At 45.1% G+C, this 65,118-nt stretch overlaps 1 protein-coding gene across 1 annotated transcript; it reads right to left on the reverse strand.

Annotated features, from left to right (window-relative positions):
• Positions 1-12,791: 12,791 nt before the first annotated feature.
• LOC124484146 (zinc finger protein 638-like) lies at positions 12,792-27,018 on the reverse strand. Its single transcript, XM_047044902.1, has 20 exons — positions 26,911-27,018; positions 23,568-25,269; positions 21,989-22,050; positions 21,769-21,798; positions 21,404-21,660; positions 20,994-21,247; positions 20,685-20,885; positions 20,185-20,283; positions 19,907-19,947; positions 19,720-19,790; positions 19,563-19,594; positions 19,349-19,468; positions 19,073-19,204; positions 18,892-18,933; positions 18,577-18,711; positions 17,142-18,143; positions 15,649-17,011; positions 14,663-14,791; positions 14,329-14,450; positions 12,792-14,090 (listed from the first exon to the last, which is right to left on the reverse strand). The coding sequence occupies exons 2-20, from the start codon at positions 24,930-24,932 to the stop codon at positions 14,040-14,042; spliced, it is 5,508 nt and encodes a 1,835-aa protein (XP_046900858.1). The 5' UTR covers positions 24,933-25,269; positions 26,911-27,018; the 3' UTR covers positions 12,792-14,039.
• Between the last annotated feature and the right edge of the window lie 38,100 nt (positions 27,019-65,118).

A 65,118-nucleotide genomic window follows, 5' to 3' on the forward strand; every position in this document is an offset into this window, starting at 1 on the left:
TCGCAAAATTCATTTTAAAAGTTGGAAACTTTCCATGGGAATTAACGGGAACATGGGAATGAATGGCAATTAATGGCCATTAACTTTTGCTAAATTACAGGTTTGCCTATACAACGGAATTTAGAGGTAGTTGAAAAAAAACTGTCTGACAGCATAATCTTGGTTAAAACAACCAGATTTAATGGAAGTTCTTTAGAATTTCTACCCTTCTACTTAATCACATGTCTACATCATTTCAGCAGCAGGACTACTGAAGCTATACTACTGCATTTGAGCCGACTACTACTACTACTACTACTACTACTACTACTACTACTACTACTACTACTACTACTACTACTACTACTACTACTACTACTTCTACTACTACTACTACTACTACTACTACTACTACTACTACTACTACTACTACTACTACTACTACTACTACTACTACTACTTCCAGTCCAAAACAGTTTTTAATTTAAATTATAATTTAATTTATATTTTATTAAATTTTATAACTTTATTAATTTACATGCACGTCTTCTTATGACCAACACAATTATATATTTATGTTTGTTTATGATACAGTTTCTACAAATTACACCAAAATTGGATTCCCAGAAATTCCTGTTATTTATCCAACTTGTGTATTTAGCAAATAATAAGAAAAAAATCTTTCATCTTTCATCAATAAATTACATAAGAGCTGTCAAGACTAGTATTGAGAGTAAGGTCACATCCCACAATCTAAGTACAAAGGGTTTTGAGACAGGTCGTTATCCTAAATCTAGTCACCACCAGAGAGGCAACGTGTATCATAACGTGAGGCTATAAATGCATGTTTATAGTGGCTGATGATGTGTGTCATCAGAGTCCTGTGAGGCAGGGCAGTCTCCCAGCCCTGTGGAGGTAGAGGAAGGGCTGCACTAACCCCCCTACTACCATGAAGATCATACCTATAGGTTCAAAGAGAGGCAAGGTGATCATCATGTTAAAGAAAAACAAAAATAAAACTGGGATGTAGTTAAACATCAATGCTGCCATGATGATGAGGATGATCTTGAAAGCTCTCATCTTCACTTCCCTGCTCCCTCCCCTTTCACTCTTCATCTCCCTGTTCCTCTCTCCCTCCCCCGGCCCGGGACGTTTCAAAGCCCTGAGAACTGAGAGGCAGCAGAACAGCATCACAGACATCACCACTGCGTACAGAGTTATGTAATAATTGTGATTTTTGGATAAATCAGTGAAGACAATGGTAAAACATAACCCTAGCACCAACAGCCAGACAACACCACAGCATGCCAGCCTGTACCTCAGGGGTTTGTACCTGAGGAAAACTACAGGGTGGACCACCGCCAGGTAGCGCTCTAGGCATGTGCAGCACTGGAACAAGGGACGAGAAGCATTCATGAGGCCTGAGCCAAATATCAGTAAAGACTTGAATATGGCTAATGGGTTTAGCAGGTTGATGTAGAAGAGCATGCAGAACAGGCAGTAAAGGATCTCCGACACGGCCAGGTTGAGAGTGAAGAACTCCAAGGCCATGGTCCCGCCCGCTCCGCTCACGATCAACCACAGGACGTAGCCATTGCTGGGGAGACTCAATAAACAGTTGATAGCAATGTTAACGCCGTAGAAAATCTTTTTTGAAGACGCGTGTCCCAGGAAATCCTCAATATAGGAGGAGTTGGTGTAGACGTGCCCTATTGTGTCATCAACGGTAACAGAGATGTTTGAGGTGTTCATCTTCACGTCTCAGAGATGAGTGGTCTCCAGACGAATGTGAGGGATTGGGATTAAAACCCTAGATCTTCACACAGAATACAGATTATAAGGATGGCATTTCTCATTTTTTTACAGTTGAAGCGTTTGGTCCCATGAGAATGTAAAATAAGATGTTTTGTTTAAGAACGATCCATGCTTGATTCAAATATCACATTGATCTGGCTTTTATTTACTCAGACAAATAAAGAACCAGACTTCAGCGGTCACAAGATAAACAGGTAAAAACAAGATAAACTGGTAAATGGATCTATAATATGTTTTCAAGGAGAGGTGAGGACTTACCTGAGGATGTAAAACTCTTCTTGTGTGGGATGAGATGTGAACTGAGGTAAATCATGAAGCTAATACTGGACAAACACAAATTGGTTCTCTCAAAATGGATGCTATAACCACAGAGAAGAAACACACACAAGAAACACATACACACCTGGGGATCAGATCATTGCACCTGTAGCATCAAGATATGCTTACTATGCAAATGTCCAGAATCAGGTTTTCAAATACCAGATGCTTTGAATGCTTTTACTGAATTAAAATCTATTCCTGGTTAACGATCTCTGTGAATGGTGCCAGACATTTGCTACCTTGGTCATTTAGAATATAAATATATGGTCACCAACTATGAAATGCACATTTATATCATTTTAATATCTGAAACACACACACGTCATTTTTTGTATCTTTCCTTTAAGTATTTATTAGAATAAAAAAACAGGTGACTAAGAATGAATGTATATTGAGTTATCACATTGATCTATTAACATCAACCATCAACATAACAGAAAACAAATCTCCATCTTCTATACAAGTCAGTTTTTAACATACAGCATACCATACAGTATTTTATATATCCTAGTCAGACTTTAACAGCTATTTTAAGGTTGATGGATGCTCATGTGGTATAGACTACCTAATGTCCACCCCCTCCACACCTCCATCCCCCCTCTAACCCCAACCCCTCGATGCTTCCTCCCTCTCCACTCCCCCCCTCAGGCCCTCCATCTGCAGGGCAGTCTCCCAGCCCTGTGGAGGTAGTAGAGGGGCTGGAGCACTCCGCTCAACACAGAGATACCTTCCAGGACGGGCACCAGGAACTCTTGCAGTTTAGGATCCAGCGTGTACATGAACAAGGACACGATCATTGGGATGTAAACCATCCCTGCAGACATCGTGGTGAACCTAATGATATTGAAAGCCCTCTTCTTCATGTTACTGCTTCCCTCCCTCCCTCTCTCTCCCTCCCCTGGCCCGGGACGTTTCAGAGCCCTGAGGACTGAGAGACAGCAGAACAGCATCACAGAGAACAAGATCAGATACAGGCCCATGTACACACAATTTAGTATTAGAGCACAGTTCATTCTCATTACAAGCACTGAAAACAAACATGAACCAATAATTATCATCCAGACCGGGGCACTGCAGGCCAGCCTGTACCTCAGGGGTTTGTACCCGAGGAAGACCACAGGGTGGACCACTGCCAGGTAGCGCTCCAGGCAGATGCAGGTCTGGAACAGGGGCTGACCAGCACAATGGAGTCCAAACAAAAGATTCTGTAGCCTCCTTATGCAACCTGACTCGAGGTGACGGAGTACAAACACAGGAATGGCTGAGAAACAAAAGATGATCTCAATCACCGTCAGGTTGAGGATGAAGAACTCAGAGGCCAGTGTCCCGTGTACTCCGTTCACTATCAGCCACAGGACGTAGCCATTGGTTGGGAGAGCCAGAAAGAGGTTGATGGCGTGGGCTGAGACTTCAACTTCCATGAGATCAAAGGGATCTAGAGATGGCGAGATGTTAGTTTCGTTGTTCATTTCCTCTCTAATATGGTCTGGAATTCCTGAAAAAAGAGAGCAAGAAAATTAGATTAAATGTTACTTCAGTGTAGTCCACATATATAATCTCAACTGTACTTGTGTTATTCAAAATTATACTTATTCAATAGGACTATGAATGATCTATTTGATCAGTTTTACCAAATCTAGAGACTAGCTTAGATCCTGATGTCCTTGACAACAGAAATATGAACACACCTGAGTGAGCGAGATGGAGTCAGGCTGGTGTTTGGTTATCAAGGTATGGCCAGCTCACACACTCACAGTGAAGTGATGCATGCAGGTAATCTGACATGCAAATTCAGATGTGTTGAGAACAAACATGCAGTGATGGATAATTATGAGGATGGTTAGGATGAGAATGGTGATAATAAAGGTAAAATATTAGAAAAAAAATGTTTAAATAACCAGGCAATTCCTTTCATTTAGATCTATATTTATTGACAGAAAGTAAAATACAACATGAGAGCATTTGAATCAGCGTACAGAAGTGTTACCATTCTAATTTCTTCCTTTTATAATGTGTTCTTAAAGTTCTCTAAGTATGTGTTCTAAAAGCAAATCTTTACAGATTAGATAAAATATTCTTTTGACTTTGACATTGACTTTCAGGACTAACTTAATTGTATTGATTTAAACAAACGTATTTGTAGATCAAGTGGCAGTCTGGTGTTGTCACTTGTGGTGACATCTTCAAAACTCACAAAGATTCCACACAATGACCACATGATAATAACCAACAATAAAACCACAAACACCTGTATGAACACTACTGAATCACATACTACTTTACCAGCTTACTACTTACCATTACTGGCTGAACAATGCTTTATTTTCATTTTATACATTTCTCCAAACTCAGGTAACTGCTCTCAAAACAGTTAACACAGTGATATGAACACTTTGTAACTGTCCCAAACAGATTTTAAATGTTCCTTTATTTCGTACAAATTGCGAATCACATGCAGCATTTGATCAAAGCCCCAAATTCCCAAGTTTTCACAATAGTTCAACCAACTAAACAAAACTTTTGTATATCAGGAAAGAACAATTGCAGCTCTTTTACAGTAAAGGCAGGGTAGGTAATGTTGTTGAGATGCAACTTTTGTCATATGAAGTGTCTATGGAAAACCAATATTATACAAATATTTTCTAAATACCAAAGCAATTACAAAGACAGATTTACAGAGTGATCTTTTGATAACAGCATGGGAACATAGTCATTATCAGTTAATTGTCAAAAAAGCATTTCCTTCTGGACTAACAGATCAACAAACTGTGATCATAATCAATAATCTAAAACCTTCAATCTTGAATTGACATATACAAATTGCCAGGACTCATATTGAGAGTATAAATGGATGTTTATAGTGGCTGGTGATGTGTGTCAACAGAGTCCTGTGATGCAGGGCAGTCTCCCAGCCCTATGGAGGTAGAGGAAGGGCTGCACTAACCCCCCTACTACCATGAAGATCATACCTATAGGTCCAAAGAGAGGCAAGGGGATCATCATGTTAAAGAAAAAAAATGAAAAAAAAAAAATGAAATACATATAAAACTGGGATGTAGGTCATCATCAATGCTGCCATGATGATGAGGATGAAGAAAACGGGAGAACAGAACCCTAGCGCCAACAGCCAGACGACACAACAGCAGGCCATCGAGTACCTCAGGGCAGGGCCGGCTCAAGGTATAAGCGAACTAATCAACTGCTTGGGGCCCCCGTGGCCACCACAGGGCCCCCAAGAGCACATGAAATTACAGTTTTATGTTTTTTTAAATATACATATATTAACAATGCCAAGGGGCCCCCAAATCAGTATTGCTTAAGGCCCCGTAAAGGCTCGGGCCGGCCCTGCCTCAGGGGTTTGTACCTGAGGAAGAGCACAGGGTGGACCACCGCCAGGTTGCGCTCCAGGCATGTGCCTGAGGAAGAGCACAGGGTGGACCACCGCCAGGTAGCGCTCCAGGCATGTGCAACACTGGAACAGGAGACGAGAAGCGTTCATGACACCTGATAATAGTAAAGACATGAAAATGACCCAGCCAGATGAGCCGAGTGTAGCGCCCCCTAGAGGGCTCCACGAGGAAGCAGAAAGAGACCAAGCCACCGGGCGGTGAGGTGGAAGGTTGCGCACAGTGCTAGCATGGACAAACTAAGCATGGAGAGAATCGTATTTAAAGGCACGGCAGCAGTATGATAGACTAGCGGAGGAGGCATGTCACGGTGCTGATTGGATAGAAGTGAGCGGCCAATCGGACACTGGACATGAGAGCAGTTGCTGTACTCATTTCAATAGAGACTTTATTCCACTCAACATAGTCCTTTACAGAAGGCCTTGAAGACAGGGTAGTTTCCCAGCCCTGTGGAGGTGGAGGAGGGGCTGAACAACACCAGTCACCACCAAGAAAGCATAATTGATCACAAGAGCAGATAGAAAATCTGCAATTACCATGGATCTGTTCGCAAATCTTACAACCATAACAGGCAGTTGAGGGACCACAGTACACAATAGGATGATCAGGATGATCTTAAAGGCCTTTTCCTTCATGTCACTGCTTCCTCCCTCCCTCTCTCTCCCTCCCCTGGCCCGGGACGTTTCAGAGCCACGAGGACTGAGAGACAGCAGTACAGCATCACCCCCACAGCCAACATGATCATGGCAGCAAAAAGGAAGACAACTTTTACTGACTTTTGCAGAACCATGGAGGTGGTACACACACCTAAAGTTAACATCCAGACCAGGCCACTGCAGGCCAGCCTGTACCTCAGGGGTCTGTACCTGAGGAAGACCACAGGGTGGACCACCGCCAGGTAGCGCTCTAGGCAGATGCAGGCCTGGAACAGGAGGCGACCAGAGATAAAGAAACCAAAGGAGAAGAAAAACACAAATTCAAGAGACTCAAGAGGTAGGTACAGATTGATGAAGGAGATAAAGCTTAACAGACAGAACAAGATCTTGTTCACGGCCAGGTTGAAAGCAAAGAACTCTGTCGCCATGGTCCCGCCCGCTCCAGTTATAATCAGCCACAGGACGTAGACATTGGTCGGAATACTCAGGATGATGTTGATGATGTTAGAAGAGACAAAAAGGTGGATGAAATATTTGAATTGAGCCGGGACCAGCTGAGTGATAGAGTTAGGGGCCGGAAGCAGAGTGTCGTTCCCTCTGGATGCGTTCATGCTTCCTATTCAACTGGTGCTGTCTGGTAGACGAGGTCTGGTAAGAGAGTGGGAGAGGGACACAAAAGCTAGAATAGGGTCGGTTGAGATACATTTGGAAAATGAAAAAATTGTAAGACAATATGTTACATTGTTAATTAATACAACATGTAATGCTGAATTAGCACTCAATCACATTTTGAAGATACAATTCAAAGTCATTGATTGTACACGTCTGTAGGGTAAATAAATAAAACTGTTTTTTAACTAAAGCTATCTGGAATGCCACCAACCTGGAGTGTCAGAGTGTAGCCTTCTCTTCGAGGTGAGTGCTGACTGTCCTCTGATGGGACTCCAAATACAGACCTTGATATACTTTACATAGCCAAATCACCATCCCATCTCTCATCTGTTTGTGTGTGTGTGTGTGCTTTTGTGCAAATACAGCATAGACAAACAAGACAAGGAAATCAAATCAACATTTATTGACAATAAGTAAAAGACAACATGTGAGCACTTGATTCAGAAACCAAAAATATCATAATCATTCAAAATAGCAGTTGGGAGTTCTTAGGGTGTCCCTTAATCCTGCTATAGATCCCATTAGTCCCATTTTCTAACAGAGCAAGAGCCATCATCATTTTGAAATGAAGCACGCATGGGCTGAGATGGTCCGGTGTCAAAGTACAAGAAAAGTTTTACAGAAGGAAAGGAAAAAGAAAAACTCTGAACTTCAATCATTGACATTCAAAATTATTTGTCTAGTTGAGGCCTTTGATGCAGGGGAGCATCCCGTTCCTGTGAAGGTATATGAGAGGCTGGAGGAAACCTGTGATCACGGTTATAGAGAAACAAACCGACAGACACAAGCCAAACACCTTGCTTGAGAGGACACCTCGCAGGGCTATGGTCAGTACTGAGGGGAGATAGCAACACACCACAGAGAGCGTGATGATGAGGATGATCTTAAAAGCCTTCTTCTTCATGTTACTGCTCCCCTCCTTCTGCCCCTCCCCCGGCCCAGGACCCTTCAGAGCACTGAGGACTGCAACGCAGCAGAACAGCATCACAGCAAAAATGAAGATGCAAAAGATCAAGAGAAATGAGAACCAGATTGACTGTGGAACCATTGAAATTACAACACAGAACCCCAGAACCAGCATCCAGAGCAGCCATGCACAGCCCAGCCTGTACCTCAGGGGTTTGTACCTGGGGAGGGAGGGACAGACAGCATCAGCATGGAACATTGAAGCACCTTGGATCAACACCATTTTGAACATCTCCCTCATATATGGCCATGGGTGATAAGGATGTCTCTATTCTCAGTCATGTTGACATGTCAACTCCCTCTGTGTCATTCATAACATACTTTTTAACATTTTATTATTCTGCCTTTACAAACTTTTTTCCACACACACACAGTCAAGGATATGAAAGAGGAGGAAAGGGGAGAGGAGAACAGAGAAACCTAAAACAGAGTCCTCATCAAGTCTTGCTCCATGGTAGCTTTGTAGACTAGTCAACATTTATTGCGCGTAATAGCCAGGAAATGAAAAAAGGCGCGCAATGACAATAAATAGTCGTTCTGGATAAGAGCGTCTGCTAAATGACTAAATGACTAAATGTAAATAATATTGATTATACCACCAAATACAGATTAAAACTAAAGGAACAAGCCTGGCTTGAACATTTAAGAAGTAGAAAGTAAAGATATTTTTTAAATTGCTACACCCCATCAGACTCTGTACCTGAGGAAGACCACAGGGTGGACCACTGCCAGGTAGCACTCCAGGCAGATGCAAGTCTGGAACAGGGGCCGGCCGGCCCCTAGAAACACAGAGAAAACTTTCATGGCACCCCCCAGAGCCAGGTGTGGGAAGGAGGAGTTCAACAGGCTTAGAACATTGAAGAGACAGACAAGGATGTCCGACACAACCAGATTGAGGGCAAAAAACTCAGAGGAGATGGATGACCCTGATTTGCTGGCTATCAACCACAGGACATAACCATTGGTTGGAAGGCTGACAATTAGGTTGAATGCGTTGGTGACCGTGTAGAGGAGATTGGTGGTCGCAGTCATGTGATTCGAAGAGTTTAACCAGGGAGAGAAAGTAAAGGAGTTCATCTTTCAGGAGGATCTTAGCTTGGAACAGGATGTGTTCTAGGTGTAGTTCACCAGGGGTTGCCCACAGAGCTGAGAGTAGAAACTGATATACTGATAATAGGGTTGTGAGGACTACTAGAGAGAGAGAAGGGAAGGGAGGGAGAGAGATTGGGGAGTAGAAAGCAAGGGAGAGGGATGTACAGGTGAAACAGGTTGAGAAAGAATGAAAGGAGCAGTAACTTTAACAATGAAAATACATTGATTATCAAAAACATCTATTGTAGAGAGCTGTTTGCTAAAACATAAGTTGTCATTGAAACATACACGGATGTCCTGTACAGTACATAGAAGATGATAGTTAGTTTGACAGAATAAGGTTTAGTCTACCTTAAATGTTATCCCCTCCTCTTGATAGCGCAGTGACCCAGTCTATCCAGACTTCTACCTTTGTACATCTACCCAGCTTGCTGTCTCCCCTTCACCGGCCATAAGGAAATGTAGATATATCACTCCTAGAATGGACACTCTATCAGAAGGCCGAGTTCGGAAAGGAATGAGTGCATGTGTGTTCTAGAAACCCTACTTCTAGGTACTCCCACCTCAGAACAGGGCGAATGGATGACATGCAAATCCCTGCAGGCCTGGCTGCACCCTACTCTTCTGCACCTGGATACCATGAGGTCAATAGTTTCCAGTGAACCCAGGAGTCTCTTGGTTTAGTTTATGTTGTGCACTTGGGGAATCACAGATCATGCAAATGCTTTATATTACAGGCACTCATCAGTAACTTGCAAAGACTACTTTGGAGATAGTTTGGATATAGATTCATAGCCTATGCAACCCAGGAACCTTGTGTAGTCTACGCTCAACCTAGCTCCTCATCTGTCCTGTCTGACTGGTTGTGGATTCAATAAAACACACAATACATCAAATTGTAGATTTAACTTTTATTAATCTCAGTTCACCTAAGATCAACTTCATCAATGAACACAATGACAATATATATTTTTAACTCCTAGAGCTGAGCAAGGGTCTTCTGATAAAGGGGAATCTTTGACACCTGTAGCTGTAACCTACACCACAATGCACATCACAACCTGTACCCCATTAACACACAACTAAGCTTGTCTAAATTCAACCTCAGTGGCTAATTCACAATGATTATAAAAAGGTTGGGTAACATAGCTAGGATGTTCCTCAGAAACTTTTGATGCAGGGCAGTCTTCCAGTCCTGTGGAGGTAGAGGAGGGGCTGAACGAAGCCTGTCACCACGGTGATGCTAAAACACACAATTCCAATGTCCGCCAGTACAATGTCCTTGCTTAGTTCAGAAGCTATGATCAGCACTATCCAGGGGAGGTAATATATCATCATAGACACCAGGATAAATAGGATTATCTTAAAGGCCTTCATCTTAATGTCACTGCCCCTATGCCTCTCTTGCTCAACCCCCCCCTCACCTGGCTTAGGCCGTTTCAGAGCTCTGAGAACTGAGAGGCCGAAAAACAAGTTAATGGACAAAAAGAACAGATCTTCAGTCACATACATCCAAAATAGCAAACGTGTATTCTTCCCACAAAGCATTGAGATGCAACAGAATGTGATTATGACTGCCCAGAGCACCACACAGCAGCCCAGCTTGTACCTCAGGGGTTTGTACCTGAGAAACACCACAGGATGGACCACTGCCAGGTAGCGCTCCAGGCAGATGAAGGTCTGAAACAGTGAACGACCCAAGGTTAAAAGACCTGAGGAAAAAGCTACGAAAGAATATAAGCCCAAAGAAGGAACGTAAATATTAACCAAATGTAACACATTGGAGGAGCAGAAGAGGATCTCTGACACGGCCAGGTTGAGAGCGAAGAACTCCAAGGCCATGGTCCCGCCCGCTCCACTCACGATCAGCCACAGGACATAGCCATTGCTGGGGAGACCCACGACGAGATTGATGGAGATAGATATGCCCATAATGTTTTTTGCATAGTCTTCGAGTGAAGAGGGATTTGAGGAATTCATTCCAAAAACTGTTTAAAGAAAGGGATAATAGTGTGTACTGAAACATGAAAACACATGAAACACACACATTATACAGTACATTTGCAAAGTTAGACTCCGTAAGTCACCTTTCTTTACCTATCCGTACTTTACACACCTCACAAAACACCCGAAGGCAAAAGCCCTTCTGTAAGTCGCTTTTGTAAAAAATTAAAATACAAGCATGCAAGAAAAGAATGCCTGTACAGTCTTTATTTCTTCTTCACAACATCTTTAAAATACACACATAACATAACTCCGTACACCATTAAAATCCATTGAAAAACATTTAAATTAATTTAACAGACTTAGACATGTACACACCTTAGCAGTCCGTCTGCATATCCTGACAGAAAGTTCTAGCTTGTCACCTGCACCTGTCAGCCTTAATGTCATTCCACACCTTTTAATTCCACACCTTTTTACCCAATCGTTCCTCTGTAGCTCCCCCCTCCCTTTTCACCAATGCCGCCCTCTCCTTCCTCCCTTTCACTTCTCAAGCTTCACACGACATGCAAATACCCACACATAACACGAAAGGTAAGAAAACAAATTCTGATCAAACTCCTATCAATTCTCTATCCTACCCTTTGATTTATTGCTGTGCACACAGTGTCATGTTTAGAGCTTTGAGCTTTCCAACCCTATGGAGGTAGAGCAGTGGCTGGACAAACCCACAAACTGTGGTGACAGACAACGAGATGTTGACGGCAAGGTAGAACTTTTCTATTCTCAAACTAAACATAAGGGACCAACTCGCAATACAAGGAAGGTAGGATACCAGCATAGTTAAAAGAATGAGTATGATGATCTTAAAGGCCCTCCTCTTAATATCACTGCCCCCCTCCCTCTCTCCTTCCCCCGGGCCAGGATGTTTCAGAGCCCTGAGAACTGAGACACAGCAAAACAGATGCATGGACATCAGAATTGGGTACAGGACTAAGGTAAAAACCCAAAAATATGTTCCTTTGTTGTCAAATGAACAATAAAGACATGCCAGAAAAACTACCATCCAGACCAAGACACAGCAGGCCAGCCTGTACCTCAGGGGTTTGTACCTGAGGAAGACCACAGGGTGGACCACCGCCAAGTAGCGCTCCAGGCAGATGCAGGCCTGGAACAGAGGGCGGCCCGAGTATAAAAAGCCAACGAAAATCCAAAATATTTCAGAAGACTGTATCATTTTAAGGTATAACTGAAGTATTAGGATTAAGCTAAACAGACAAGACAAGATATCAGACACAACCAGGTTGAGAGTAAAGAACTCTGAGGCCATGGTCCCGCCAACTCCACTTGCGATCAACCACAGAACACAGCCATTGGTGGGGAGACCCAGGATTAGGTTGACTATATTTGCAGCTGTGAAAACTGATGTAGCATGAGAAAAATCTGTAAAGGGACCCAGGATGGAGTTTGTGGAGACGTGTTCTGCTGTGGTATTCATCTGGTCTCTAGAAGAGTAAAATGCAAGAGATTTCTATGCTGAATCTTCAGCATAAAAAAGATACATCAAATGCAGTCACATTTTCAGTGTATATGGGCATCTTTCTCTCCCCAAAGACTACAATATCCTACAGCAAATTAAAGATAATTTCATGTCAATTGATATATTAATCTTACCCTAACAGGTTGCCTCAACCTTGTCTCTCAGGAATGTCTGGTAAAATCGTTTTCCTCTCATGTATTCTCCTCTTGTCTCTAAAGAACTTTGGTTGCCTCTCTTACTCCCCTACCCTCCTCCTCTGCATGTACCCTCCCCTGCACACCTTTAATGCAAAAGATTCAGTGACATCTAGACTGATGTCTGACTCCAACCCACAGGACAATATTTCATTCTATTCCCGCATTCCTGTTTGTAAGAATTGACAGCAAGGAGAGAATGTTCTCACATGTTTAATAGACGTGGGATCAGACCTGTACATAGTTAAGATATAAACCTAACTTACATAATACAGTACTTACACAACTATTAATAAAACATTTAAACAATGTCAGAAGTTGGGTTGAGATACAAACTGTTAGGTACTGTAAGCATGAAGTCAGACAGACCATCATGAAGAAAGAACAGGCTGTCAGAGGACCTGGCCCTGAACCAGGTCAGTGTTGTAACACCCAGTTTGTACATCAGAGTTTTGTTTCGGTAGGGCCCAGGTGCAGAGTTCAGGAGCAGGTTAGAGAGTACATAACCTTTCACAGGACTGAACAGTCAAACTAACACTAAACCAAACAAAATGTCCAACCCCCCCCCTCCAAAAGTTGTTCCTGAGGAAGACCACAGGGCGGACCACCGCCAGGTAGCGCTCCAGACAGATGCAGGTGTGGAACAGTAGCCTGCTGGCAAGAACCAGTGACACAAGTAGGATGATGATGATGTGTTTGAATTAAGTTTGAGTCAACTGGTAGACCACACCCAGTCAGCCAGGGTTTCTGCTCCAGCTGAGGGGACAAATGTATTGCGACACGTGACTACCACACCTACAGGAGTTTCTGGTACTTCTCATTCCAAAGCTACAGCCCCCAGTCACCATGGTGACCTGATTATGCCTCGTTTGCAGCCAGCAATGTAGTTGAACGTAGGCAATGGGCCATGTATGAGCTGCACATGGAAATCACATTATTTCCATGTCCACACCTGGCTGACTTCCCTCAGTATCTACCTCCCTCTCTAATACCAAGCATTTACCTAATCACACCATCCTCCCTTCCCCAGCCACTGTATTTACCTATCCACACATCCCTCCCTCCTCCCACCCCTCCTTTCTCTCCTCTCCCACTCTCTATCAATCCCTCAACCACAAACCAGAGCCAAACAGATGAACGTAAGGCAATGCAAAGACACACGTACATATGGCAAGAAAATCTGCATGACTACCAACAGAGAATCTGACCAAGAAAACAGACTCTTCCAAATAAACTTTTATTCCATCAGTCATTCAGGACCTCCAAATCATCCGTACACAACTGTCATCTTCTCTCATTATATTTCAGAAAAAATTAACATAACAATTATTATTTACATCATCTAGTGACAGTATGGACCAATGGAATTTACAAATAAATCAAGGCAAACAAAGGATGGAGAAAGGAAAGCAAAGGAGAGGAATGTATGAGTGTGTTCCTCCCTGTAGTTCCTTCAGGAGGGCCCCGACCTGTTCTCCTTACACCGCCACTGCTGCAGGGATTTCTACAGGCGAGAATCAAATCATTTGATTTGTGAAGCCCTTAATGTGTTAACATAACATACCAATAAGACCACTAAATGTATAAATACATTTCAAAACTCAAGACAAGACGCTAAAATGAAATGTCGTTAACAAACAATTCTCATGTTCTACATAAATGCATCCATATTTTCACCCTGAATGTTGAGGTGATGATTCTATCAGGGGTTTTGAATATTCTCTAGTTATTTGGATACACACCTGGAGGTTTTGGTAGTGTTTAATGCTCCGACAGTGGGTTTTTTCAGCCTCCTGTGTGCCGGTGTAAAACCGGCTACACACCTTGCAGAAGAACCCAATCTTCGGTTCAAGGAACTCCAGGCCTGCCAAACCAGAGCACAGTCAGGTTAGTCCACTGGGCTAGGGACTAAACCCAGCCTGATTTTGATGATGTCAGCACAAGTCATGTACAGAGATTCAGAGAAGATAAATGAAGGAGGAAGACAGGAAGGTGGAGAGAAAGGAGAAGGTAGAGAAGGAGAAGGTAGAGAGGGAGACGAAGGAAAGAGACATGTAAGATGGAGGAAGGACTTACCAACGGGGAAGCTGGGGTTGAAAGGAGGGAGGGTGTAGTCTTTAGGAAAGAGGGGTTTGGTCTTCAGCTTCTGCTCCGTGCCGTCCTGCTCTTCCTCTCTCTCCTCTTGTGATTTCCCGCTCTCGCAATCTAATGGGCATGGACACTTTAGTCAACACGAGCTGCACCCGTATGTTGTACCTGGGCAACTAAATCCTGGGGAGTCAGATGGCTGAGCGGTTAGTGAGTCGGGCTAGTAATCAGAAGGTTGCTGGTTCGATTCCTGGTCGAGCCAAATGACGTTGTGTTCCCGGTAAGTACAGGAACAATGTCCCTGTACTTACTTTAAGTCGCTCTGGATAAGAGCGTCTGCTAAATGACAACATTTAAATGTCATGTCATGTAAATCCAACACATTATGTGAGCAAAGCAGGACACTCCTGACCTAATCCTCTACCACATGTCATGTCGCGGGCTTGCCACCTGGGCCACCAGATTATAAACCACAAGCCACACGTTTATAACCAGGCCTGGCTGTTCCACCAAACTCATCTCCATAAAAACAACTATCTACAGCCTCTCTCACCACATTTAAACAAAGGCCTGCCCAGTTTGGACAACTGGTGATGCAAAACAGCGGTGGACCCCATTGTGGGTGAATCCCAACCACTTCAAACAACCTAAAGCAAATAACCATCTCTCCATCACATCCAACCAGAGTGGCCAACCAGGACCTCAGAGGCCAGGCTGAGAGACACATGAGTCACTTAGGCCAGTCTGACACACAGTGGATGACACAGCTATAACTACTTGTTCTAGCTAGCTCTCTTCTACTCTATCCCAGGGGGAAAAAGGGCCTAAAGAGTGGCACCAAGTTATTCTGCTGTACTTTCTAAATGCATTATTTGTATTTCACTTTGGATAAAAAAATCTGCTGAATGAATAAAATTACAATGTTGGTTTATGTGTTGGACTGCATATGTATGTCCATGGCTCCTAATTCTCACCTCTCCCTGCAGACATTTTGTCCTGCTCCTCATCCTTCTCTTCTTGCTCTTTCTTTGGGGTTTCCTCCGGTTCCCCCGCTGATCGCTGCTCCTCCTCTACTGTCGGCCGGTGGTCAGAGAGGGGTAACTTCTGCTTTGCCATTAAGACAGGTGTGGATAGGGTCTTGGGCATGGACCTGGCTCGGCACTCCTCTAGTAATGCCTTCAGGATCTCTGGAGTTACATTGGGCAGTTCCGGGGTCACTTTCGATTGTTCGGAGGTCAACTTGGCATTGTGGAGGGCCACCTGGCTGGCAGGCTGATCTTTTTGACCTGGATCGACAGTAGCTGCAGGCTGGTTCACTCGTGGTGTGTGCTCTGCTTTTACAGTTTCCATAGCAGTAGAGGGCTCATTAGATCCAGGTTTAGATGCAGGATCAAGGTCAGATATGACCTCATCAATCTTCTCAGCCTTCTCGATCACCTCACACCCAGGTAGGTTTCTCTGTGTTTCAGGAGATTCATCATTTACTTCAGCAGGCTTGGACACAGCCTTACCCTCCCTCTCCTCCTTCCCTAAATGGATGGACATGGGCTCCAGGACAGGTGTGGGCGTGGCCTTCACAACAGGCATGGGGGTGGTCTCTGGGATATTTGTGGGAGTGGTCTCAGGGACATATGTGGGCATGGGCTTCATAACAGGTGTGGGAGTGGCCTCTGGGACAGGTATGGGCGTGGCCTCCAGGTCAGGTGTGGGCATGGCCTCCACAAAAGGTGTGGCCTCCACAAAAGGTGTGGCCTCCACAACAGGTGTGGGCATGGCCTCCACGACAGGTGTGGGCGTGGCCTCCACGACAGGTGAGGGTGTGGCCTCCATGTCAGGTGTGGGCGTGGCTTCCATGACAAGTGTGGGCGTGGCCTCCACAACAGGTGTGGGCGTGGCCTCCACGACAGGTGTAGGCGTGGCCTCTGCGACAGGTGTGGGCATGGTATCCGGGCCATTTGCAGTCAGGGAAGTAGTGTCTAAAACAGGTACAGGTGGGGGTGCGGCCTCTGATGCAGACTGGGGTGTGGTCTCCAGGGCAGGTGTGGTCTCTGATGGAGTAGCTGCTGATACAGTTGTGGTCACAAGGCTGGGTGTGGCTGAGGCCTCAGGGGCAGGTGCAGACTGTGGCGGAGCTGTGGTGTTGCTGCCTGCTACAGCTGTGTCAGCAGGTGTGGTCTCTGCGCCTGGTGTGGGCATGTCAGGGACTGTGGTCTGTGTGTGGTCGGCCCCCACCTCCATCTCCTCCTCGATAGCATCACCTACCTCGTCTACCGTCACAAAGTCCTCCATATTGAAAGCCATGAACTCCTCCTCTTCATCCCTTGTTTCTTCATGCTCCTGGGCAAAAGAGAAAAGCAAGAGGTAGGTGCATGAGAAGAGATAAAACTATACTACTATTTTTTTGAATCTACAAGAGTTCCTTAAACAGTTTTAACAATGAATAACTAGATGATAAAAACCTTCTCACCTTTTGGTCCCTGTGAGCCACTGTGGTCAACGTGTCTCTCTTGGTGGAGGATTTGGTGCTCCTCCTACTGACCTCTGACCTCCCAGATGACCTTGACCCCGAGGACCCATCTCTGTGGGACCGCCTCCTTTCCTCCTCTCTCCTTCTCCTCTCCTCCCGTTCTCTCTTCTCCTCCAGCCTCTTAGTCTTCTCTTCCTCCTCCTCCTGCTTTCTCTTCTCCAGCTGCCTCCTCTCTCTCTCCTTCTTAAGTCCCTCTTCATGGGCCTCCGTCTTCTCCGGCCCCTCCTGCTTATCCTTCCCATCTCCGGTTTCCTCCGGGATGTTGTTCCCCTCCTGGCTCAAGGGAGGCGCTGGTGGTCTGATGGCTCTACTGGAGGACCTGGCTCGGCACTCCTCTAGTAATGCCTTCAGGATCTCTGGGGTTACTTTGGGCAGTTCCGGGGTCACTTTCGATTGTTTGGAGGTCAACTTGGGATTGTGGAGGGGCACCTGTCTGGCAGGCTGATCGTTTTGACCTGGATCGGCAGTAGCTGCAGGCTGGTTCACTAGTGGTGTGTGCTCTGCTTTAACAGTTTCCATAGCAGTAGAGGGCTCATTAGATCCAGGTTTAGATGCAGAATCAATGTCAGATATGACCTCATCAATCTTCTCAGTGTTGACCTTCTCCATCACCTCACACCCAGGTAGGTCTCTCTGTGTTTCAGGAGATTCTTCCTTCACTCCAGCAGGCTTGGACACAGCCGTACCCTCCTTCTCCTCCTTCACCACCTCCTTCCCTTCTCCGTTCAACAGTGAGACCTCCTGTCCTCCAGGGAGCGCTGCATCAGGGGCAGGGCTCTGCAGAAGGGCCGGGACCGGCACCACAGAGGAGCTGGCGTCGCTCTTCCTGGGATCAGCCCTGCGGGAGAAGGTGAGCGGGTTGTTCTGGATGATGCATGGATACTTCTGGAAACGCTTGCAGACTGCCAGGGCCACAGCTGACGTGGTCATCTCAAAGATGATCTGGAGGATTTGGGGGAGGAAAGACAGGTGTAGTCAAAATGTTTAGGGAAGACAAATACACACACTAAAACACATCCCAAAGCATTTAAACTGTACATGTATTTATTTACTTGACAATTGTATCCTAAGGGACAAAGAGTGAAATATATAATTATATATATAAAAGTTATATTAAATGCAGCAGATCATCAAGGACTAAAACGTTTCTGCTCAGTATTTCAGTGTTTAGTGCCAAGGAACGGCTTGTACTTTACAAGACAATGCAAAAGCAACAATATTCTGCTGATAGGATAGTGCAACAATAACATCCATCATCATATCTCAAGTACAACAAGGTAAACCTTTGCCGGTGCAGTTTGTTACAAGACAGTACAACTACAGGATCTGGAAAAACAACATGAAAAAAAAAAGATGAATTAAACGCTTCCCTCACCATGTTATGGTTGAGTACCAGAGCCTCCTTGAAGGCACCAAAGCGCTTCACCACCTTCTGGACGTCTGCCGGGCCAGTAGGTGTGTCCGGAACGTTTCGAACCACGAGCAGAGTGTTCCAGAGCACCGGCACCTTCTAAAACACAAGTGTCGCAAGTTAACAGAAGAAACAAAAACATTTCCTTACAATATTACTAGGCTTTTTAAAAACCCTACCAGTCAACATGAAACAAATGATGGTATTAACGAGGGATAATTATACCCAATCAAACTTTTTAAAGAAAAATACGAATCTCAAGATATATGGAAAACTTACAATGGCATCAGCTGGTCTGGTAAAGATGTTGTAGAGTGCCACCTACAGAGCCGGAGGAACAAATCAGAATACAAGTTAAAAACACACACACACACACGTGTGTGTATAAGTTCTGAGTGTAAATAATACAATTTGTAGGAGTGAGGAGGATAAGGAGTGATGAGGGGAACAGGTGACTCACCGGAGTGCTGATGTCGACAGGGCACCTCATACAGCTCATCTTCAGCTCAGCCTCATTAAACTTGACAGGGATAAAGGTGTGGACCTTCACCATCTCCTCTGCAGTTTCTTCATTAGGTAGAATGACCAAGGCCTGGGACACACACACACAATTTCAATCTATGACTTTTAAAAACAAATAAATCAAAAAAAAAAGAAAAGTTAGAAGAATTATATTGGAGTTCTCCACAGTGCGCGTGCACGCACGCACACACACAGGCAGTGTTTAACTCTTTACCTTCCCTAGCTCCGTAGCCATGACGATTTTAGAGGGTGTTCCAAAGGGCTGGGCCAGTTTGATGATGTCACTCTCAGAATAGCCGCTTTCAGGAAGTCCCAGGATATGAACCACGCCCATCTACGGGGTGGTGCAAGGAACAGAAACCATATTAGTACTTTCCCTTTGGAGCATATTTGGCAGCATGCCCTTGTGTGTGCACAGTAAAACATACCTTATCTGGAGTCTTCTGGACAGATTTTGTATCTGTGGAAGGAGAAACCAATCCATATACCCAGAGCAGAAATGTTACAATAATATATCATGTTTTGATGTATTTTTCAGTTTGGCAGAGCGTGAGTGAATTAGTGAGTGAATTAAAAAGTCCTTGCCTGGCTTTTTGGCAGAAGGGGATGTTGACTTGGCAGGAACTACCATGGTTTTGGGAAAACTCACAACTTGCCTGTGAAAACACAAATACACAACTCAACCTTGTAAATCATCAACAAGTGGACTGTTTGAGTTTCTTTCTGGACTCTGAACTGGTAAGGGCCAATCAAGGGGTCAAAGGTCACATACCCTTTAATAATGACCGGTATGGTTTGCTCCTGAACAGATTTCTGCAGGGAAATGAAAAATGGAACGTGATCACATCTTTTACACTTATGTTTTTTAAATAACATTAGATTTCTGGAAAGTCAACGTAACACTTGATAAAAACGTCTGTGAACCTATACTTGGTTGAACATTGGAATTATTGGTCAAACTTTCCAGATCTTTTCAACTTTTGTCCTAAACCTGGTCTTCCTCACACCGAACACATGATTCAGCTCTGCACTTTGGCACACACTCCTAACCTTGGAGGCGGAGGCTGAGACAGTCCGGTCTCGTAAGGAGAGGCTGACGCACTGGAGCAAGCTGCGGGCATCCTCAGCTCTGGCCATACACACCACCGCCTGCGGGGGAAGAAAGAGCAGCTGTGTCGGCAACGCTGGTTTCATGGAGATACATTTACATTTAGTCATTTAGCAGATGCTCTTATCCAGAGAGACTTACAGTAAGTACAGGGACATTCCCCCGAGGCAAGTAGGGCGAAGTGCCTTGCCCAAGGACACAACATAATTTTTTCCCGGCCGGGAATTGAACCGGCAACTTTCTGATTACTAGCCCAATTCCCTAACCGCTCAGCCACCTGACTCCCTACTAGATACCCCAAAACTGACCACCATGTCAAGGCAGTAGTTTAGACTAAGACGGGCCCTCCTAACATCCTCATTTGCATCAAAACAAATCTTTTCAGACATCTATAAAAGTTTACAATAACTTGTCACGTCGTGATATGTTTTAAAGTCGTTACCTTGGCCGAGGCTTCCTGTGCCTCCCCCTGTGCAGGGCAGAGATGGAGGATGATACTGCAGATCTTGCCGAAAGACTCCAACACCTGGCCCACTTCCTGCTTCGATGTGTCAGCAGGGAGGCCTGAGAGGTAAACCAACCGGGAAGGCGACACACCGGCTGCCTTCTTCTTCTTCTTCTTTGCTGGAGGAGGATGGATCACCTGCGGGCAGCAGAAGAAGAACCAAAGTCTCATCGTCTCCTACGGCGCCTGACTTGGACGAAAGTAGCACTGCGTGACATTGCAAATAAGGGCCTTCCCTGAACATACCCTATCTTTGGTGGATGCCAGGGCCAATCTCCATGGTTTTATTCTCTTGAAGACCGCCTTGGTACCGGGCTTGACTGGCGTCTTGCCTGATGATGGTGACTTCCCAGTAACTTTAGGCTGAGCCCCTGGACCTGCCTTTTTAGTGGAGGCAGAGGCGACAGAGGAAGGAGAGCGGCTGTTGCCAGGCGTGCGCTTAGCTGGGTTGCCGCGGGAACGCTTCAAGCGACCTTGAGACGAGCTGCCTGTAGATATTCCTGAGAGGGTATGGGAAAGATGTTGGAGATAAAGAGGACAGTGAGATATATTCAGAAGAGGTGTACCTGAGAGTAGAAGGCTCAACTGACCACATAGGTCAGAGGTCTAAACCTGTTAGATCAACTGTAAAGAGTATCTGTTGTGTCCTATCTCACCTGACGATTCGCTGGTCCTCTTCTCTGGCCGTTGGCAACTGGAGGAGGAGGAGCCTCTGCGGGCGTGATAGGAGAGGGGAGAGTACGAGCGTCTGTGGTGATGTCGCTCGGAGAGGGGAGGGGGGACCCTCCGGCCCCGCCCTGAAGGGGGGCTGGGGGAGGCAGACCAGGAGAGGGAGCGGGAGATTGAGCGGGACGGGGAGCGGCCCTTGGGATGCCATCGGTGACTGCCATCTTTGGCTGAGGAGGAATTGGTCCTAGATTGGACAAGAGTCCGGATTGGCAGAGGATGTCAGCCAATGAAACACCGAAACAGTGAATAAGAAGATATCTCAACAGTCAACACACACAGAAAAGGTACTCACCTGGGTACATCAGACCTCCACTCTGGGTACCTAGTAGAAATGACAGGCCTCAATAAAATCAATCTCTTAATTATTATCCAGCCCCTCCAACTCCATTCTTTCACAACCATCTACGCCTCAAATCCCGTTGCAGAAAATCCCACTGGAGCCATAACATGAACATGGGCATATTTCCCAGGTTTGAGGTATCTAGCTAGCTGCAATCGCTACATGAACTCACTGGTTGCGGAGGTCCCTGCAGCTGGCAGTGTGGTTGACTGTGTTTATGTGGTTGAGCCAGTCCTAAGGGAGGGAGAAAGGGAGAAAAAACAGGGAGAACGCGAGAGAGAATGAAGGGTAAAAACAGAGATGAGAAGAGGACAGGAAGAAGACATTGTTAGGGATTTTGTCTGAGACTAGTAACAGTGTTCTGAAAAATTTTGCGACCATGAATACATAGTGACCAATGTTTAGCACAATGAAAGTCCCACAGAATCTCAAACACAATCAATGTTGAAAAAATACAAAACCATATGTTATAATTTTCAAATATTTAATAAAAATCGAAGCAATATCTATGCACATCAATTCTCACAAGAATGGTGTGAAGAGTTTAGAACATTGAACACTAACAGAAGATAAATTATTCCCATCTTCTTTCTTACCAACGAGATTACACCATGTGTGGTTCGCATCAATTCCATGTTCCCAACTGCTCATATATTTGATCATTTACATCAGTGGTCTTCAACCCTGGTCCTTAGGGCCCACTGCCCTGTGCATTGTAGACATTTTCTTTCTCCGATACAATTTTATATTGTCAAGCTCTGCCAAAGCCTGATAACAACCAGTCATTTGAATCTGGAGTGCTGAAGCAGTGAAACATCTAAAGCACTCAGGACAGTGGGCCCTGAGGACCAGGGTTGAACAACACAAATTTAAATGATCATTTGATTGACGGCTTCTCAGTACTTTACATGACAATAGTTTTTCACAAACAGGTTGCAACTGGGGATCTCACTGAAACAGCACCTTTAAGAAGCCTACAGCATTGTTGTAGACAAACTACAGTTCAAAAGACCATGCATTCCAACGGCCACCAATTTTGCACAGACTTGCTTGAAACCCCAGGTAAACCGGCTAATAATTGCGTTGAAACATCTTAAGAATGATTCAAGAGGTCAAATCAGTGAAAAGTCTGTACAGAAGATGTGGTTCCAGTTGTAGTACTTCGGCATGCTCCTTTTGAAATGGAGTTGATGTCTGCATGTGAAGGTACTAGGTAGAATATTCACATGATCTACAGAAGTCCATCCCCAAGAGCTGACTGAGTAAATCATAATTTGGAGACCTTTGACAAATTCCCTGAAGTGTCATACAGAACTGTGAAACACCACTGGTAATCTAACAACAATTATTTCCATCGATATACAGCAATTAATAAATAAAGGACAAAAATGGCTGCTATTCCTTGACTTGGCTTATTATCTTCCTGGCATTGACAGACATTCATACACAACTAAAACAGTTGGAGTTAACAAAGACTCAGGGCAGTTATATGTGACAGGTGACAGCCTTTCACTCAATGATCAATATGTCAAGGTGGGGTCAATTCCATGATGTTTTTAAAACTGAACTTGTGAACTTAGTTTCAGACGTACTGTACATACTGTAATGTACTGTATAGCAAAGTACAGTTTTGTATTGCCATGTGCCATTTTAGTTAGGGTTGTACTGCACAGTCCTGCCCTGGGTCTATGCCAGAGTTCCCAGAGCTTGGTGTTTGCAGCACACTGGCAAAGCTGGGTCTGGTCACTCACCTTAGCTTGCTCACACCGCTTATGACACAGCGAGCAGGTGTGGGGGTACACCTTGGGGGGCTCCGCCCTGAAATCACTAATCATGGTTGGAGTGGGCAGCCGCGTGGGGGCACCAGATCTTCCGCCGCGCTGGCGTTTTGAGACCACCGGGGGTCTACCGGAACCTTTCGACGATGCTGCTGTCGAAGACGACTCGCTCCTGGACTCGGACAGGGGTCTCAACTTGGCACCTTCGTTGTGAGGGTGGATATGACGGTTAAAGTCTTCTGGGCGAGATTTAACTGGCGCAGATGCCGGCATTGACTGATCACGTACAGGAGTCCATTCGGGCTGGAAGCCATCGATCTTTGGCTGCCCTCGTCTCCGGTAGTCCTCGTTGCTGTACTTTTTAGCATCCGAAGAAGGGGTGGAGTCTTGAGAGTGATGTCTCCTGGAGGAGGACTCTGATTTACGTTTGGATGAAGGAGAGGGGGAGGAGCCTGAGATCTTAGGGCCAGCCAATCCTAGCACATCTTTGGAGAGGGGTTCCCGTTTGAAGCCCTCCTCCAGTGCTCGGCTGGCATGCCCATAGTCAATGACCTTCCCCGCTGTCTGGGTCACGGTAAGCATGCTGGGAAGGTCCGGTGAGCCCCCATGACTAGAGTAGCGATGGGGGGACGAACGACCACGAGAGAGGGGTGGCGGCATCTTGGAGTGGAACTGGAGGGCCTTAGACTGGGCATTCCTGCCTCCCCGACCGCTAGCTTTGTTACGCTGGATGTCACGGAGGATAAAGGGCAGGGTGTCAGGGGTTAGCTGGTCATCAGGGTAGTGACTCAGCAGCTCCAGGTCTTCATTGGACAGACCAAAACTGGCTAGGATGGTGCCTGCACTCTCAGGGGTGTGAAGGCCCTGGAAATCCCCTCCACGAAGCTGGGAAGGGGAGTCCGAGGCTGAAGAGGAGCTCCATGTCTGCACAGTGCCCCCTGGAGGATTGGAGTGGGACTGCCCCTGCTGCTGCTGCTGCTGGGGTGGACAAAATAGTTTGCTGGGTGGCTGGTACTGGGTCCAGTCCCTCCCTCGTTGGTGGCCTGGCTGGTTGTCTGAGGTTAAGGGAACGGGAGAGGAAGAAAAGTCTAGCCTCTGGCCCTTGCCGGGACCCTGGTTTTGGTTCCGCATCGGGGGGTTTAAATGGGATAGGTGTCCCAGTCGTGAGTCCTCATCCCTGGGGCCCCGGATAGCCAGGGCTGACTCCAGCTCATCTGGAAGTTGAGTCGGAGGGGGGAACTGGCCCACCTGGTATCCCATCACCTGGGAACGCCCTCCATGGCCTGTTTCAGGTCTTCCCCGGGAAAAGGGCGCCCCTGGTGGCTGTGGGCGGTACATGACAGTCTGCAAAGGATGCTGATGATGGTGATGAGGATTACGATAAGGGGTGCCAGTTGCTGCGGTAACTGTGCTTGTGGTGGCTGTCTGGTGTAGTAGATTGAGAAGGGTGAGGGGAGAAGGCGTCAGATGGGTTTGGTTATGGGCCACCGCCGTTGCCGTGGCAATGGCGTTGATCTGATGCAAGGCGAGCTGGGCCTCAATCTGGGCCAACTGGAGAGCAGCACCTGCCGGTCCCAACAGGAAAGGTGGAGGCCGGCTGCCGGAGCCAAAAGCGGTTCCGCCCCAGGGTAGCAAAGGCAGGATCTGCAATTGACTGTCTGTCAGCTGAATGGAGCTGAGAGGTGGAGAGCAAAAATAAGAATTATAGATGAAAGACTGATGATTAGAAATGACGACTCCTTTTCTCTCACAGAACTGTTTCCCCACTTTAGTATTTATTTATTTTATTTTTTTGATAGTAAGGAGGACAGATGTCATGTCTGCCTCTGTCTCCTGGAAGTGGTCTTGCATGCTTCTCTTGCAGGATGGAAAAGCAGAGCAGTGTTACGTGTCAGGTCACTGTCAGGATACAGTACAACACTCATATAGTTGAGTTGAGGAGTTAGGCCTTATCAATAATGCTTTATCTTACCCTCCAACCACTGATACAGATCAATACTGAGAACCTACAAGTAACTAATAATAATGATGTAGCCTGTTAGCTTTGTGTCATGTCCAACAACATTGGCAGTTAATTACAGAAAGAATTTCAAGGTGTTTGAAGGGTTTAAGACAAAGCATAACCGAGTAGCAGTTTCCACATATTTGAAATTGAGGTTTAGGGTGATTATTAAGTTATTTAAAGCTGTTTCAATGTATTAAAGTATTACTAATTCAGTAATATGTGATTTCCAGGGACAGTTTTTCAGAACATCCAGAGAATATGTAGCAGTTTTATTCGGCCAACATTCGGTGGAACATAAAAGATTTTCAACCAAATGTCATTAACATAAATAAACCCGAGTAATCTGAATCGTGCGAGAAAAACTGCTCACAACAACCACTGTCAAATGTGGACTGAGCCTAATAATCACTGGTGTAGGATTAGCATCTAATCATTTGTCGTCTTCAGAGACCCCGGAAGAGAATGGCCAATACATCAAGAACGAAATAACGTTAATCATCTGCTAAGACGTTAGCTATAACCGTCTATACAACCACGTTTGCCGCAAATCTCTTTCAACAACTGAAGCAGTACTACATACTAGTCTAACTTTCTTGAAGGTAAATGGGTCCCCGGTCTTGCTAGCTATAAAAACAGCTCAATACGAAGAGGTTGCTGAAACCATACACGCTTAAAATCTGACCCGTTTTCTTCCATTTTATCCCATCCGTCAGATTGTCCTAACGGGGCTTATTGTGCATGCCACCAAGGTTAAGGTTAGCCCTATAGTTGTGTGCTACAACGGTAGGAAAATCTGACACTACTGTAGGATAAATCGTCAGAAAACGGCCCGGCCCCATATCTGAAGCACGTCACCAGCTCAGCTGATTTGGCTACCATGGTATGTTAGGACCATACCTACCTAGCTTAGAGTAGTACAGTAGCAATCATGTCTTTTGATATGACGCGATAGATTGTACCTAAAATACTACTTCGTTTTATGTTAAGATAATAATTACGTTTATCTTCATGAAAGAATTAACAAGCAATAACTATGTCATCTCCCAATGGGGGCTAGCTAGGTTTAGCCAGCCAACTTTTCATTTTTAGCAAGTCAGACAGACTAGCTAGCCACCTACCTAGCTAGTAACCATCAATGCTTTATGGTCATAACAACAAGGTACTGTCTGTAGCTAGGCTAGCACGTACTGTATTTAGTAGCAAACAACCAAGCTTGCCATTTCATTATTCATCAATATCAGATCATTGCTTTCGATATTTCCTATCGATATCTTTACTGTATCTACCGTGTGTACTACCTTTATACACTACCTTGCATAAAACAGGCTGTTCCAATTGTTTTCACCCTCCTAGAAATCTTCTCTTTCGCTTTGCTATATGAGGTGGGTCACCAAGTACAGCGCAAGCTACCCAGAAAGACCGAGTAATCTTCTTCTTGTTGTTTTACGGTGGTTGAATTCGATCTTATTGGTACATTACCGCCACCGTTGGCTCCGGAGTGTGGGTCACATAATAAGCGTTTTACTCTATATGTAGGCGGCTGCATATATTAAAAAACAAAAACACCTAACCCACATACAAAATTAAAAAAAGGTTTCTCAGCTGTCGTTTTTGTAGTATTAAGTGTCCTTAAAAACATGCTAAAAGTTTACCAAAGTTTGACCACTAGAAAGGTGTAATTTTCAAGATGGCGTCCAAGATGGATAGGATAGGAAGCCCTTAAAATATCCCAGCTCCTTCATTATTTGACCTAGCCAAGTTATCATGGTGTTTAACCCCATGTTTTCTGGGTATATGAATCCGTTGGACTTTTTAAAATTGGCCGATCTCTGACCCATCTCTGAGAAACATTGTAATTGGTGTTGTTGCCAAAGAAAAGATGAATGTGCATGAGTTTGAGACTGTTGGCAATGGGATTATTGAAAATCCTCCCTCCGTTTTTTGAATATCCTTCAAACGGAAGGTATCAGATATTCGCCCCTGTCCCAAACCACATAATCTCACTGAACTTTTGGAAGCCCTGCAACTACCTGCATATCAACCATACAAAATTGTATTAGTATTCATACACAGCCATCAGACTTCAGATAAAACCAAACGAGACAGTCAAATCCATTGATATTTTTCTACAAAATGCCTAAAATCTGACTTCACCTCTGCCTATATTGCCAAGGGCCACATAGCTACTGTTCACTAAGGCATGTGTGTGTGTGTGTGTGTGTGTGTGTGGTGGTGCCATGCAAAACACATATTATTTACATGTTGTTTTGAGATCCTATCGCAGCAGGTTATCAGATTAGATTTGGATTTTTGATATTGGTCCGCGCTGACCTAATTGGTTTAGTCCTGACATTTAATCCCACACTGGCAGTAGGCTACAGTGCACCTGCTGCCAGTCTGACCTTCCTAACTGGATGTAGATGCATGAGGAGAATCTGCACCCATAAACACGAGTTTGTGATGATGACCGACATGCAGGAGCGTGATAATGATGATCTGCACACATACTCTGACCTTCGACTTCAACTTAGTCATGAGCTCTGTCATGATGCGGAATGCACCTTCATACCTCTGCCCACCCACCCTTTTCTATCCCTCCCTCCCTCCCACTCTGTCCCCCTTTTCTCCTATCAATCATACCATCTTGTCTCTCCCCATCTGTGTGCCTCTCCCTCTGTCTCACCCCGCCTGCCTCTTACCCCCTACACGCTGGCTTCTCCCCTATCTCTCCCTTATCTCCCCCTTCTACCTCATGACCTCCTTCCCCTCCTTTGGTAATGCTCACCCATAACTCTGTATCAGTTTCACCACATGTCCAACAGGTCTTCTTTCACCCAACTCACCACCCCCTGTCTCGCAGGACAGCTCCCTCTCCCCTCACCTCACACCTGTTCCTTCGTTCCCTGGCATTGCTCGCACTTAGAGGCGTGATCGACGAGGTGAAAGATGTCGGTCATAAATTGAACCCCTTCAGCCACCTCCTCTCCCCACCCCACTCTTCATCTCCTCCTCACCTGCCACCCTCCACACCCCCAGCCTCCAGGGTGTTATTCTAATCATTATTTATTGGACAGCCATCCATTAGCGAGCTGTCTGACTGAACAAACAGGCCATGCCCGATGATGACAGTCATTAGAACAGATCTTGGGCTGGAACCAAACAAGAGCGGTAGGAAGAGGACAATACAGGAAATGCAAAGGTAGCTTTGGACGTTAGCTAATTAGGCTTTTGGTCGGCATGTGCATACACTTCACTATAAATACCAGGATATCATAAGATGGACGCCAAGACTGTGTGTGCCGGAGGAGTATGTGATGACAAGTCGAACGGTGCCGCCTAACCTACTCATGATCGTGGGTCAGTTACCGTTCGGCAGGCATCCACCCCTTGTAAGGCAGCAGAGATGACACACACGTACACACACATACACACTGGCAACTTCCCTTCAAAGCCAGGAGAGATTGGGTTGATGCAAGGTGTCTATAGAATATCTGAACACATATTTTCCAATCCAGCATACTTTTAAAATGTCGTCAAAATGTTTTATATTTAGTAGGGAGGTTAGACAGTACCTATGATTTTTAATTTGCTTGCTGTCAAGACTGTGGGAAAGAGCAACTCGACTCACTCACTGTGAATCTATAACTACGATAAATAAGATTAGCATGTGTCTCTACAGGAATATCCCCGACAGTATGTTCAAGCGATCACTGTTCATCCAGCTCTGCAGACGCGACACTCTAAATCTGCCCGTCTGCTATCATCGGGTTACTCAACTGTGGATCTGGTCCTAGCCCCAGCCCCAGCCCCAGCCCCAGCCCCAGCCCCAGCCCCAGCCCCAGCCTCAGCCCCTCCCCTGCCCTAGTACACACACATCCACGTGGACCGACCTGGCATTAGACTACCATGGCGGACACCCTGGTGGTGGGATATAGACCTGGAGACCCCAGGAGAACCCTCCCATCTTAGTGAGGTGTCTATATAGTATGTGCTGGAGAGTAAGTGATACATTGTTCCTATGCCAACCCTCATCATCCTGTGATTATCATGGGCTGTGGGTATCCTGTAACAGTTGCTCACAGGGGTCTCGTAGCGGTAGCCGGACTGGTTTCTCTAAAGCGTGACGGCATCAAAGACGGAGGCCCGATGACGAGGCCCAGTTTGACAGCTAGTCTACGGTGTGAGTGTACTGTTGAAAGGGCTGGTGTTGATCCAGGATATAATTACTGCCGGGATCATAGAGCAACATTTATCACTGAGGACCAACCACAAGGTGACAAATACTGTCCGCTTCACCAAAAAAAAAAGAAAGAAGAAGCCACACAGGGAGCATGAATTTGACGAAAGTAGCTTTCCTGCAAGTCAACCAATCACAAGGTGGAGCTCACTGACCCTGCTGCTACGCAAGCTTTCCTCGTGGTGCACACATGACCTGTCGGCTTTTATGGATGTCTGAACTCTAATAACTTTAGAGGGTGTCAGATGGCTGAGCGGTTAGGGAGTCGGGCTATTAATCAAAATGTTGCCCGTTCGATTCCCAGCCGTGCCAAATGAAGTTGTGTCCTCTTCACCCTACTTGTCTCGGGGTGAATGTCCCTGTACTTACTGTAAGTCTCTCTGGAGAAGAGCGTCTGCTAAATGACTAAATGTAATAACACTACTTATTTAAAGATTTGATAAGACAAAACATTGAAGTTAGTCTTTTGGTATGCCATGCCAGTTGATTGACTAATGGTCTACTGATCTCTGACTCGTGACACAGTATGTCCGTGTTTGACAAGGTTTATGAGGTCTTTACTGGAACACTCAACAAGGGTTTCAGACGAGACACACACATACATTCCCACACACCCAAAAGAGCCCGTGAAATTTTTCAAAGTCCAAATTGTTAGTTTTGGTTACAGACACACACACACACATCAATCCTGACATCCAGCCTTGTTTTAAAGAGCTGACGTGCATCGGTCCTAATATGGATGACCTATGTGAGTTTATTCTGGTGTCTGTGGTTCAACGTGTCAGCACAGCGCCTCGTAAGTTCATAGGGAGTAAGTCAGTCACACACACAGTGTGTCTTACTGACTTCCTATTAACCTGTGTCTGTAGACAGGTGAGAGTTCAAGTCCTGCCAGGTGTTAATGAGGAAACCGAAGGGTTATGAGATCAAAGATCATGACAACAACCATCTAAAATTAGAAAAATCCTTGTTCTTCATCTCACTGAGGAGCTTCATCACATTTTGGAACGAACAGACAGTCTTGTTAACTAACAGAAGTATTAAACATGTTTGATATTTTGAACATACGATATTTCCAATGTGACCTTTTATAAAACATACTTCAATTATATTGACGTTGACAAAGCATTGAGGTAAACTAAGTAATTATTTAATTTGCTTTTTAGGACAGAAGGACAGGCAGAGATGGGTGCAGTTTTTAAGACCACACCAGAATGCAACAGGTGAAGACAGAGAGCAGTCTGACTCGAGATCCTTTCGCATGACCGGCCCTGGGAATAACGACTGGCGTGGCTGCTCATCGTAAAAGCTGACGTGATTTGTGGCGCCCCGAAGCCAATGAAACCCCTTCCCTTTTTCTCCCTGACCAGGAGAGAACCCCTACAGAACTGGGACCCAGGCCTTTGAGGACACACACACGCACAAACATTTAAATACACACACATTCACACACACGCACAAACATTTAAATACACACACATTCACACACGCATGTACAGACGCTGCACTGACGTGCCACAGTTTTACGATGTTGTTTATTAGCTGTAGGAATGACCTTATGAGGGTGGTTGACTGACTGCATTTCATTTCAATCATGGCACTTTTACCCCCACTCACCCACGCTCAATGCCACTCAGACCAACCAACCAATAATAGAGATGCAATTTTAGCAGTTGGTATCCAATACCCTGGTGTTCACTACATGTATCCTGTTTGTTTTATAATGTACTTCTACATTCATTTATATAACCTTTATGTGTCACCATAATTGGGAGAGAGGGAAGGAGGGGGCAAAGGTCATAAATACTGATGATATTCAATGTCAGGTAGTACATTAGTTGTGCCTCAGTGCTAGAAGTTTGCTCATCCATCTGCTAGTCTTGTCTACCTGCCTGCCTGCCTGCCTGTCTGTCTGTCTGTCTGTCTGTCTGTCTGTCTGTCTGTCTGTCTGTCTGTCTGTCTGTCTGTCTGTCTGTCTGTCTGTCTGTCTGTCTGTCTGTCAGTCAGTCTGTCTGTCTGTCTGTCTGTCTGTTTCTTGTGACGCACTGGCATCCAGAAGCCTGTCTGTCTGCCTGACCTCCTGCAGGCGTGCTGATGCTGTGCCCAGGGAGCTGAGAGGCTTTGTTGATTTAAACTGAGCCTCATCAGTCATCGTCGTTGAAACGTGGTGCACTGCTGGACTTACAATAAAACAGTGATGACAAATGTGATCCCAGAGAACCAACACTGGACACATCGTTGTCAGCACCAAATAAAACCATCCAGTCCACATATGCACACTCACTTCCTGATAATCCTAGATCACCTGATCGAATCCCTTTCTTTTACCACCCTATAGAGCATTATCTACTTAAAAAATTGCTCCTCCGGAATCAATTGTGCAACTTGAGTTGATCCAGTAGTTAATACATGCTGGTCAACCACTGTACTGTAGGTGACTGTGAATGTGAATACAATTTTATTCATATTATTTATTACATGCGACAAACTCCAGACATGTATTACATTTAGGTGTTAAATAGGGGTTAAGTTCTCCACCCAACCATTCACAGGCATCGAAACCTTATACATCTTTGTATGAAGACACACACTGATGGGACACACACGAACACACACTCAATTCGACATGCTTTCCGCAAATCTTTCATTATTACACTAGTATTTACAGTTGTCCCCATAATGCCCCCCCTAATGCCCCATTCTGACCCTTGACCCCAACTCAGACTCACTGATTCTTCTTGGCACCAGTGGTGCAGTTGGTGGTTCCCTGTAGAATGTTGGTCTGGACGCCTTTCTTCTTCTGGTTCTTCTGCATCTCCACGCTGGACCTGATCCAACACTCCAGAAACAGGATCTAACAAAGGTTGGAGCTAAACGGCAGTTGTAACTGAAAATATGCCGAAAAATTTGAAGAAAATATGACAACAACAGGAAAAGTTTGATAACTGAGATGCAGCTGTAGATGTTTTCGGTCGTCCTTCTTTTGAGGAGAGTTCTTCAGGGAATGTTGAAAAGGTAAAATTTCTGCTCTGAGTATTCCTCAAACCATCCATGTGCTGCCAAACAGTTCAAGTTAAAGTGCCACGACTGCCGTCTCTGACTCATTCTGGCTCGCTCGCTCTGTCATGCTCTCTCGCTCTCCCTATGGTATTTGCCCCCACTCCCCTCACCCCCCCCCCTCCTTCTCGCATTCACCCAAACCACTCATCCTCAGTGACACTCTCATTCCTGCCCCTGCAATACACACGCACCTCTTGTCCACCTATCCATGTTCTCCCATTGTCCTCTCCTAACGTACCTATCTCTCTCTCAGCTTGAGATGTTGAGCTAAGGAAAGTCTGACCCTGTGTACAGGCTTGAGGAAGGAGTACAATGGCTTTTGAGGTGGCTGTTGACCCACAGGTCTACAGTCTTTGAGGCAACCTGCAGGTAGTACAAACCAATGAGACGCAAGCATGACAGCACTACGAACCAATGAGAGGCTTGCATGGCAGCAATACAAACCAATGAGAGGCTTGCATAGCAGTTCACACCAATGAGAAGCTAATGTGGCAACTGTACTCCCCATATCAATCAATGACAGCAGTGTAGCCCATAAGAAGCCTGGTCCTTGACCAGGACCTCAGATGTTCCAGGGGCAAGCCCTGGAGGTATGGGTAGTGGGATCCCAGTCTGAGGGGAACAGCCAGGGGCCCCACAGCAGTAACTCACATTGGCAGGCTAGGTGTCCCCTTTCAACAGACTGCTGATTGAGATGGTAAACATGAAGTGTGAGGACACCAGTTAAGGGTGCCGGAGGAGGCAGCATACAGCTCTGAGCAGGGTGTGTGTATGTGTGGATATACTCTGTGTGTGTGTGTGACTGTGTCTATACATTACTGGATGAGTGTGCCTGTGTGTTAGATAGTGTTTTTTTTAGGAGGTGTGGGACAGTGCAGCTGTCACAGAGCTGGGTCTGTAGAAATAGGAGGGGGGGTGAGGGGTGGAAGAAGGACAGGAAGGGGGTGGGCACGGGAAGAAGAGAGGTGGAGGAGGGAGGGAGGGAGGGAGGGAGGGAGGGAGGGAGGGAGGAAGGAAGGAAGGAAGGAAGGAAGGAAGGAAGGAAGGAAGGAAGGAAGGGGAATCCCAAGTGGTTTGCTGACTATGCAGTCATTACCAAAACACATTAGCACGTCCTAAACCATTACTGGTGCTCTGGTCTGTACCCAACATCCAAGGTTACATCTTTCTAACCACAGACTCATATTGTTGGCCCCTGCAGAGTGGTTGATGATCACACTGAGAAGCACAGTTTACGCAGTGCGGCCCAAGATCAAGTCTCCCTCATGTTTTCCCTAGTTTTTTCCAAGTAGTCCTGACACGTCCCCGCGTGTGTCTTTTTCTACGTGTTCCTGCCCCTACAAGTTTCCCTGTTGTTTTGATGAGTTATGTCACCCCCCCCCCCCCCCCAGACATAACACAGACACATGACGGGCCGCGGTTGGCGCCCTCTGCTGGTGTTTGAAACTCGTTAGAAAAAACGTGAACATTTTATGCACTCGGGAAATTGCCACCCCCCTCTTCATGCCGCCCTAGGCGGCTGCCCATGTCACCTGTAGGAAGGACCGGCACTGCTTGTGCTGCACACCTGACAATGACGTCTCTGATTCTGTACCAACAACGCATGCTGTGCTGCATCTGTCTGGTGAGCTACGAGGCGGTGGTCCACCCTGTTCTCTTCCTCAGGTGCTGAGACCGGAGGGGGTCGGCAGTGAATAATTCTGTGATTATTCTGTTGTCGTTGGGGACGTACAACAGTCAGACCCAAAGAAAATATGATGTTTCTTGCATGTTCAATACCAACATAATATCCTCTGCTCTACAAGTCCTTGAAGTACAGGCTACCCTGTGCAGCCCTGGTCTGGATGTGTATGCTAGGAAGTGGTGTCCTACTCCTGCTTACCTTCCCCAACTTTCCCAACTACATTTACATTTAGTCATTTAGCAGACGCTCTTATCCAGAGCGACTTACAGTAACTACAGGGACATTCCCCCCGAGGCAAGTGGGGTGAAGTGCCTTGCCCAAGGACACAACGTCATTTGGCTCGGCCGGGAATCAAACTGGCGTCCTTCAGATTACCAGCCTGATTCCCTCACCATTTAGCCACCTGACTCCCCAACTATGTCTATGTAGCCTACCCGGTGAACCTGTTCTCCATCCAGACCTTCTGCTCTCTCTCCATTCTCTCCACCCTCAAACAGCCCGTAGCTGGGAGGGAGGGTGGACACAGGGAGAGAGACAGAGAGGAGGTAGGAGAGAGTGAGAGTATGCATCCATCTAAGAGAAGAGCCTTTAAGATTATCCTGACCATTCAGCTGTCCATGCTACTGAACTACCTGCCTGCCATGGTCTACTTCTCCAGTATGAGATTCACCATGGCCATGTTGAACTCCTTGGGCTACATGGCCTGCCTGTGTCTGCCCATACTGACCCGCATAGTCCAGCCTCTGCTCAACCTCCTCAGGGCTGGTAGGCTGCCCTGTATCGGAAGACTCTGAGAGAGACTAACCAATGTACTGAACATGAATATAAATGTAACATTTAAAGAGCTGATATTGAAGACCCCAGAGATTTTAAATAAGCACCAAAATATTTTTTCTTTTTTGGAAACCCTAGTCAGCCTAATTCATTTTAAATAATGAAATGCAATTTAAGATAACTATTTGACTATAAACCTAAATTCAAACTTGAATGTGAAGGTTTTTTTGTACACTTTATTTCAATGTTCTGTTTTTATGTTTGATGAAATTGTATGTCACATTTCGTTATTGTACAACTGCAATGCCGATGGAACGTACTTTTCCCAGACTTCCATTCAATTATTTTGGAAAACCATACATGGAGTGTCTTTTTAATAAAAAGTTTAAAAAACTTAGAGAAAATGTGATAATGTGTAATATCAATACAAAAAAGTAACTAGTGCAGTAGGATATACAAATAAACGACTTGCTCCTATCGTTCAGTGACGTGGACCTCACCATAGTTGTTTTACTGATGCTCAGCTATTGTCCTCCTTTGCATAGGTGTGTGAATGCTGTCCATGCTGGGGCCTGTTGGGGAGGGGTGGCAGGTGTAGCAGATCCTACAGGTGTAGAGTGTGGTGGGGTAAGAGCAGGCAGGTCCAGCAGTGGTTAGGGATGGAATGAACAGCCTCACTTCCCTGTTGTTTTTGAAGTGACAACTTCATCGGAGTGTTTCCTGCGCTACAAGGTCTGAAGCTGTTCTGTTTGTGACTGGGCACAGTAGGATCCATCATCTTTAAACCGTATTCATCTTAACATTCTTTCACATGCTGTTTACTGAAAAAACTTAGCAAACTATCTAATAAATTTAAAGTTTAAATTCTGGGAAATTGTTTCAAAGAAGGGAACTGAGAAGAGGAAAAAAACACACCCCTTTCTATATCTTTGTTTGGTTGTACAGTTTATACATTATATGTTGAAACTACTCAACTTTCTCACAGACTGGGTTAAGACCAGCCCTAAAATGGTTGGGTCAGATATCAGACCAGCTCATCTCAAAGATCAGATGAATACCACAGAAGAACACGTGTCCACCAACTCCACCATGTGTGGGTGTACAAATGCTACATCTTTAACAGTTGCCTTGGTTTCAAACAGCATCAACCTCATCCTGGGATGTCCCACAAATGGCTATGTTCTGTGGTTGATCTTCAGAGGAGCAGGCGGGACCTTGGCATCCGAGTTCTTTACTCTCAACCTAACCGTGAATGAGCTCCTGTCCTGTGTATGTAGTGTGGCAACGATAATATGGACAAAACAAGAACGTTTAGTTTTTCTAAGCATTCTGCACTTTTTTTCTGTATTTTTAACCATGGGCCGCCCCCTCTTCCAGGCCTGTATCTGTCTGGAGCGGTACCTGGCGGTGGTCCACCCTGTGGTCTTCCTCAGGTAGTTCAAGTCTTTTATTTGTCAGGTGCACAGAGCAACACAAGGTTAGACTGGGCACTGAAATTCTTAAGACAAGACAACGCAAGCACTTGGCATAACATAACATATAAGTACACAGAACAAATTTACATCTATGCTGAGCTTAGATAAGTGAACTTCCTAAATATACAGATAGCAATAAATAAACGACTATACTAACCCTAACACTAAAACTTCCTAAATTACAGATAACAATAAATAGTACGCTGTACTAACCCTAATACACAACAAAAAAAAAAGAAAAAAAAAAAAAAAACCTGTTACAACCCTATAAACTAATCTAACCTAAATGGAGTACAGTGCAGTAGTGCAAATTTACAGATCAGTGACTTTGTCAATGACCAAACAGGAGCCTGGTGGCGAGGTACAGTAGTGCAATGTTGCTGAAAGAGCAACCAGTAGCTGAAAGTGACAGTGTATAAGTGACTAGTGTGCAGTAAAAATGTCCATATCAGTGTCCATTGAGAAGCCTGATGACCCTTGGGTAGAAACTGTTGTCCAGTCTGCGTGTGCGCGACCGGATGCTGCGGTAACGCCTGCCAGAAGGCAACGGGGTAAAGAGACTGAAGGATGGGTGGGAACAGTCTCTTAGAATCCTGCTGGCTTTCCTAAGGCAACGTGTGTGGTAGGTGTCCTGTAGGGCTGGGAGCTTCCTGCCGATGATGAACTCAGCAGAACGGACCACACTTCGTAGGGCCTTGCGGTCCCGGTCTGTGCAGCTCCCATACCACACTGTGATACAACCAGTCAGAATGCTTTCTATAGTGCATCTGTAAAAGTTAGTAAGGATGACTGAGTCCATACCAAACTTCTTCAGTCTCCTCAGGAAGAAGAGGCGCTTACGGGCCGTTTTGACCACCTTGTCCGTGTGAACAGACCAGGTGAGGTCATTGCTGATGTTCACCCCGAGGAACTTGAAGCAGCTGACCTTCTCCACTTCCGATCCATTGATGAATAGGGGTGCATGCTCCTCCTCCTGCCGCCTCCTAAAGTCCACAATCATCTCCTTGGTCTTGCTGATGTTAACAGAGAGGTTGTTGTCCTGACACCATGATGTCAGGGTGTCAACCTCCTCTCTGTAGGCTGACTCGTCACTGTCAGAGATGAGGCCCACGATGGTTGTGTCGTCAGCAAACTTAACGAGGAGGTTGGAGCTGTGCGTAGCCGCACAGTCGTGGGTGAACAAGGAGAACAGGAGAGGGCTGAGCACACAGCCCTGGGGGGTGCCTGTGTTGGTGATTAGTACAGATGAAGTGCGGTCAACGATTCTCACCACCTGTGGCCTCCCCGTCAGGAAGTGGAAGATCCACTTGCAGAGGGAGGTGCTTAGTCCCAGGTCCACAAGCTTGGAGACCAGTCTGGAGGGGATGATGGTGTTGAATGCAGAGCTGTAGTCAATGAACAGCATCCTCACATATGTATTCCCCTTGTCCAGGTGGGAGAGAGCGGTGTGCATGGTCAGAGCGATGGCATCGTCTGTAGACCTATTGGACCGGTATGCAAACTGCATAGGGTCCAGTGTGGGGGGCAGCGAGGAGCAGATGAATGATTTGACTAGCCGCTCGAAGCACTTCATGATGATAGAGGTCAGTGCTATTGGGCGATAGTCATTCAGACATGTGACCTTGGTGTTCTTGGGCACAGGGATGATGGTGGTCCTCTTGAAGCAGGTGGGGAGTACAGACAGGTTAAGGGAGAGGTTGAAGATGTCACTGAAGACCCCTGCCAGCTGGTCAGCGCAGCCCCTAAGGGCCCTACCTGATATGCCGTCTGGGCCAGGTGCCTTGCGAGGGTTGATCTTCTTAAAGCATAACCTCACCTCAGCTACAGTTAGTGTAGGCACACCACTGGCTTGGCCTTCAGGTAGCTCCACTGCAGGGGGTTCACTGTCCCTCTCAAAGCGAGCGTAGAAGGAGTTCAGCTCGTCTGGCAGTAGGACAGAAGACTGGGTCTCATTGTAGCCTCTCCCTTTGTAGTCTGTAATGGCTTTAAGTCCACTCCACATGCGCCTGGGGTCAGAGCCATGGTAGCTGGACTCCACCTTGGTCCTGTAGGCCCTTTTCGCTGCTTTGATGGCCTTCAGAAGGTCGTATCTGGCCTTCCTGTACTCATCAGGGTCCCCAGAATTAAAGGCGACAGTACGGGCTCTCAGCTTGGCCCGGACCGCGGCATCAACCCAGGGCTTCTGATTTGGGAAAGACCGGACAACCTTCTTGGGGACAACGTCATCAATGCAGTGCTGGATGTAGCTGGAGACAGTGTCTGAGTATTCGTTAATGTCCCCATCTGCTGCGTCCCTGAACATCAGCCAGTCAGTGGTGTCAAAGCAGTCCTGGAGGGTCGCCACACACTCGTCACTCCATAGGTGAACTGACCTCTCAACCGGTCTGACCTGTTTGAGCTTTTGTTCATATGCGGGGAGAAGAAGAATGGAGGTGTGATCAGCCTTCCCAAAGGTACAAACCCCTGAGGTACAGACTGGCCTGTGGAGGGCTGGTATGGCTGATGATTCTTACAATATGCATTTACCATTTTTCATGTGGCATAAAGCAACATCTGGTGTGGATCTTTTAGGCCTTTACTTAGTCATGTCAGTGCAGCTGTTCTGCTGCCTCTCAGTCCTCAGGGCTCTGAAACGTTCTGGGCCGGGGGAGGGAGAGAGAGGGAGGGGCAGTGATATTAAGAGGAGGGCCTTTAAGATCATCCTACTCTTCCTGATAATCATGCTGGTGATGTACTTTCCATTTGTTATGTTTTCACTTCTATCTAATGTTCTGAGTCTGGAACAACAGTCCTTTACCATCAGCTAGCATCAGGGTTGGGAAACTGCCATCTCAAGATGGCTCCTTAGGATATATTTTTTTTCTCAGAATACAAAGATGCCCACTGTGTCATATAGTTAATGATTGTAGGCACTTTTCTTACTTAATATTTCATTTTTGGTTGTCTTCATAATTGTATGGTTGTATTGTTGTAATGTTGAATTTATGTATTTTTTTTCCTTTATCTCAACAAAATTAAAACAGATGACACATCAGATCGTATTTCCTTGCCTCCTTGTCTTCCCAAATCTAAATAGTTAACCCAACCAACAGCCTAGTCCAGGGGTGTCAAACTCATTTCGCATCGTGGGCCACATACGGCCTAGGGAGATGTCAAGTGGGCCGGACCATTAAAATTATACCATACTCTGCTATAAATAACCAAAATATCATGTCTTTCTTCTGTGTTATCTAGTTTAATTGATATAAAGACCATATCGTATAAAGTCCGTCCAACCGCTTTAACAAGTAATGATCTCTTCGGTGGTGTAGTTGGTTAAAGCGTTGTACGATTACATATTGTTAATGCGAATCTGGGATCCCAAGTTCGCGCCCCAGTCCAGTGGATCTCGTACGATATTCTTTAACTTTTACTGTGAGAAAATGACATAATTCTAAAGGCCTACGGATGTATCACAACATTTTAATGTGTGAGCACTAATATCAGATCAAAATGAACACATGTAGCCTTAATTAAATATTGAATAACGTAGGGTAGTCTACCGTCGGAGACAACCACTACGCCTCATTCAGCCAGTTTAAACGGCTGCTAGATGACGCTGTTCATTTTCAAAGCGCCGATAGTTCGGCTCTTTGGGCCGGCACAATCCGGAAGAAACCATCAAAGCTTCACAAGGCATCGTTCGCCCATCCCTAGTAGAGACCAAGGTATTAATTGATACCGTCTGCTGTTTTCAGTCTGTCTCAGTGATGCGGCTTGTCTTCTACTCTGATGGAAAGAGTGCAAAGAATTGCAGCGAATTAAAAATATTAATTCCATGTCTTTTATGCATTTTTTCCACTTTCAAATTATCCTGCGGGCCTGATCGAACCTCCTTGGGGGCCGGTTCCGGCCCGCGGGCCGTATGTTTGACACCCCTGGCCTAGTCTAAACAACGTTGTTTTAACACCCTGTGAATGAATGCACTTGTACACTGGTGTACACAGTCAACGACATATGAAACCACACGTTTAACATTGATCGTTCTATTGATCGTTACGGTCATTCATCAGTCTAGATGACCTGTCAGTCTGAACCACCTCTTTTACATCCAACAGAGACTCAAGCTTAGGTAACTTGAAGTAATTCGTTGAGCACACAGGTGTGCATGAGAGGTCCGGGGCAGAGAAGAGAGCCAGCTACATGATGTAAGACAGAGAGGCAAGCCAACATTACTGTTGCACCAAGAGAGGAGAAGACATTAGAAAAGAAGAGAAGAGACAAAACCAGACAAGACTTTAGAAGAGGTTTGTGGCCATTCTGTTCTCCCCAAAACAAGCTATTAAAATACATACAATGAAAGTTTTCTCATATTTAGTATTGTTTGCTTTTGAAGAGAAAAGTGTACTGTAGACTGTATTTTCTGTAACTTTTTGTAGTCTTTTGCTGCTTACTGATAAACTGATCAGTTTAGTAAATAGATCATCTGAGAATCTGATAACCGGGGAACTACAAGTTCAACAACAAACTACAAGTTTTCCTCACCAAACTTGACAAAACCATATACCAGAGTGTATACCAGTGTTCACCTACTATTGCAATAGAGTGTACGTATGTCTGAAACAATTTTATTTAGCAAAATTTGTTTACATTCTACTGGCTGAATCTAATAATCCCTAACTCCTCACAGAACCAGCTTTTGTTTGGTCAAGTTGTTGGATCAAACATCAGACCAGCTCTTCTCTGAGACCAGATGAACACCACAGCAGCACACATCTCCACCAACTCTACCATGGATGCCTTGATCGATTATTCTCAATCCATTTTAGCTTCTATGACTGCCAGTATCATCAACCTCATCCTGGGTCTCCCCATCAATTGCTACGTCCTATGGGTGATTGCAAATAGAGTGGATGGGACCATGGCCTCTGAGGTCTTCACCCTAAACATGGTCATATCTCAGATTTTGACCTGTGTATTGAGTATTGTCCAAATATTAGCGGTATATGTTGAAAGTGCAGTTATTTATCAAATATTGGAATTATTTTATTCCTTTGCATATGGGGCTTGTCCCTTGTTCCAGGTCTGCACCTGTCTGGAGTGCTACCTGGCGGTGGTCCACCCTGTGGTCTTCCTCAGGTACAAACCCTTGAGGTACAGGCTGGCCTGCTGTGGCCTGGTCTGGATGTTGGTTCTTGTGATGTCTTCTTTTTTTATATTTACCACCCCTCAAGAAATATTTTATTTAGTAAACTTAGGGTTTAACCTACTTCTGGTGTCAGTGCAGCTGTTCTGCTGCCTCTCAGTCCTCAGGGCTCTGAAACGTCCCGGGCCAGGGGAGGGAGAGAGGGAGAGGGGCAGAGATGTTAAGAGGAGAGCTTTTAAGATCATCTTACTCATCCTTGTTACCATGCTGGTGACGTACCTTCCATTTACTGTGACTGTATGTCTCATGTATGTTTTGAGGCCGGAACAGTTCTATGTTGCCATCAACATATCTTTGTCTCTTTCTATAGTGGGTGGGTTTGTCCAACCCTTCCTTTACCTCCACAGGACTGGGAAACTCCCCTGTCTCAACATGGCTCCTTAGTACAAAAGTACCATAGTATGCCCAAAACAAACCAGACTGCAAGGATGTCCACTTGGCCAAATGGTTAAGGCACTTAAGAGTTGTGTAGGTTCTCACACTAGTTCTAGATAAATGTTTGGTTTTATTTACTCGTATACTGTGAATTCCCCTCCTTGAGTCACCACCTTACCGCGGTGGAGGGGTTTGCGTGTCCTAGTGATCCTGGAAGCTATGTTGTCGGGGGCTTCATGCCCCTGGTAGGGTCACCCAAGGCAAACAGGTTCCAGGTGAAAGACCAGACAAAGCGTGGCTCAAAAAACCAACCATGAAGAAATACAACAATGGTTCTCAGTTGCCCCTGCCCGGAAGCGGGTCACCGGGGCCCCCTCCTGGAGCCAGGCCCGGGGGTGGGGCTCGATGGCGAGCGCCTGGTGGCCGGGCCTTTTCCCATGGGGCCCGGTCGGGCACAGCCCGAAGAGACAACGTGGGACCCTCTTCCAGTGGGCTCACCATCCGCAGGAGGGGTCATGGGGGTCGGGTGCAGTGTGAGACGGGCGGCGGCCGAAGGCGGGGGCCTTGGCGGTCCGATCCTCGGCTGCAAAAGCTAGCTTTAGGGACATGGAACGTCACCTCGCTGGCGGGAAAGGAGCCTGAGCTGGTGCACGAGGTAGAGAGTTTCCGGCTAGATATAGTCGGCCTCGCCTCGACGCACAGCGTGGGCTCCGGAACCAGTCTCATGAGAGGGGCTGGACTCTCTTCCACTCTGGAGTTGCCCTTGGTGAGAGGCGTCGAGCTGGGGTGGGAATACTGGTTTCCCCTCGGTTCGGCGCCTGTACATTGGAGTTCACCCCGGTGGACGAGAGGGTAGCCTCCCTCCGCCTTCGGGTGGGGGGACGGGTCCTCACTGTCGTTTGTGCTTATGCACCAAACGGCAGCTCAGAGTACCCACCCTTTTTGGAGTCTCTGGGGGGGGTGCTGGAAAGCGCTCCTCCTGGGGATTCCCTCGTCCTCCTGGGGGACTTCAATGCTCATGTGGGCAATGACAGTGAGACCTGGAGGGGCGTGATTGGGAGGAACGGCCCCCCCGATCTGAACCCGAGTGGTGTTTTGTTGTTGGACTTCTGTGCTAGACACGGTTTGTCCATAACGAACACCATGTTCAAGCATAAGGGTGTCCATATGTGCACCTGGCACCAGGACACCCGAGGTCTCAGTTCGATGATCGACTTTGTAGTCGTGTCATCGGACTTGGGGCCGCATGTCTTGGACACTCGGGTGAGGAGAGGGGCGGAGCTGTCAACTGATCACCACCTGGTGGTGAGTTGGCTTCGATGGTGGGGGAGGACGCCGGTCAGGCCTGGCAGGCCCAAACGTAATGTGAGGGTCTGCTGGGAACGTCTGGCGGAACCCTCTGTCAGAAGGAGCTTCAACTCCCACCTCCGGGAGAGCTTCGATCATGTCTCGGGGGGGGCCGGGGACATTGAGTCCGAATGGGCCATGTTCCGGGCCTCCATTGTTGAAGCGGCTGACCGGAGCTGCGGCCGCAGGGCGGTCGGTGCATGTCGCGGCGGTAACCCTCGGACCCGGTGGTGGACTCCGGAGGTGAGGGATGCCGTCAAGCTGAAGAAGGAGGCCTATCGGACTTTATTGGCTGGTAGGACTCCAGAGGCAGCTGATGTGTACCGGCAGGCCAAGCGGAACGCGGCTTTGGCGGTCGCGGAGGCAAAAACCCGGGCATGGGAGGAGTTCGGCGAGGCCATGGAGAATGACTTCCGAACGGCTTCAAAAAGGTTCTGGACCACCATCCGGCGGCTCAGGAGGGGGAAGCAGTGCTCTGTCAACACTGTATACGGTGGGGATGGTGCGCTGCTGACCTCGACGGGGGACGTCCTGGATCGGTGGAAGGAATACTTCGAAGACCTCCTTAATTCCACCAACACGCTTTCCGACGTGGAGGCAGAGTCTGGGGACATCGGGGGGGGGCCCTTCTATCTCTGGGGCTGAGGTCGCCGAGTTGGTTGAAAAGCTCCGCGGTGGCAGGGCCCCTGGGGTGGATGAGGTCCGCCTGGAGTTCCTTAAGGCTCTGGATGTTGTAGGGCTGTCTTGGTTGACACGACTCTGCAACATCGCGTGGACATCGGGGACAGTGCCTCTGGACTGGCAGACCGGGGTGGTGGTTCCCCTCTTTAAAAAGGGGGACCGGAGGGTGTGCTCCAACTTTAGGGGGATCACACTTCTCAGCCTCCCTGGGAAAGTCTATTCAGGGGTCCTGGAGAGGAGGGTCCGTCGGATTGTCGAACCTCGGATTCAGGAGGAGCAATGTGGTTTTCGTCCTGGCCGTGGAACAGTGGACCAGCTTTATACCCTCCGCGGAGTCCTGGAGGGTACATGGGAGTTCGCCCAACCAGTCTACACATGTTTTGTGGATTTGGAAAAGGCGTTCGACCGTGTCCCTCGGGGGCTCATGTGGGGGGTGCTCCGAGAGTACGGGGTACCGGATTTCCTGATCGGGGCTGTCCGGTCCCTGTACGACCGGTGCCAGAGTTTGGTCCGCATTGCCGGTAGTAAGTCGAACTTGTTTCCGGTGAGGGTTGGACTCCGCCAGGGCTGCCCTATGTCACCGATTCTGTTCATTACCTATATGGACAGAATTTCTAGGCGCAGCCAGGGTGTTGAGGGGGTCCGGTTTGGTGACCTCAGGATCGGGTCGCTGCTTTTTGCGGATGATGTGGTCCTGTTGGCTTCATCGGGCCGTGACCTTCAGCTCTCACTGGAGCGGTTCGCAACCGAATGTGAAGCGGCTGGGATGCGAATCAGCACCTCCAAATCTGAGGCCATGGTAATCGACCGGAAAAGGGTGGAGTGCCATCTCCGGGTCGGGGAGGAGATCCTGAACCAAGCGGAGGAGTTCAAGTATCTCGGGGTCTTGTTCACGAGTGAGGGAAGAATGGAGCGCGAGGTCGACAGGCGGATCGGTGCGGCGTCCGCAGTGATGCGGGCTCTGCATCAGTCCGTCGTGGTGAAGAAGGAGCTGAGTCGAAAGGCGAAGCTCTCTATTTACCAGTCGATCTACGTTCCTACCCTCACCTATGGTCACGAACTATGGGTAGTGACCGAAAGAACGAGATCGCGAATACAAGCGGCCGAAATGAGCTTTCTCCGTAGGGTGTCCGGGCTCTCCCTTAGAGATAGGGTGAGAAGCTCGGTCATCCGGGAGGGGCTCAGAGTAGAACCGCTGCTCCTCCGCGTCGAGAGGAGCCAGCTGAGGTGGCTCGGGCATCTGATTAGGATGCCTCCTGGACGCCTCCCTGGTGAGGTGTTCCGGGCACGTCCCACTGGGAAGAGGCCCCGGGGAAGACCCAGGACACGCTGGAGGGACTATGTCTCTCAGCTGGCCTGGGAACGCCTTGGGGTCCCCCAGGAAGAGCTGGCGGAAGTGGCCGGGGGGAGGGAAGTCTGGGCCTCCCTGCTTAGGTCGCTGCCCCCGCGACCCGATCCCCGGACAAGCGGCAGATGACGACGACGACTGGGAATTCCTGATATTCTGACGTGTTAGGATACAACAAAATAATATGACTGACTTTCCCTTTACATTGTATCTGATATTTCAACAAACAAACATACTTGTGGTAAATGTAAAGCAGGTGTTTAATAACCAATAACTTAAGTTAATAAATGAACTTCATAATGAATGGGGGGAAAGACCATAGGCCTTTATGACCACAATTAAATACAGTTTTTGTGTATATTTATTAATCTGGTAAATTTGTATTCTGCATATTTGGGGTCTATTCACCTGTAATACTTCCCCTTAAGTCAATACAAACTTCCTCTGTCTCCAATTATTATGTTGAATCATTGTAGTGGTTCATCTATGGTTCATTCTAATCTTAATAAAATTCCAATGAATACTCCAGCAGATTGTGTCTCTCTGTAGTTTCTTCCTAAAAAGGAAAATGTAGTCAAGTTTACAGCCTTGCCTATTCTTACCTATCAATATTTCTCAGCCAATGTCCTAGTTTAGACCACACAGTGTAATTATTTCAACATAAAACAAATGTGCAATGGTTAAGATTACTGGATAGAATCATGAAGTTAACATGACTTCTAAAGTTAAATAGAGTTAAATTCCCATTCTTAAGCACAAAATCCTTTTGAGCACATTAATTTATTCAGTGGTCTGTTGCACATGCTCCATTCTGATGCTGCTTGTCCTCTGCTACAAAGGTAAAAACCACAGAAGTACAGGGTGGGCTGCAGTGCCCGGGTCTGGATGCTGCTTCTGTCACTCCTCAACCTCCACAGTTCTGTGAGACTGGCCTGTATTAGAGGACTCTATAAGTCCTGTATTAGAGGACTCTAAAAGTCCTCTAATACAGTCAGATGGTTGAGCGGTGAGGGAGTCGGGCTAGAAATCAGAAGGTTGCCGGATCGATTCCCCGCCGTGCCAAAATGACGTTGTGTCCTTGGGCAAGGCACTTCACCCTACTTGCCTCAGGGGGAATGTCCCTGTACTTACTGTAAGTTGCTCTGGATAAGAGCGTCTGCTAAATGACTAGATGTAAATGTATTAGAGAGAGGTCCCCCATGGTAGAACTGCCAAATGTTTCTAAACTTACATAAATTCGTAACAAGAGATTGTAGTGGATTTGCCACTTGGTAAATCCAAATATGATATCACGCCTCCATCTTAGTCATTTGTTTGTGCCTGTTTGGACTATTTGCATCCCATGCGGTGTGTGGAGTCTGAACAGGGAGTATGTTAAGGGTATGCTGCAGCACACAGATAGAGGGCTGGCATGATAGAGGCATTAACAAGGAGTGGAATGACAAAGGTGACAGGGAGGAGTGGAGTGACATAGACGTCAAGGCTGGATAGAGGGGAACATGACACGTTAGAAGTTTCTGACGAGACACATAGAAGGACTGCTGAGGTGTGTAGATGTGTGAGATTGTTGTGTAAATGTGAACGCTGTTTGAGTTGTGTTTCAGTGTCTAGCTGTAAAATGTTTTGAGTATGCTGTGTGAAGTGTGTAATTGAATGTAACATCAGATTTTGTAAAAAAATATAATATGTTTAGCTGTTCATATTTGTATTTTAATGTCTATACAGTACAGTGATGATGTCTAATGATATTGTGTGTTAAGGGGTGTGAGAGTTTACATGTGTAAAATTATGTTTAAAAAAAAGCTCATTATACAGGGTTAATATGTGTTCATATGAAGAAGTGTGTCTATGTTCATGTCTCTCTCTCTATGTATATAACAGACTTTCCAAACTTCAGACTGAAAGATGAACTCCACCAATGACTCTTTTGTTGCTACGGTAACAGTTTTAACCAAAGCCTCCAACTCCCTCAACCTCATCCTGGGTCTCCCCACCAATGGCTACGTCCTGTGGTTGATTGCGAGCAGAGTCGGGGGGATCAAGGCCTCAGAGATCTTTTCCTTCAGTTTGGCCATGAACGAGATCCTGTACTGCTTCTTTTCATCTGTGTTGTTTCTGGAAAAACAGCTAAGAAAGATGCACCTTCAAAATATTGTCGCGGTTTTTTCTGTTTTAGTCAGCATGGGCCGGCCCCTGTTCCAGACATGCATCTGCCTAGAACGCTACCTGGCTGTGGTCCACCCTGTGGTCTACATCAGGTACAAACCTCTGAAGTACAGGCTTGTCTGCAGTGCCCTGGTCTACATGGTCCAAACTGTGTATGGTTTAGCCTTTTTTGTCATTGAGGATCAGATATTGTTTAACATTCTCTTGACCAAATATATTTTCTTGGTGAGCTTAAATGTGTTCTGCTGTCTCTCAGTCCTCAGGGCTCTAAAACGTTCTGGGCCGGGGGAGGGAGAGAGGAAAGGGGGCAGTGATGTTAAGATGAGGGCCTTCAAGATAATCCTATTCCTCCTGGTGACTATGATGTTAACCTACTTTCCATGGATAGCTATAATCATTGCTTTTCAGGGAAACTGGGAAAGGGACTTCATCAGAGCCAGAAGTCTGTGTTTCTCTGTCAACGTGATGACAGGTTTCATTCAGCCCATCTTCTACCTCCACAGGACTGGAAGACTGACCTGCATCAGAAGTTTCTGAGGAACATCCTAGTTATGTTACCCAACCTTTCATTGTCATTGTGAACTAGCAGCTAAGGTTGAATTTAGACAAGCTTAATTGTGTGTTAATGGGGTGGATGGCAACAGGTGGTGAGGAATCCATGTAAAGTAGACCCATGTTCAACTGTTTGCAATGTAATTGTGTTCATTGGTGAAGTTGATCACAGATAAACTGAGTATAATAAATAATTGCTAAACGTACAATGTGATGTCTTGTGTGTTGAATTGTATTCAGACAGACAGAGGAGTAGATGAGTTGAACATAGTTCACTCAAAATGGTCCTTTGTTTGATCCCTAACCCCAACCCATTCTGTGTCACTTGGGCTTTGAATCTGAACCAACCACCAGCCTTAGCGAACAAAGCGCCTAAAATGTAAAGCTTTGCATCGTCTGTGATTCCCAAAGTTCACAGTGGAAACTAAAGCAACAGACTCCTGGGTTCAGTGTAAACTAATGACGTCAGGGTGTGCAGGTGTAGAAGTGCAGGGTGCAGCCAAGCCTGCAGAGATTTGCATGCAGCCGTACACCTGTCCCTCTAAGGTGGGGGTACGTAGAGGTAGAGCTTCTAGAAGAAACCTCTCTGAGCTTGGCCTTTTGATGGCGTGTCCGTTCTGAGATTTCTATTTTGTGGAATGAGATTTATAAATGTCTAATTTATCAGTGATGAGGGTGAGATAGTTCGCAGGGCAGCAGATTGAATGGATGCAGGATAATAGAGCTCTGGACAGATTGTCTGACAAACAGGAAAAGGCAGCAAAGTTTTTGTAGAAGCTGAGGTTTCTTCTATTTGTTTTGTCAACTTCAACTTTTAAGTTTATTTATCCTTAAAAGGGAAATGAGTGTGCAGCAGGGGTCAGAAACACAAACACAGACACAGAATAGCACCGCCAAATGCCAACAACATTACACAACACAGGACACACAATGGAGACACATCTTCCCCCAAACCCAATGACAGGGTCCAATTGGGTGGTAGCCTACAACAGGAATCTATCAAAATGGCCATTGACAGGAAAAATAAATAAATAAATATTCACCTACTATATCGAAAAAAAGACAAATTTAGATGTCAGCCAAGTGAATTCAGGTTCTTAATGGCCACAGGAATAATGGAATATGTGGCACGACCAGTTCTTAACCTCGGTAGCTTAAAGCTGAAGGGAGCAGATTAAACTTGCAAAGAGTGGGTGATTAAGGCAGTTTAAAATGTGTTTAGCCTTATCCATAACCCGTTTATCATATATGTCTTGTAGCTGGGCTAGCTGTACCCCAACCACCTTAGATGCTACATTTACCAGCTTTGTAAGCTTACGCTTGCTGATCATTGGAAGACCACTGTACCACACCACAATGCCAAATGTCAAGACAGATTCAATAAAACACTGGTAAAACAAAGTCATCAAAGTCGTGCACACCCTGAATGATTTCATCTTCCTCAAAAAGAAAAGTCTCTGTTGGGACTTTTTACAGACAGCCTCTGTATTGCTCTCAAAAGATAATTTGTTGTCAATGATAGTTCCTAAATATTTATATTCAGCTACAGTGTCAACAGTCTTGTTATGAATAACAGTTTGCAAAACATTGTGCTGTAACTTACAGAAGTCAAAAATCATATCCTTGGTCTTAGGAACATTGATAAACAAACAAAAGTCACACCAAGCAATTAAATCATCAACTACAGGACCATGCCCCTCCTCCTCGTTGTTCAAAAGGCTCACTATGACTGCATCATCTGCAAACTTCACACATTGCCTATTCTCATACTTAGTATGATACGTAGTAGTCTGATTAGTGTATCAAATAAAAAGCAATGGTGAAAGGACACAGTCCTGAGGAGAGCCTGTGGAATTAAATACTTCTGAGGATAAGGCACCATTAAACCTTACACACTGCGACCTATCTGACAGAAAATCCAGTATCCAGCCAATTAGGGTAGAATTCAATTTAAAAAGAGCCTGGAGTTTCTCAGCTAACAAGTATGGCTGAATAATGTTGAATGCTGATGAGAAATCAATAAAAAGAAGCCTAGCATGAGTTTTTGGGGCCTGCAGATATTGATAAATGTTGAAGAGTCAGATGGCTGAGCGGTTAGGGAATCGGGCTGTTACTCAGCTGGTTGCCGGTTCGGTTCTCAGCCGTGCAAAATGAGGTTGTGTCCTTCGGCAAGGCACTTCACCCTTCATCATGTTTCCAAATTCTTGGCATTGTTTGCGCCTGTAACCATCTGCATCCTCTAAAAAAAAAAATCCTCAAAGCCGCCCTTTAGTGGTAACACATGTTGATGTTTGTAATCACAATGTAATTATACACCAATTACAGGACAGGCTTTTGTTGATACAGATCTTGAGATATCAGATTTATTATTTGCACACACACACACAATAAATTTGATTATGTAAAGTGTAGATCCTAGTAAACACAGAGCCACAATCGACTCAAACACAGTTTGAGGAGAAAGCTACACTCAGACGGCCCAGGTTGGTGGCGTTCCAGATTACTGAACAAAACTTGCGTTTCTATCACATTTTTTGATTGTGTTTTTGATGTCTTACTTAAGAAATGTTCTAAGATTGTTAATAGATTGCCGTCATGATAGTGATCCTTTATTACTTCGATTGCTGTTAAACTATAGACGTCTGACAATGTGACTAAGAGCACCGACACAAACTGTGTTCTTGTACTTACTACATGTACTTACAAGTACTTACTCTTTCTTTATGGCTTAGGTGTTTTCCAATAATCTAATGTAAAAAACATTGTCCTGCTGCTACATACTTATTTAACTTTGCCTCTCTCTCACCAGACTCTGACAATCCATCTCAACAACACCATTCTATTGAATAGGAAGCATGAACATATCTGGAATCAATAATACTGAGACCCTGGCTCTTGACCAAGTCCTTCCTTCAAACCTTGTATTGGTCTATACTTATGTCATCACCATCATCCTGGGTCTCCCCACCAATGGATACGTCCTGTGGCTGATCATAAATGGACCATGGCCACTGAGTTTTTTGCACTCAATCTGGCAGTGAACGAGATCTTGTTCGGTCTATTTAATGTTATCTCCATCGTCTATCTGTACCTCCAAACTGAGCCTCTTCGAGTGGTGTATTACTTCTCCTTCGGGTTCTTTAGTTTTGGGCGCCCCTTGTTCCAGACCTGCATCTGTCTGGAGCGCTACTTGGCAGTGGTCCACCCTGTGGTCTTCCTCAGGTACAAACCCGTGAAGTACAGGCTGGCCTGCTGTGGCATGGTCTGGGTGATAGTTCTGGGTTATGGCAGCATCTCCAGCATCGGTTCATTTTTTGATCAATTACTGTATGCTAGTTGTGCTTTGATCATGGTGACCTTTGGCGTGATGCTATTCTGCTGCCTCTCAGTCCTCAGGGCTCTGAAACATCCCGGGCCAGGGGAGGGAGAGAGAGGGGGGGAGGGGGGCAAGGGGGGCAAGGCCATGAAGACAAGGGCCTTTAAGATCCTTCTGATCATCCTACTGTGCACTGTGATCCCCCAACTGCCTTTTGTCATGATTACATCTTTCAGGGCAACCATGCCCGACTCACATTTCTATTTAGCTACTAAAGTGAATTTTGCTTTCTTTGTGGTAACTGGGTTTGTTCATCCCCTTCTCTATCTCCATAGGGTTGGAAAACTTCTCTGTCTGAAAGCACTTTTGTAAACTTATTGTTCAATTTTGAACAATGGAATGAAGTCTTTATGGAAACAAAAATCTGCACAGACACTGGTTTCTGTCGTTGGCATTTTGTGTGTTGAAAAAAGAGGTAAAAAATGAAATTGAATTTTCTAAAATAGGTTTGCATCATTCATGAGTACTTGATGAAGACTATTAAACTCTACTGTACTCTTTTGTACTTTGCTTTACTCTTTTAGGCTTCTCCGTTCTCCTCCTTTCTCCTCTCCCTTTCATATTTTTTTGGGGGAAAAAAGTTACGGTTGAAAAGCATTAAAGATTTCCACACTCCCAGTGACATGCAAAACACACATACAGACACGTTACATGTGCGCTCTGGGGTGGGGCTATTTGGTCATTACTAAGATGCATTTTGCATGATGACAGGCTCAAATAGCAAACACTTAACACTCTAGCGAGGACATTTATTGTCAGCAGAGCAGGTAAGAGACCTGAGGAACTCTAACATTTCTAGGATTTAAAAGAAAATGGAACTTTGATCACATCAAGTCCGTCTTGCATTATTGTGCAAAATTGTAAGATTCTAATTATAAAAACAACATAATTAAGCAAAGACGTTGAATCTATTCTATTTATTTGCATTATTATATGCGTTTTGGTGAATTTTTATTATACACACAGTTTATATTCAAAAAAACATTATGGTAAAGTATGCTTTTTCTTGATTTCTTTTCCAGAGAGCACAAACATGGTTTATGGAAACTCCACCTCCTATTTGTCAATCAACAAAATTGTTAGCACATGCAACCCCTGCATTAATTTCTCAGTGCCTGCTTACTCAGTAGCATATATGGTCAACTTCCTGGTTGGTGCTCCAGCCAATGTCTGGGTCCTGTGGCTGATGTTATTTTCTACCAGTTTCCGAACAGACAAGATGGAGGCGTTTGAGTTCAGCTTGGCTGTCAATGACCTCCTCTACACCTTCACGTCTCCTGTGGTTCTTGTCGGTTTCCTTTATTTCGAACAATTCCCAGAGTATTTACTGGCTGCCGCCCAAAGCCTCATGTACCAAGGCAGGTCCTTCTTCCAGACCTGCATCTGCCTGGAGCGCTACCTAGCAGTGGTCCACCCTGTGGTCTTCCTCAAGCTTCGGCCTCTGCGCTACCGGGTGGCCATTTTGGCTCCTATGTGGTTGATTAACATTTTGGTATGTTTTGTCTTTTCCTACATGTGTTTGCGTTCAAGTACTACTTTGACATACGTCTTCAGCCTCTATCAGTTCTTCGTTTTCTCCATCAACTCCTTCTTCTGTTTTTCCATCCTGTGGGCTCTGTTCCGGCCCGGCCCTGGGGATGGGAAGCAGAGGGGAGGAGGGGAGGGAGAGAAAGAAGGAATGAACCTGATCAAGAAAAGAGCTTTCACCACTGTTCTGATCATCGAGGTTGCCGTGGTTTTTGCCTACTTACCAGATGCAGTCTCAATGTTGTTGTTTATGAACATGTCCTTGAAAACATTCTGTATCTTCAACTGCCTCTTTTACTTTTTTAATGTGGTTATGGGGTTGGTCCTGCCAGTCCTCCACCTCCGCAGGGCTGGAAAACTAAAGCTAGATTTCCTCAGACAAGTCTAGAGAGGACGCAAAAAATCACTTGTCAGCCTGACGTTCCATAATAGTTTGTAACATCACTAGCAGTCTTTTATAAGAACAGAAAACCTAGTTAAAGTGAAGCAAATATATTGTGAATACTGAAAAAGACTTAATTTTCTGTGCCTCAAATTGTTTGCTAGTGTGTAACTGTTCCTAGTTGTAGATCGAATCATGTGATTACATCTGATATTTTGCTGTAATGTTGTTTGTTTAACTTGGCTTCAGAAATTGGATGTTTATATGTAAAGCAAGATTTCAAGTGATATTAAATTCATGAAACGACAGGTGCCTGCTGTCAGCTGGTTCTTCTTCTACACTGACCTCTCAACTGAGATTTAGAGAGCAGGATGTCCCTGAGGCTGTACTGGACTGTACCAACAATACCAGCTAGATTTGAATGTCCATTACTACTCTAATAAACATGCTTTCAAACAAATAAGACAACCCCACACATAGAGCTTTCACCACTGTTCTGATCATCGAGGTTGCCGTGGTTTTTGCCTACTTACCAGATGCAGTCTCAATGTTGTTGTTTAGTGCATCTAGGATTTGACCAGCCAGTCACCATCACAGCACCAGGAGACAGAAGCAGCACTTCATCCTAAAATCGTCTACTTATCTTTACCTTTATGCATCTGTCACACTGGTGACACTGTTAAAATGCAGGTTTGACACTAGTCGAGACAGGATACAGAAATAGACTTAATAAATACAAATGGATCAAATGTTCAACAGTAAAAAACGTAGTGTCTTTCTGTCCTTAAAAAACCTAGGAGGGGTGTCTCGTTGTGGTCCTTTTGCGTATGCCAACTCTATTAGGCTCCGCCGGTTCCATATAATACCGCTCCGGTCCACCGTAGCCCATCTCTTGCAACGCGTAAAGCGAGCCCCCTTTAGGCGTCAGCAGTCGAGCCGTAGCTGTATCCTAGATTCTGGATGCAGTGGGTTCGTCGGACAACCAAGTCACAGTTGTTCCATTTCGTCCCCCGCTCCTTTTTAAAGGAGACCCTGCTATTGGCCAACCAATCAGTTGTAAGTCGTTAGGAGTGATGGGCTGCGACACTGTCAGCTGGGGAGTTCACTCCCCCCATCCTTGTTGTCTCCAAACACATCATAATACAAACAGCACACACATAATACCATGCACTAATCACAGCAAAAAATATAAAACCACCACAACGGAAATATCCACAGCAAACAAAAACATCTGAAATCATACTCAAACCCAACAAAAATGTACTACAGAAATAGCAGACAACATGGGCTGGCTAACTGGCATCTGGGACATATATTTCCCTTTCCTTCTCTTTATTCATCTTCACTTTTAATTTTCTTTACCATTTCTTTTTCTTTCTTTTTTAACAAAAGAAAAGTATTCGCCTGCGACGCCGGCTTCCATAATGACCAAGTTCTCGAAACTGTCCATGTCAGAGTTGTCTGTCCATGTCAGAGTTGTCTGTCCATGTCAGAGTTGTCTGTCCATGTCAGAGTTGTCTGTCCATGTCAGAGTTGTGTTACTGCCTGATTGCCCCTGTGTCCATCCTTAGCTTCTATGTCTTCCACTACATTCCCATCGTCCTTCAGTCCTCATCTGGATTGGTTTCTTGTTGCATGTTCCTTACATTACCTCCTCTCCTCAACAGGCCCTGAAGGGTACCCTGCACAGGAGAGTCTTCAAATTCATCAAGACCATCCGGCTGGTCAACTGGCTGCCTGGACACGCACGTGTCCCATCCGGCTGCCCCTTCTCCCAGGGCAGCCAGGGGCAGTGAGCAGTCAAATCAGCGCCACCTGGGGTTCATGTCTAACTTACCCAATGTTGTCAGGGAGAGCAATCTGTTCTGCATTATTTTATATTGGGGTACTTTGCAGAAGAAACGCAGGACTCAAACCAAGGACATTCTTGCTATGCCACCAAATAATGTCTGTTTTACACATTCATACAAGCATGCCACCACACATACACACTCTCTCTCAAACAGATGCTCTCATGAACTTAAAACAACAGGTAAAATGACTAGAAAATGACTAAATGTAAAAAAAATAAACTGTGGGCAGTGGAGGAGAAAACAGAGGAAGGTCAGCTACTGTCAAGTTAGCTGGAAACTTGATTGTAATATTCAATATTATATGTTAACTGTGCTTGATGGTTTATTTCAATGGAAGCACAAGAATCGTAGCTTTCCAATGATGTATCATTGGTGTAGCATTCTAAAAAATTAATTTGTTAGAATTGAGTGCGTCCTAACTGAGGGAGGCGGGGCAGCATTTCTGTCCTGCGGGCGCAACAGGACCAAAGCACACATGGAGTGTATGTTTGACAAAAAGTAAGAAGATGTTATGAATATGTGATTATATGTAAATATGTAATATTATTACAAAAAGTAGCTAGTATGCTACTTTCAGTAACATGTACCAATGCTCACCAGAGTTGTTTTACTGATGCTCTGCTATTGTCCTCCTTTGCATAGGTGTGTGAATGCTGTCCATGCTGGGGCCTGTTGGGGAGGGGTGGCAGGTGTAGCAGATCCTACAGGTGTAGAGTGGGGTGGGGTAAGAGCAGGCAGGTCCAGCAGTGGTTAGGGATGGAATGAATAGCCTCACTTCCCTGTTGTTTTTGAAGTGACAACTTCATCGGAGTGTTTCCTGCGCTACAAGGTCTGAAGATGTTCTGTTTTCAAAAGTATTACTTAACAAAACAGTTTGTTTTTATATGATTGTGTTTTGGTCTGTGAATGGGGAAAGTATAATCCACCATCTTAATTGTATTTGTTGTAATTCAGCCTTTTACAAATTGCTTACTGAAAAAGCTTAGTAAACGGTCGGATTAATTAAAAGCCTTATTTCTGGGAATTTGCTTGGAGGAAGGGAACATACTTTCTTGAAATATCCATCAACTTTGAGATGTGACTTTAGTTTATCTGTTTTAATTGCAGAATCTACTCATACTTTTGACTGACCTGGTTAGGATTTGCCCCAGAATTGTTGGGTTACATATCAGACCAGCTCCTCTCAAAGGTCAGATGAATACCACAGAAGAACACGTGTCCACCAACTCCACCATGTGTGGGTGTACAAATGCTACATCTTTAACAGTTGCCTTGGTTTCAAACAGCATCAACCTCATCCTGGGATGTCCCACAAATGGCTATGTTCTGTGGTTGATCTTCAGAGGAGCAGGCGGGACCTTGGCATCCGAGTTCTTTACTCTCAACCTGACCGTGAATGAGCTCCTGTCCTATGTATATAGTGTGGCAACGATAATATGGACAAAACAAGAACGTTTAGTTTTTCTAAGCATTCTGCACTTTTTTTCTGGATTTTTAACCATGGGCCGCCCCCTCTTCCAGGCCTGTATCTGTCTGGAGCGGTACCTGGCGGTGGTCCACCCTGTGGTCTTCCTCAGGTACAAACCCCTGAGGTACAGACTGGCCTGCTGTGGCCTGGTGTGGATGCTAGTCATTTTATTAAGTGTTTGTTATACTGTTGTAGACATTTCAAGGTTATTATTTTGGGTCTTTTTGGTCCTGTACCTAGTCGTGTTGCTAGTGCATCTGTTCTGCTGTCTCTCAGTCCTCAGGGCTCTGAAACGTCCCGGGCCAGGGGAAGGAGAGAGGGGCAGTGATATTAAGAGGAGGGCCTTTAAGATAATATTACTCATTCTGATAGCCATGCTGGTGATGTACCTTCCATTTATTATGACTTTACTTGTTCAGGATGTTTTGTGTGTGGGCTGTTTCTACTTTGCCCTCAACATATGTGTCTCAATTACTACAGTGTGTGGTGGCATCCAACCCCTTCTCTACCTATACAGGGTAGGAAAATGTCCCTGTCTCAACCTGGTATTCTAGGATAAAGGAATCGTACCACAAGGATTGCCACTTTGTATAATGGTTAATGATTGTACTGTAGGTACTGTAGACACAAAAAAGGGGTGTTTCTTAACATAGTTTTGCTAATCCGCTGAATCATCCTTATATTCAGGGGAACGCATATGGAACTATTAAGCAACTATCTAATTGTTTGTTCTATGTGTGTATATTTGAATTGTTATTCATAATATAAATGTGCCTGCTGGTAGAGAATGCCAGGTGATAAGCAGTATTTGGGGTAACGTGCTACTTATTTAATTGAATGAATCCGTTACTAGTTCCTTGTTCCAAACAAGCAGAAAGCAGATCGGATAAATATGGTGGAGAAGGTTGTTCAGGAATTAAAAAACAAATGACAAAAGTTTAAAATGGATTCTGTGGAACACAGGGAGCCAGTGTAGGGACGCCAGGATGGGATCTATGTGCTCACGCCTGCGGGTCTGGGTCAGCAGGCGTGCAGCAGAGTTCTGCACAAGCTGCAGACGGGCAAGGGAAGTCTGACTGATCCCTATGTACAAGGAGTTACAATAATCAAGACGAGTCGTAATAAAAGCGTGGATTAATTTCTCCAAGTCAGGTCTTAATAAAATAGGTTTCACCTTGGCTATTTGACGTAGTTGATAATAGCTTTTTTGTACTACACCACTGATCTGTTTCTCAAATTTAAAATCAGTATCAAACTTGACCCCAAGATTAGTGACACAGTCCTTAAGATACAGTGACAGAGAGCCAAGGTCAACGTTAGGGGAAGAATGATAACTTGGTCCAAACATCATTACTTCAGTTTGGTTCTCATTAAGACTAAGAACATTTTATGAGAGCCAAGCTTTAATGTCTTCTTGCTGTATAATGAGGATTGGTCATGTTATATGCAGGTGACACTGAATAATCGGTACAATATGCTATTGCTGAGGTCAACCCGTTAAATTTGCCTTCTGGGCATGAGAGTAACCAAGGTGAATTGTCTTAAAAATAAAATACTTTTCTTAATGTAACGCAAACGTAACTTAATGCCTTACTCTCTACAGCACGTAACTAAGTAACATAACTAGTTACTTTACAATAAATTTAACTAGTAACTGTAATTAGTTACTTTAAAAAGGTACATTACCCAACTCTGGTGATAAGTAACCCAAAGTAACAATTTCCCTTTTCAGATGTAATCCTATGGACATGTTTGATCATCTTTTAAATGGTTGTATGGTTGAAATGGTTTATGGTTCATCCTTAACGTCAATAAAATGAGAACTTATGGTCCATCAGATTGGTTTTGCTTTGCATTCTAATTGTAAAAGATATAAACAGCCAACCCAGCCTAATGTAAACTAACCCTGCTTGACCTAGTTTAGCCTAACAATGCCTAGCCTAACCCAGGTCTCTGGACTCCCAGGGCTGCTCAGAATCTATACATCTAGCTTAGTCTACCTTAGGTTAAGCCACAATTTGTATTTGTTTAAACATTAACTTCAATTGCAAGGGAAAATATTACTGCCTGTCAAGGCGAGATTAATATGATTGCTACAGACAAGTAGAGTTCAATTTTCATTCTAATACACAATATCTGTTAAGATTGTTGTAATTGATTGAAACCACAGTGAATTGATAAACACTAGCACTGGTGTAAAGAGTCAATGAGATATTAAAGCAAAGTGTTAACATTGCTGATTCCTCTGTATTGTGGATCACTGGCAGATGGCCTGTCATTTTGAATCAACCTCTTTTGCATTTGAGGCAATGACTCCTGTTAGGATAATTTTTACCCTCAGACGAGGGTAGGAGCCTCGGATGGGGCAGGTGTATAAAAGGGAGTGGCAATAACAAGACAAGTCGACACAAGAGGAGAATAAACAAACGAGACTTCACCGGAGAAATTCCTGAGCTACAAGGTTTGATATGGTTTGGGTTTCCAAAGGGTAGGGTATTACAAGAAAATACATGAAAGTTTATTTTTATATTGCGTGATTTTACCTGTCCATTTTATTTGTCTGCGAAACTGGTCAGCTCAGTAAATGGTCTGGAAAAACTGATCATCTCATTACGAGGAAACAAAAAAACACATCTTTGACACATCACGTCAAAGTCACATCAAGTCTTCTACTACTTCTCACAGAATCAGTGGAGACCTTACTTGCTATTGGGTAAAACCAACCAGCTCTTCTTAGAGACCAGATGAATACCACAGGACATGACTATATACACTCCATCCTGGATCTTTTCGAAGATACTGCAATTGGCTCATCAGCTCTCAAGATTTCCAGCATCATCAACCTCCTCCTGGGTATCCCCACCAATTGCTATGTCCTGTGGCTGATTAAGAGTGGAGCAGGTGGCACCATCGCCTCAGAGTTCTTTGCCCTCAACTTGTCTGTGTCTGATATTATGTCCACTGTAAGTGATATGCTATATCTGATTTTGCCAAATCAGGACAGTTTCCCAGTAGTTCAACTGTTTTCGTTTTTCGTTGGTGTTTTTTATGCGGCCCGTCCACTGTTCCAGGCCTGCATCTGTCTGGAGCGCTACCTGGCGGTGGTCCACCCTGTGGTCTTCCTCAGGTACAAACCCCTGAGGTACAGGCTGGCCTGCTGTGGCCTGGTGTGGATTGTGATCATTTTATTAAGTGCTTGTTATGCTTTTATAAACAGTTCACTGTCTTTGCTTCGGGTCTTTTTGGTCCTGTACCTAGTCGTGTTGCTAGTGCATCTGTTCTGCTGTCTCTCAGTCCTCAGGGCTCTGAAACTTCCCGGGCAAGGGGAAGGAGAGAGGGGCAGTGATATTAAGAGGAAGGCCTTTAAGATAATATTACTCATCTTGATAACCATGTTATTGACATACCTTCCATTAATTGTGGCCATAAGTCTTCTGGATTGCGTGAAATATGAACAGTTTCTTTATGGCCTTTATATCTCTACTTCTATCATTTTTGTGTGTGGTTTTGTCCATCCCCTCCTCTACCTCCACAGAGTTGGGAAACTGCCCTGTCTTAACATGGCTCCTTAGTACCGACGTACACCCAGAACTTGGTCTGATGCTGTTTTTTACACTGTTCCTGGACAGTCCTGTGGGTATTCACTTTAACACTGCTCTACTAGCACCCCCAGTTCTAATAGATAGCTGGCTAATGTGTTGAATCATATCATTCACAACTGAGGTTGGAGCTAAAACGTGCAGAAAGTAGCTTTCCATGAACAGGTGTGGAGATCGTAGTAATAGTTCATGATCTTTGAAAAGTTTGTTTTCAAACAACATGCTGTGTCTAATGGTTTTCTGTCGACCGGCCTTGGCTGTTGTCCTTTTTTGTGGTCATCTTCTGTCTTTTCCTTTATACAGAATTTAAAGGTGAATGTAGGATACTTTGTGTGTCAAGGCATCTGTATCCAGTTTTATTAAAATATACAAAATATTTGTTCATGTAATTGCATCGGTGTTGGTTTGTGGTTTCAAGTTACAATGTAGATATTCTGAAATACTGTATAATTTCATTTGGTGGTTTTTAATAACTCTATAAAACTATCATGATACCTTCAACAAATTGTCCATGTCTTGTTTTATTTAGCTAGAGAGCTGTGGTGTTAGCATAGTCTAGAAAAGCCTTACCTAACCAAACTAGCCTAGCCACGTTTGTTAAAGCCTAGCCTAGCCTAACCAATAATATCAAAGTAAATGGCCGTGCTAAGCTTATCATTTTCCACTAGTTTAGTTGTTTTTTTGTTCTAAACCTTGAATCTACTGCTGCTCCTCACAGAATCTATGAAATACTTATTTGCCACAGATAAACTCAACCATCTTCTAAGATAGTCCTCTGAGGCAATCATGATGAAGCACTTTTCATCATCAAAACGGCACCCTCACTTACCCTCATCTTTGGTTTTTCCCTCAATGGCTAGATCATTTGACTGATCGTGAATGGACTCAATGTGGTAGTTTGACTTCACTCCCTCCATTTCTTCAGTTCCTTCACCTCCACAGGGCGGACTGGCCATTGGGGATACCAGGAGAATCCCCGGTGGCCCGACAGGGTTAGGATGGTCCAAAACACCGGCCCACTTCCATTACCAACCGGCCCTCTGACATCGCCAGCATCTCATATTATTTCACATGTCACAGCTTGAAGACGTAAAATTAGCCGTAAAACCTTTTCTAGTCTATAATCACTGACTGAGATTTATACTGCTCCTCGCGATCTGTATCGACAGTCTTGGTGCCGAAAATTTTCTGACGTGTCGTCTGAAATGTGTTCCTACGGACTTCGGAAGTTTACCGAAAGAAATTAGACATATATGATGTATGTAATCATCCAAAATAATGCTAAGTGTATATGGGTATTTTTCCAAGTAGGCCAATGCATTGATTGGACAACTCGCCGTGTTTTGAGTGGGCCGCGCGCCGTTTACTGAGTGGGCCGGTCTGACAGTAAAACTCCCGGGTCACTTTTTCCCCGCAGTCCGTCCCTGCAGGGCTGGGGAAATGGTCTGTTTTAGAAAACTCTTGAGAGAGATCTCCTACTGTAGAAATGGAAAATATTTCAAAACTTACATGAATTCATCATCAGGTATTGATGAGGATTTCATAGAAAAGGTGGATAATGTGTGTATTTATAGTGTATTTTGCTTGTACATGATTGGTCTTTCACTCAAGCATATGAATATTTATATGAGTAAAACTACTTGGATAATCAAAGTATACTTTTTTTACCACAATAGGAGTCATTTGTTTGTGCCTGTTGAGGATGTATGGACTATTTGCATGCCATGTGATGTGTGGAGTCTGAACAGGGAACCCAAACAGGGTATGATGCAGCACAAGGATAGAGGGATGACATGTTAGAGGCATGAACAAGGAGTGTAGTGACACAGACATCAAAGCTAGTTAGAGGGGAACGGGACATGTTAGACGTTTCTGACAAGACACACAGAAGGACTGCTGAGGTAGATATGTGAGTATGTTGTGTAAATGTGAGTTGTGTTTCAGTGTATGAATACAAAGTATTGTGTCAGCTGTGTGAAGTGTGCATAACCGTCTTTAAATCACGTTTTACAAGTGGCTCGTTATGGTGGGTTTAGAAATCTACCGTTGTGAAGAAGTGTGTCTATATTCATCTCTCTCTCCCTCTCTCCCTCTCTCTCTAACTCTCTCTAACTCTCTCTCTCTCTCTCTGTGCTCTTTATTTGTATGACAGTGCAAATGACACCTCCCAAACTTCCAATTGCAAGATGAAATTCACCAATGACTCTACTGTTGCTGCGTTAACAATTTTAACCAAAGCCTCCACCTCCCTCAACCTCATCCTGGATCTCCCCACCAATGGCTACGTCCTGTGGTTGATTGCGAGCAGAGTCGGGGGGATCAAGGCCTCAGAGATCTTTTCCTTCAGTTTGGCCATGAACGAGATCCTGTACTGCTTGTTTTCATTGGTGTTGTTTCTGGAAGAACAGCTAAGAAAGATGCACCTTCAAAATATTGTCTCGGCTTCTTCTGTTTTCGTCGGCATGGGCCGGCCCCTGTTCCAGACATGCATCTGCCTAGAACGCTACCTGGCTGTGGTCCACCCTGTGGTCTTCCTCAGGTTCAAACCCCTGAGGTACAGGCTGGCCTGCAGTGGCCTGGTCTGGATGGTCCAAATGATGTATGGTTCAGCCTTTTTTGTCATTGAGGATCAGATAATGTTTAACATTTACTTGACTCAATATATTTTCTTGGTGATCTTAAACCTGTTCTGCTGTCTCTCAGTCCTCTGGGCTCTGAAACGTTCTGGGCCGGGGGAGGGAGAGAGGAAAGGGGGCAGTGATGTTAAGATGAGGGCCTTCAAGATAATCATACTCAACCTGGTGACTATGATATTAACCTACTTTCCATGGATAGCTGTGATCATTGTTTTTCAGGGAAACTGGGAAGGTGACTTTTTCAGTGCCAGAAGTCTGTGTTTTAGCATCACCGTGGTGACAGGTTTCGTCCAGCCCCTACTCTACCTCCAGAGGACTGGAAGACTGCCCTGCATCAGAAGTCTTTGAGATACATCCTTCTCAAGTTACATAACCTTTAACAATCATTGTGACTTAACTGTTGAGGTTGTTTTTTGACAAGCTTAGTTGTGTGTTAATGGAGCACAGGTTACAGTGTACGTTGTGGTGTAGGTTACATCTATATCAGAAGAGACTTGTTCAGCTATTGGAGTTTAAAAACAAAATTGTGATTGTGTTCATTGATGAAGTTGATGTCAGGTAAACTGATAATAATAAATGCTTGTTAAATGCAGAATTGTATGTCTTGTGTGTCACATTGTATTCAGACAGACAGAGGGGGAGATGGGTTGAACATAGTTCACTCAAAGTTTCTGTGTCACTTGAGCTTTGAATTTGAATCTGAACCAACCACCAGCCTTTGCAAAAGAAGCGCCTAAAATGTAAAGCTTTGCATCGTTTGTGATTCCCAAAGTTCACAGTGGAAACTAAAGCAACAGACTCCTGGGTTCAGTGTAAACTAATGACGTCAGGGTGTGCAGGTGTAGAAGTGCAGGGTGCAGCCAAGCCTGCAGAGATTTGCATGCAGCCGTACACCTGTCCCTCTAAGGTGGGGGTACGTAGAGGTAGAGCTTCTAGAAGAAACCTCTCTGAGCTTGGCCTTTTGATGGCGTGTTTGTTCAAGGTGTAAGATTGCTACATTTTTATTTTATAAGTGATGAGGGCGAGACAGCAGTCAGGGGAGCAGGGGGAGTCTATGCCGTAAGGCAGAGGTCTGGACAAATTGTCTCAGAAACAGGAAAAGGTGTCAAAGTTCTCTAAAAATCACTTTGAGTAGAAACTGAGGTTTATTTGATTTGTTTCATATCTTTTTCAAAAGTATTCCTAATGTCCTCCCATTATTGATAACACATGAAGATGTTTGTAATCACCGTTTCACTATACAGCAATTAAAGGATCAGATTATGTTGATAAAGATCTTGCATGATCAGATTTACTATTTGCCCACATGCACACATTCATTTGGCAATGTAAAGTGTAGATCTCCGTAGATAGAAAGACACAACCAACTCACATACAGTTTGAAGAGAAAGCTACTTAGACAGTCCAGGTTAGTGGCATTCCAGATTCCTGAACAAAACTTGGGTAAAAAAAATGTTGTTCCATGATTTGAACATTTTACAAAAAAAAATCAAATTGTCAATACATTGTTGATATATTGATACTCCTTTAATTGTTTTCATCCCAGTAAATCATAGACGTCTGACCAATTTGACAATGGGCTCTGTCGGCTAGAACTGTGCAATCGCAGTATTAGATTTTTCTTCATGGTTTTGGTATTTTTCGAGTAGCTACTTGTATAAAAAGCAACATGTAATATTTCATCCTACTATTGTACATGCTTAAATTTCCACTTTCTCTCACCAGACTCTACATGTCTATCCAGGCAACCTTCTATTGAATAAGAAGCATGAACATCTCTGAAGGCAATCAAAT

Source organism: Hypomesus transpacificus, chromosome 22, assembly GCF_021917145.1.
Source record: "Hypomesus transpacificus isolate Combined female chromosome 22, fHypTra1, whole genome shotgun sequence".
Taxonomy (NCBI): domain Eukaryota; kingdom Metazoa; phylum Chordata; class Actinopteri; order Osmeriformes; family Osmeridae; genus Hypomesus; species Hypomesus transpacificus.

What these genes read in the sequence shown, in the direction of transcription:
- LOC124484146 (XM_047044902.1), bottom strand. Translation starts at nt 24,932, where the DNA reads ATGTACCGCCCACAGCCACCAGGGGCGCCCTTTTCCCGGGGAAGACCT. An exon ending in TGGAGGTCTGATGTACCCAG is followed by an intron (nt 21,661 to 21,768) that starts GTGAGTACCTTT and finishes TGTCCAATCTAG; the next exon opens with GACCAATTCCTCCTCAGCCA. An exon ending in CCCTTCTGCCAAAAAGCCAG is followed by an intron (nt 19,595 to 19,719) that starts GCAAGGACTTTT and finishes CTCCTTCCACAG; the next exon opens with ATACAAAATCTGTCCAGAAG.